At 30.6% G+C, this 56,335-nt stretch overlaps 5 protein-coding genes across 5 annotated transcripts; 3 read left to right on the forward strand and 2 right to left on the reverse strand.

Moving 5' to 3' along the window:
* Positions 1–1,274: 1,274 nt before the first annotated feature.
* On the forward strand, positions 1,275–3,808 carry LOC110626567 (polyubiquitin). Its single transcript, XM_021772549.2, has 2 exons — positions 1,275–1,422; positions 2,212–3,808. The coding sequence occupies exon 2, from the start codon at positions 2,212–2,214 to the stop codon at positions 3,583–3,585; it is 1,374 nt and encodes a 457-aa protein (XP_021628241.2). The 5' UTR covers positions 1,275–1,422; the 3' UTR covers positions 3,586–3,808.
* Positions 3,809–6,016: 2,208 nt separating this feature from the next.
* Positions 6,017–11,213, reverse strand: LOC110627208 (formamidopyrimidine-DNA glycosylase). Its single transcript, XM_021773491.2, has 10 exons — positions 10,897–11,213; positions 10,449–10,500; positions 9,623–9,680; positions 9,190–9,258; positions 8,961–9,086; positions 8,413–8,463; positions 7,680–7,757; positions 7,176–7,278; positions 6,929–6,963; positions 6,017–6,779 (listed from the first exon to the last, which is right to left on the reverse strand). Exons 1-10 carry the CDS (start codon positions 11,123–11,125, stop codon positions 6,330–6,332), a joined length of 1,251 nt encoding a protein of 416 aa, XP_021629183.1. The 5' UTR covers positions 11,126–11,213; the 3' UTR covers positions 6,017–6,329.
* An 18,076-nt stretch (positions 11,214–29,289) lies between these two features.
* Positions 29,290–42,076, forward strand: LOC110626559 (protein TSS). Its single transcript, XM_021772535.2, has 23 exons — positions 29,290–29,644; positions 29,725–29,789; positions 29,920–30,012; positions 30,120–30,192; positions 31,355–31,663; positions 32,440–32,504; positions 32,701–32,832; positions 32,946–32,987; positions 33,082–33,615; positions 34,405–34,559; positions 35,287–35,791; positions 35,919–35,981; positions 36,075–36,176; positions 36,495–36,812; positions 36,895–36,987; positions 37,083–37,184; positions 37,278–37,382; positions 37,856–37,989; positions 38,640–38,823; positions 38,970–39,101; positions 39,394–39,506; positions 39,589–39,670; positions 40,189–42,076. Exons 1-23 carry the CDS (start codon positions 29,575–29,577, stop codon positions 41,794–41,796), a joined length of 5,079 nt encoding a protein of 1,692 aa, XP_021628227.1. The 5' UTR covers positions 29,290–29,574; the 3' UTR covers positions 41,797–42,076.
* A 2,717-nt stretch (positions 42,077–44,793) lies between these two features.
* Positions 44,794–48,167, forward strand: LOC110625558 (putative receptor-like protein kinase At3g47110). Its single transcript, XM_021771193.2, has 2 exons — positions 44,794–47,594; positions 47,671–48,167. Exons 1-2 carry the CDS (start codon positions 44,870–44,872, stop codon positions 48,141–48,143), a joined length of 3,198 nt encoding a protein of 1,065 aa, XP_021626885.1. The 5' UTR covers positions 44,794–44,869; the 3' UTR covers positions 48,144–48,167.
* A 6,834-nt stretch (positions 48,168–55,001) lies between these two features.
* Positions 55,002–56,002, reverse strand: LOC110626374 (VQ motif-containing protein 11). The gene has a single exon (XM_021772218.2). The coding sequence runs from the start codon at positions 55,752–55,754 to the stop codon at positions 55,140–55,142; it is 615 nt and encodes a 204-aa protein (XP_021627910.1). The 5' UTR covers positions 55,755–56,002; the 3' UTR covers positions 55,002–55,139.
* Positions 56,003–56,335: the final 333 nt, after the last annotated feature.

Consider the following 56,335-nt stretch of genomic DNA (forward strand, 5'->3'; position numbering starts at 1 on the left):
GCCCGTGCACTATTTGTGGAATTTGATCACTACTTAAGCAATTAAATAAATAAATTTTAAAAAAATTTATAAAATTAATTTTTTTTAGCACTAAAACTTTAAAAAGCCTTAATTTATCTAATGTAGCCCTTGGCTATACTAATCCTAGGATTCAGTTAGAGCCTTTAAGCTCCTTATGTAATGTGCTTTAATGTTTTTTTAATTTTTTCATTTACTATTTTAAATTATACATTTTGATGTAAAGAGAAGAGATTGGAATAGTAGATATGTTAATTTTTTTTTTCTAAATATATTAGTAAAATAATTGTTTCATAAAAAACAAAAATAAAAACAAAACAAAACGGCAAGAAAGCATTGTTCAAAGAATTGAAATTCCTTAAATGATAAGTAAAAGTAAAACAAAACGGCAAGAAAGCATCCATGTTCAAAGAATTGGAATTCCTTAACCAATCAATTTGTACATGCTTGTGTGCTACAAAGCGGACCTCATTCAAAGATTCTTTAAATGCTTGCCAAGCAATCATGATCTTGTAATACCATTCCTTCCTCAACAGCTTGCATTGCTCGTTTATACAAATCATCAAATCACTCAAATCGGATTAGCAATATCCATATGGTTCGACGTTTTTATCTATAGTAGTCAATGAATCAAATACTCATTAAAAATATTTTTTAATTATTTTATTTATATATATATTTAAGTAGATATATATATTTATATTAATAAAAATATTATTATTTATAAAAAAAATAAAATATTAATGATCAGCAACATGTAATTAAATTATATTAGGAGTGAATATTCGATCGATTTAATTTAAAATTAAATCGAATAAATTAAAAATTAAAATTTTAGTATTTATAAAAATTAAATTAAATCGATTCAGTTCGATTCAATTAAATTTGATCGATTTTAATTTTTAATAAATTTTTTATATTTTATATTTTATTTTTAATATTTTAAAATTTAATTAAAATATTTTAATATTAATATAATTTAATTTTTCAATATTATTAAAAAATATATATTATTATCACTAATTAATTCGATTCAATTTTTTTAATTTTTATTTATATTAAAATAATTAAAATTTTTAAAATTAAAAATCAATTCAAATTAAAATAAATAAAAATATATAAACTAAAATTTTAAATTTTTTTTTGATGCGCTTAAATTATATTGGCACGCAAGCTAATCCTTATACTGGCTTGTGGGCCAGCTTAGTTGAGTTGGAGTCGCAGTCGGAGTCGGACTCGGACAACCTAATATTGGATAGTTTGGTCATTTGCATCGCCTAATAGCACTATAAGAAGAGGCCTCCCCCCCTCCTAAAATCATTACCCCCCTTAATTTTACAATCGGCTTTGATCTGAGTGTTGATTTGCTATTTTCTTTCGGCTCGTCCTCTTTTCATCGTTAGGGTATTGAATTTGATGATTATTGATTATGTTTTGGTTGTCTACTTGATCTGATTGATAACATCTTATCATCTGAGATTTTTATTTATTCTCCAGTTGTCTTGTTGTTTAATCTTGATTGATTATCATCGATCCTCTTTGTGATCATAGATCCTGTGCCATAACATCTATTTACGTATCTTGATTTATGTTTTTAAGATTTATTGATGATTGATTTTAGGGATTGATCTTTCTTTTGAATTGGCTTTGGCTTTTTTTCAAAAAAAAAGATCCTTCATCTTTTTCTTGGTATTTGTTTGATTTTTAGATTTAGATTTATTCTTGCTTTTTTTGATAAAGGAATAAGCATTGATTTCGGAGAGGGAATAATGATCTGATGAAGCAGATGCGCTGTTTTCTATGTTTCCTGTTTTATGTGAAGTTTTAAGACGATAAATTGTTCTAGGATGCTCAAAATTTAACTGTAGTTTGAATCTTGCTTCTGAAGAATTTCAGTGGCAGATTTTGTGACAGATCTGTTATGTATCTTTTGTGAAAGAACTAGCATAGACTGTACAATAAGCACAAGTTGAATTCTCCTTTTGAGATTGAAAGGGATCTTGGCCATAGCTAATATTATTATGGACTCTGCTTATTGGTTCACATATTATCGTTATTGCTATGTTCAATTTGTTTTAGAACTTCATATTGATCGCCCCAAACTTTATTAGAAATTGACTTTCCAAGTCCTTGAGCCTTTGTTATTAAGGCTTTAGGCTACTGCTGATATTCTGTTTTCTTTCTGCCTAACAGATGCAGATCTTTGTAAAAACTCTCACCGGCAAGACAATCACTTTGGAGGTGGAAAGTTCAGACACCATTGACAATGTAAAGGCTAAGATCCAGGACAAAGAAGGTATTCCACCAGACCAGCAGAGGCTGATCTTTGCTGGTAAGCAGCTAGAGGATGGCCGCACCCTTGCTGACTACAATATTCAAAAGGAGTCCACCCTTCATTTGGTGCTCCGCCTTCGTGGAGGCATGCAAATCTTTGTGAAAACCCTCACTGGCAAGACAATTACTTTGGAAGTGGAAAGCTCTGATACTATTGATAATGTCAAGGCCAAGATTCAGGATAAGGAGGGGATCCCACCAGACCAGCAGAGGTTGATCTTTGCCGGTAAGCAGCTGGAGGATGGCCGTACACTTGCAGACTACAATATCCAGAAGGAGTCCACCCTCCACCTGGTGCTTCGCCTGCGTGGTGGCATGCAAATCTTTGTGAAGACCCTCACTGGCAAGACAATCACATTGGAAGTGGAAAGCTCCGACACTATTGACAATGTCAAGGCCAAGATTCAGGACAAAGAGGGGATCCCACCAGACCAGCAGAGGTTGATCTTTGCCGGTAAGCAGCTGGAGGATGGCCGTACACTTGCAGACTACAATATCCAGAAGGAGTCCACCCTCCACCTGGTGCTTCGCCTGCGTGGTGGCATGCAAATCTTTGTGAAGACCCTCACTGGCAAGACAATCACATTGGAAGTGGAAAGCTCCGACACTATTGACAATGTCAAGGCCAAGATTCAGGACAAGGAGGGGATCCCACCAGACCAGCAGAGGTTGATCTTTGCTGGTAAGCAGCTGGAGGATGGCCGTACACTTGCAGACTACAACATTCAGAAGGAGTCCACCCTCCACTTGGTGCTTCGCCTTCGTGGTGGCATGCAGATATTTGTGAAGACCCTAACGGGTAAAACAATTACCCTGGAGGTTGAAAGTTCTGATACTATTGACAATGTCAAGGCAAAGATCCAAGACAAGGAGGGCATCCCACCTGACCAGCAGAGGTTGATCTTTGCTGGTAAGCAGCTGGAGGATGGCCGTACACTTGCAGACTACAACATTCAGAAGGAGTCCACCCTCCACTTGGTGCTTCGCCTTCGTGGAGGCATGCAGATCTTTGTGAAGACCCTTACCGGGAAGACCATTACCTTGGAGGTAGAGAGTTCAGATACTATTGACAATGTGAAGGCTAAAATCCAGGACAAGGAAGGCATCCCACCAGATCAGCAGAGATTGATATTTGCTGGAAAACAGCTCGAGGATGGGAGGACACTTGCTGATTACAATATCCAGAAGGAGTCTACCTTGCACCTTGTCCTTCGCCTTCGTGGTGGTATCTGAGTTGTGTGGTTGTGTCCTAGTTTGTTTTTACTAGCTACTGGTAATGCCTTAATGGCTTTTAAATAAGTAGTAAGTCCTAAATACTTGGTTATGTTGGAATGGTTATAAGTACTTGTCTAAAGCCTGTTAAAGATGGCCAGTATAAGGTCATTAGTACTCTTTTTCCTTTAATGGCAATAAAGTTGGCTTAGTTTGCCTAAATAACATCCTGTTTCTTGTTTCATGTTTTCTGGGATGTATCTGACTTCTGTTTCTTTCTTGCTGTTATGGAATTACAATGATTGTCTGATGAATTGCATAAACTTGTTAGCGTGGTAAGATTCGTGAATTTTACCACACACTCCAGAATGGTAAGGAAGCAATATACCAGGTGTGAGCAAGAATTGGAAGAGGCCTTAGAAGACTCGTCCCTCAAATTTTCGAAAGTTCCTTTGAAGTTTCCTTCAAATTTCCAACGTGGAACTATCCCATCAGACCCGACGTAGAATCAGAAGGAGCGAGCAATACGAAACGGGGAGAAAGTGAACCCAACCAAACAATAAATGATTTCTGCAAAAATTTACATTCGCAAAATGAATACTGAAGTTGTATACATTGTCCTGTGAAAATCTAAAACTCTCTTGGCAGGAACACACAAGCAAGGACCTAATGGCCTGGGATAACAGAAGCCACACGAGAAATTTAGCAGATGCCGCAAAGAGCGTAGGCAGCAAAAACAAAGACAAGATCCTTCTGGTTGTCATAGATAATCCTTCCAGCTGTAGTGCCATCCACCTCCATGAGAGGACTGATGAGGATGGCCAGATGCTCTATGTAAAGCTTTTTCCTATACCCCCTTGCAAACAGAAAATTTTGATGTGGTTCTGTTGCAGTATATAAAAGATTCTTTTGGTTCTAGAAGATCCTAGCTAAGGGAAAGGAACATGGTTCATACGCAAAAACATGAGAAATTTTCAAAGAAGCTGGTGAAACTAATCTCTGGCAACATAATTTTATTCTTCTTCCCTTACAATTTTTCTTTTTCTTGGGGATTCAGGATCGCCTGAGAGCGATGGGGAACCGTTGCTTTCCTGCACGGGGCTCCTACTCGATCTTATAGCTACCCAGTTTTGATGTCTAAGGTTGTTTCACCTGGTTTTTTATTTGCTTAATATTTCTTTTTTGTTTAATTTTGAATTTTATGGACTAAAGTTTGACATTTCCTATGCAAATCAAGTTTTGAACTGCTACGCTTAAACAACTTGTTACCTTAATGGTAATCATCAACTACGAATGAACTTTAAGAATTTGATCGTCCTGTGGCATGGAAAGGGTTTATTAGCTCGAAAGAATTTTTCATTCTTTAGGCTAAATAGACATTTACTTTCTTTGTACATCCGTTCTTTGAAGAAATTGATTTTGGAGATCAGGCCTTGGTTATTTAGGCATTCTGAGAATAATTCCATAAGACTGTCCAGTTTCTGAAATACATGAGGCTTCTTCTCTGATGCCTTGATGACCTTGATAGTTGCATCTCCAGTTCCAGGACTATTTCTCAAAAGCTAATGTTTTGTAGAGCCATATGTTCCCATCATAAATTAGTTCAATGGAGTTTTACATTATGACGATTTCTATCAAATTCTGTCATTTTCTTCTTTGAATCTCAATCACTACAACAGCTCTGCATTTGTGATTGTTCCTCATGGTGTTTTTATATGCTGTTGTAATAACTCTTTGCTTGTAATGTTCTCTTGCAAAATAGGAATCACTTCTGCAGCTATGTCCTCAAGCTAGAAAAGTTTATCATATTTGTCAAGTAGTGGCCTAGGATTTGGTCTGTGTTTCTTCTTTTCATTTACGAAGAACTTAATATCTTTTCATTGAGTTGACAATGGACATGCATTCGAGTGTGTGCCTGCTCGCCTGCAATATGGCTCAAGTTGCTATATGCATTTATCACTTAGTTATTATTATGACTACTATTATTATTTGAGGAAAACATGATTATTATTAAAATTTCAGGGGATAGTTTCAAGTCCGTCATTGTCGCTATCAAGGATGAGGAAAGCTAGTTTCAGAATGGGATTGAGGTAGTTGGCATGAACTTATCATTGGTTTCCATGTGTTCTCCATCTAGTAAAGAGTCTGATGCAAATTCTGGAGCGTAGGTGGTGACATATCCCAAGTTTTGGAGACTCATTGCTAGGATCCATAAACAGAGTCCAGAGGTAACAAATACACTTTGCTTCTCAAAAATCAATACTCAAACAAAATTCCAACAGCTGAGAGGCAAAAATAAAAGCCCTTGCTACGCATGCATCATACGGGTACTCTGATAACTAACCAATTACCTGTTTTTGGAGCTGGCATGAACTACATGAAGGATAATTTATGAACCATTCACCAGTCTTGTTTTAAGATTCAATTTTTCAACCATGAACCCAGCAGAAAATAAATTTAAAAACACTGGGATGCTTGTTGCTTCAACATCAGTATTTAGATCGAATCTACGAATTTACATCACCTGAAGGCTCTTTCAGGATAATACTAGTCCAACTATCAAACCACTAGACTATAACATTTGCAGAAGCCATTGGCATGGGCAGAAAATGGTATCTTGAACATAACTGATCCAAAGTAGTGACCCAAAAACTGGCAATAGACTAATAATTACAAAAATTTGGATACACCCACCTCTCTATGCTTTCCAAAACGTGGGCTGTGTTTTGCAGCTGGCACAGCTACAGCTGACATTCAAAAACAATCTACTTCATTTTCTTCTTAGGCTTTCTAGTATTTTGATTGGTAACCTTCTTACTGGATTCTGTTTTTGCCTTAGCTTGTTTATCATTGGTCACTCTGCGTGGTTTCTTCTTTTGATCCTTGTCATTTTCATCATCGTAGTCATCATGATCATGATCGTCATCTGCAGCAGCACAATTGTCATTTTCTTCATCATCAACGTCATCTGTTGCCTCGGATTTTTGTTTTGCTGGAGGCTTCTTGACATGACCTCTAGGCTTCAACTCCCTCCTTGATTTAGCTTTTCTAGCAGCTTCCTCTTTGTCACTTCCTGGTTCACTGGCATCATCTTCACCTTCATCATTATCATCCTCACCTTTTTTTCTCTTTGGAGTCTGCCTTTTTGATTTTGCTGCTACTTTCACAGCTTGCCCTCCACTCAGCTTTTGCAACTCCGGTACATAGGCCGTTGTCTACGACCAAAAATAAGAGAGCCCACAAATAGAGAACAAATTCTTTTTCAATTGTTATTACCACTCGTCCTCTAAGTGCTATCATAAAATGGGATATGATAAGGTAAATAAACCAAATAAAACAACATTCAAGAAAGCAACAGACATACCCTACCACCAGCATTGATGAAATCAATTTTCTTCCCTGCATAACAGAAGAACTCATCAATGTTTGTACACAATCCAATAAATATAAGACAGTGTTTAAGAAATAAAAAGAAAGAGTAACAAGTTAACATAGAAAGTAAAATCTAACAATCATGTCCCCAGCACACTCTTAAAACAGAATGTAATATGAATATACGGAGAAAGGAAGATATAGGAAATGTGAGATATCATGTAGGTCAGGAGCCAAACCATCAACAAAAGCCTTCCCAGGCTTCTTTTCTCTGGAATGAAAAATCCAATTATTGGGGAACTGACTACTATCTGCCCCTACTTCTAATGCTTTTTCAATGACCTGTCAAAACAGTTATCAAGTTAAAACAATGTCCTATATCAAAAGTTTGTTCCCAACAAGCTGTTTGCCCCATCTAAAATAAGACAACCATTCAAGAAGAAAGCGGCTGTGTTCAGCATCTAGTCGAAGAGCAGATTGAATAACTGACAGATATTTTTCTTCTATTTCTCCATGGAAATTGCATATCCACAAATATACAAATTTGGGTCAGACTTAAGGGGCACATTACCCCTATCCCAAACCAATATGTGATTCAACACATACATGTATACAGCATATAGAATAAATGGCAGATACTTTTCTTCTATTTCTCCATGAAACTTGCACGTTCCACACACACACACACACAAAAAAAAACTACCAATAAGACACTAGATAGGCAGCAGAACACTTTTTCCTACCTCCTTGATGCACTTAAGTAATGTTGCACAACTTTCTTTGGACAAACTGGAAGCAGTTTGTAGTGGATGAATTCTGGCCTGCAACAATGCAAATGTAAATTATCATCAGACTTCACTAAACTTGGCCAACAACAATGATGTGAAAAGAGCATAAATAAAATGAAGATATTGTTATGTAGAAAATACCATGTTTCAATAAACACATAGGGGTGCAATTTTGAACCTTATTAACTTGTGGTCTTAGCAGCCACATTATCTATTATGTTATAGGCAATGTTGTAATGAATTTCCTTATCTAAACATCTGGTCATCTTTCTTAACCATGAGCAAGCCACCTTATTTACTTTTCATTCATTCATTCCTATATTACCAGTATCGCTTCCTTCTACAATTGCATTAATTATTATTTACATTTTGGTATATAGACATTCATCTGTTTCACATAACTCATTATTTGCACACACTTTACTAACACATTATCCCTTCAAAGTCCTGCAATTACTGGGTAACCTATGCCTTAAAAACACTTAAAGTTGAATCCACTAAGAAGAAATCCTTCCACCATGATCCAATATCCAGAATTGACTGTTAAAGCACAATAAGGAGTTGTGTGAGTCTAGGGTTTTATTGAACGAAGTCAAATAAGATACGTCTAAATGTATCTAAATCCAAAGAATTGAAGTTGACAGCAACATTGAATGATGAAATCTAGTAGCATATAGAAGTCACTGACTTGGTATAGCACTTCATCTGCAATCCAGTTGCCAATACCTGAAATAAAACCCTGCAAAGATAAGTACAGTTTAGTGTCAGTGCTCGACATTGTAATTAATACATTTGAAACAATGGGCAAGCTGATCTCAATGGTTTTCAAGTGCACTATAAAGACAACAAAAAGCTATACGTAGTTCTTTAAGTAAAAATTTTGCAACCCTTTCTGATGTCTAGCCACACAAATCTTATTATGGCAAACTTCTTGCTATACAAATGTGGTTATATCTTCTTTACCTAGATTATTATTATTATTGGTGCTGCTCATCCATAGACATTACCCTTCCATGCACATAATGAAATCTAAAGCTTTAAATGCCATAATACCTCCTATACCTCAATTCTTCTCTGTAACTGGTCAAAATATTTTCAAAATGATTGTTCCAACATATGAACTTCAAAAATTTTGCCCTATGGTGACCTGTTTCTTTACCAAAGCCATCCCATTCACTTGTACCTTGAGGTTGTATTATCTTGAAAATGGTAAAGAAAATAAGCTTTGTTTTTAACCTGATCAAGTAACAGAGCCTTGATAGCAATTTTCTTCTTGCGCAAGGATTCATAAATTTCATCGACTTCCATTGGCTCCAATAAGGCATCAGGGCCAAGCTCAGAAATTGGAGGCACAGAAGCTGGCTGCACCCAGAAAACAAAACAAATAAAAGTGCTGAAAAATCAACAAGATGCCCTCAAGTTAGTAATCATGGAAACTTTATGCAGACTAGCAAATGGTAAATACATCATTCAGCAGGCGGACTTTAGCAAATCGCCTCTTATCTGTAAAAGAGAGCTCCAGACCATCATCTAGCTGCAAGCGTACTCCACATTGATTAGATGGCAGAACACAAATTAAACAATTTGAAGTAATACATGCATGCTTCCTCACCACTCAAGATTTATGGTCCCATAGACATGTTAACTATTATTATAACTTGTAATTTAATCAGTTTTAAGCATTTAACCAAAATATACACCCTTAATGCCCTTGAAAACCATACTTAAGAAGCTCACAGGAATAACCAGTGTACTTTAATTGGACAATTAATAAATTAATTTTGCTACAAATACAATTGAAAAAAGTACTACTCGCTTGAACCATAGGCTACTCATCAAATAAAAGCATGGATAAAACACAAAATATTTCACTTCATTAAAAATGTGCCAATTCTTACTTCAATAAATAGCTTTGAATATTTGGATGGCCATTCATCAGTGTCATTCACAGCAGACCTGTCACCAATACTCAATGACCATTAACAATTGAAGATCATTCTGCAAGTGGAAATCATTATAATAAAACAGCGCTATCTCATTTGAAATAAGATGCATCATGTTGCTACAAGTGCAACAACCCTCGAATACCACATCAGGGATAACCTGATTGAAAGTTGACCAAAAAATATCTTATGAACACTCAGATTAGTTCATCAAATTAAAACAAAAAATAATATGTTATTAATGACCTATGGCATTTTGATGTCATAAAGTACTTGTGTTTTTAATATCTTAGGAATGGTGAAAATAAAAAAGGAAAGCAAACCCAATCATAGTCCTTTTCTTTTGGCAAGTTAACGGAAGTAGTGTGCTTTCTCATAGTATAGTGCTATAGACTCCATGTTCAGTTTTCCTTCATGGAAGATCACCAAATAATAAATGAAAACCTGGCTGATATCATTTTCTTTTAAGAATTGTTTATGATTCCTCAAACAATTAAAACCTTTTCTTTTTTCACTACGGTTTCCTATATTTAGAAGCAACTTAAACATGCAGTACAATGGAAAATTAATACCAAAAAACAGAGAGAGACAGAGAGAGGGTGCATTCACTAGTACGCCATTCAAATATAAATTGTTCAAATCCTTGCATAAACTCATCAGGATTGAAAAGAATAGTCATTTTAAGTATATCAATTGGTTTTCTATATTATTTCTTCAGCACAAAAGGAAAAAATCATTTTGCATGCAACTGCTTGGACCTGCATTGCAGAAAATGACTCACCTTTTATATTTGGTAACAGCAACTCCCTTAATATATATAGCACCAGCCATCCCTGAAAAAGTAAAATTTAATCTATACGCAATAGGGCTACCAAAATGCTATCGTATATATAAAAAGTTTTTATTTTTTTAATAAATTATAGTTACAAATAGTTTTGGAAGAATGATAATACAAGCAAAGATAGAATCGTCTACAAATTCCTTACACAGTTTAGTTCCATTCATTCACAATCGTTTAACAAACAAACACGGCATTAGTAACCTATCACCTCTTTCCTCTGCCCTTTGCATGTGGCAAAAAGTAAAGGCTTTAATTGAAAAAACCAAAAACTTAGCACCGAAAGTACTAATCCCTACAGTCCTCATCTCTTTTTAACTTAAAAACACACACTCACGCACACATAATTCAGTAATGATACACTCAATTTTCTAGGGATTTGACAACGTACCGAACTGAAAGGAAGGAAAGGGAGGGGAATCGAGCTGGAACCAAAGGTTCTTGCCCTTGCGAAGAGCAGAAATTAGAGTTTTTCCCACAAGAGCAGCCTCGAAATCCGCGGAAGAGACTCCATCAATGACTTTAGGATCATTGGCTATTATAGCTCTCTTGATCCTCTTGCTTAAGCAGTGCTCTTCTATGGCCCTTCTGGCGGCCTCCACTTCCGGTAGCTCCGGCATTGTCCGTAGAGTGTCGGGTCTGTGTCTGCTGCCGTTTCTGTAAGCGGAAGACTGAAGCGCATGTAGAGTCGCGGTGAGAATTAATTTGAAGACGGTTGGTGACTGGGCATTGTAGTCGCAGCCGAAGGGCCGAACTTTTCGATTCCGGCCCATTTTTTAACCCATGAAGGAATTTGCAGTAGATTCGAAAACTATATTTTCAGGAACTTTATTTAATTTTTTTTAATTGTTATATTTAAAATTTTACATATTGAAAATCATTTAATTTTTAACTGACAATTAATTTTCAAATAAAAATAATTGATAACATATTTTTATCTCTTATAACTCTAAATTATAGGAATTATATATAATTAATAAATTTTAATTTATCATAAACATTAAACACATTAACGCTTTATTATATAAAAAATTTAATTAATTAATATTATAAAAAAAAACAAAGGTTTTGAACTTTTATAATTAATAAAATAAAGATTTGTTAATATATGGTAAATAATTATTTAATAAAATAAAGATTCACAAACAAACCCTATGAATATTACTACTAATTATAAATCAAAGAAGCGCACTCAAGGATGCAAGAAAAGAAGGCGTTCGTTCTCTTCCACCATCCTTTGTTGAGATCCCTCCATCATCCTCCAATTTCATTGTTTGTTGAGATCCCTCCATCATCCTCCAATTTCATTGTTTCTCTTCGTCATTTCTCTAAAACAAATTACAGTGAGCGATTCCAGCTAAGATCCTTTCGACGTCATATTTCCAGCCGTACGTGATGCCTACTGTCATCTCCTCATCATTGATTTTCGTCTTTTCTCCAACCATTCTTTATTCCGCTGATATCGCCCTTCGTCGTGTCGTGTATTATTCAATCTAAGTATTTCTATTGTGGATTAGTATTCTATTATGGATTAATATTTTTTATTTTTCAATCTATTATCATTATTTTTTTCATGATCTGTTAATACCTCTTTATATCAATCTCTCACCTGGGAGAGAGGAGACATAAAGTTTTAAAAGTGAAGGATGAAATTATAATTAATTATTAAATTTAAAAATAATTAAAAATAATTATAATATTTATAAACTAAATATTAACTTATCTTAAAATACTAACGGTAAAATATGAAATAACATAAATATATGATGGAAGTAAAATTAAAGAGTTAAATAATTTAATTTTCAAGATAATGATTATTAGTGATAAAATTTTAATAAACTATTTTAACTAAATCCAATAATATAATGCATGCCTTGCACTAAATTTGGATTGAGAGAAAATAAGAGGAAAAAAAACAAAGAGAAAAATAATTTTATTTTATTTTTTAAGGGAAATTTAGAAAATAAAATTTTAGGAGAAAATTAAACTTTATATTTCATCCACTATTTTTTCTCCAAATTAAAGAGAAAGAGAGAAAATTTTTTAAAATGAATAAAATATTCATGTGTTCCATAGATTATTTTCTATATTTTTCTTCTTCTATTTTAACACAACTATAAAAAATATATATTTTTTCCTTTCTGATTATTATTTTTTTTAAAAAAATTCTGCCATTATTTTTATTTCTTTATCCAAACACAATGCAGAGGTGAAAATTTGACTGCTTTGCTCTCTTGCTCGTGGAGATGCTATTTTGTTAGTTCAGAAAAAACTTTGGAAAAAATATAAAAATATATTATATAACTTTATTAATTTTTTAAAAAGAGTATAATTTAATTTGTGTTAAAATGGTATATGTGATATTATCAATTTTAGACGCGGTAAAAAATATTAATATAAAAATTATATTATGAGATATTAATTTAATATAAATAAAATTATAAAATAAAAATAAATAAAATTACAATATATTTTTTTATATTTTTTTAATTAATAATTATATTTTAATTGTTATATCAATATTTATTAATCGCATTGCAAAATTATTATTATTTTATAGATACTATTTTGATTTAAATTAAATTATATATTTTAAAATAAAAATTAGTAAAATTAATGGTACTTTTTGTATATTTTTTAAAAAAAATTTTCTAATCGAGTTTATATGTATTAAGTGTAAAAACATTAAATTTTATATAGATTATATTAGGATAACATTTGATTGATTCAGTTTTGAATTGAACTAAATAAATTAAAAATTAAAATTTTAATATTTATAAAAATCAAATCAAATTAGTTTTGAATAAAAGTGGATTTGAATTAAATTGATTTGATTTAATTCAATTCGTTTTAATCGATTGAAATTTTTAATACATTTTTTAATTTTTACATCCTATTTTTAATATTTTAAAATTTAATTAAAATATTTTTAATTTAATCTCTTTATATTATAAAAAATAATATACTATTATCAATAATCAATTTAATTTTTTTAATTTTTCATTAAAATCAATAATCAAAATTTTTAAATTTAAAAATTAATTAATTAAAATAAATTTTAAATTAATTTAATTTAATCCATTTTCTCAATTTAAATTATACTTATGCTATGAATGCCCATCCATTAAATTTGGGCAAAATTTTGTTTTTAGGTTAACAAGAGGCTCCCACGGTATCGTAGTTGACGAGGGACCCGCAGTAGATTATTCTTTGAATTAAAAAGTCCCACTCCCTTTACTTCCATTTTTGGAATAATTCAAGGTATCTTGTACTTATCAAATTCTTTAGATTCCCGAGTTGTAATGATATTGATGCAACGAGAAACATGTTAACTCAGTCTTTTGTTAAAAGTGCCTGTTAAATAATTTCTTTCTCTAAAAATCTTCCACGCAACTTATCAATTGTATTAATTTCTTCTTTGCGAATTTGATGGTAGGTGCAATAAAAGTTTATCTACCGTTAAAAAATCACCACATGGCACATGGAAATTGTGGTTCACGTTTTCTTCACAAAACTACAGTACAACCCACCTCACTCAATTATTGTCTCTGATTTCCTCATTAATGAAAATCATGAGTAACACATTTACATCCTTTAAAAAAAAAACTGATATGACTTATTTAATTATTATTTTGATGAAGCTTTAATCTGCTAATTCACATGTCGGGTCCACTCTGGTCTTAGCTTTTTTTTTTTTTTTCACAAGGCCTTAGCATTTAAGACATGCAAGTAGCATATTATGTAAGAGGTTTATAGAAGATGTCTTTGATGAGGATTTTCTGACACTCAAATTAAAGAACTACTAATATTTTGAGTAACAGAAAATATAGAAATAAAAGAAAAAGAGAGATGGGAAATCTTATTTATTACTCAGGATCTGTTGGAACAATCACTTGATTTAGGGGTAAAATAGTCAATTTACTTACAAATGAAGAAGTAAGTATTCAACCATGGTGATTTTTCAAAGATGACATGCAAAGCACAATTTTGATAAATTTTTTCCTAAAATTTAACCATAAAATTAGAAAGTTATTTATCTTGTAAGTCATTTTGAAAAAAAGCTCATCCCACTAAAAAGACACATCAAAAAACTTAGTAATGTGTTCCACATATTGCAAACTTGCTCACATTCTATTAAATTAAGGGATCAATGCAAATATTTTTTTATTATAAATTTATTAGTTTTAAACAGTAGCCGAAAAATTTACTTAAGTGAGTTTTTTTTTTTTCTGAAGATTGAAGGTGGATTTCATTGATAACATAAATATTACAAACCTAAATAATAAATAAGAGATACGGTTCAAGCCAACTAATAGTAAATACAAGTCTAAAAAGCTACTAAATTTGGATAAATAACCTTATATAGCATAAAATTTAGAGATCTAAAAGAGTTTCTCTAATTCAGACTAGAATTAATTGTAGAATAAATTAATCACATAATGCGGTTATTGAACGATTCGATTCCACTACTAGTAGCAATTATATCAGTGGATATATTCTTCCATTATATATAGCCAAAAGCCAGCCTTGAAATATACATTGAGGATTAGGGAGAAAAATAATAACCCAAGGAATTAGAGCTTCTAGATCAAAGGAGATAGGGCAAGCGCAGAATTGGATTGATCCAAAATAGAGAAAAACCTTGGACTAAATACTACAGGAGTATATGTAAATAGCAGTAGAAAAGATGGAGGCAGTTCGACTCTTCGACAGCTCTTTTGTGTCTTTTGAGCCTCAATAAAGCTTATGAGTCATTACTGATAATCTCAACACTCTTCTTCACCATTGGATGAAATCTAAGGGAGGAGCTATATTTGAAACTTTGAGGAATCTGTACAAAAATCAACAACAACCACACAATATCGAAAAACACAAAGATAAAAAGGAGAAGATAAAACCACAACTATAGATTTCTTTAAAAATTTAGTTTTGTAACAAATCAGTTTTTATATTTTGAGATATTTATTGAAATATTTTCGAGATGTACTACCTTTAACTATAATATTCTTCCATCTAACTTGTAATAGATCATTTGATATTAAGTAATTGAAAAATACTGGATTGCCCTTACAAATCATCTTCTTTTTTCAAGTCCTTATAAGATCCTGTAATTTATTCATCACATTTATGTTCTTCTTTGCCTTCCTCTTATCCATGTATAATATCACCTGCTGCAAAGTTGCCTATTGGTATATTCAAAGACGACAACTTGAGAGAGAATATAGAACATGTAAACTATTCCCATTACTCTCATCGAAAATGGGAAAGAAAGTGGAGCATATCCATTTAGGCATAACAACAAGCACCTGAATTGCACATTTTTTCTTTTCTTGCTTAAAAGCACAACAAAAATTCCTTCAGCTTATTAGTTATTGATTTACCAATTGATTACGACGCATAAAACCAAATTTAAAAGCTACTGTTCTTGAAAATGCAATTGCTTCGCGTAACACTCTTGAGCTTACATGATCTAATTAATACTCTTTAATTCAACTCAATTAATAGAGTTAGAAAAGACTGGATTTTTGATTCGTGAATTATTAGAGTTGAACTCACTAAAAGTCCTCACTTTTATACTGGCCATGAGCGAGAAAGTTATTCCTTATTACTCTTCTCATCTCAAATCCACTTTATCAGGAAACCTCAATTTCATAATAAATTTCGCCTCCACCTTTGACTTACAATATGAGTTGCTTCACTATGATTTATAATGTCTCTTTTTCAAAACTTCCTGCTACTTCCTACTCAAACAATGTTCAAATTCTCCAAAACCCAGTAATTTAAGAGTTTTTTTTTTCTTTTATCTTTCATCCTTTTTAGATGAAAAATGCACCATTAATTTTTATAGATTTTGATTGATTTTAGTCTAGAATCATGGGGAAATGCTAGCTTAAAGTTTCGTATATGGTGGAGAAAGAGGAAGAATAAAAATGTAAAAATCTTATTGTATGGCTTTAAGAGTGGTAATTTTGGATTTTAGAAAGCTTATCTTTCTTATGATCTAACACAAATTGAAGGATGGAATGACTTTATGGTTAATGGAGGGAAAAGTTAGGGATTTGTTAATGAGATTTTTAAAATATAAAAAAACTTATAAATAATGTGATTATTTAAATATGAAATCATATATTTTTTTTATATTTAACTTTTTTTTTTAAGATTTTAAAATAGATTTTATTGTGCTCACAAGATTAATCCGATGATAAGTGTCTAAATCTGAGAGATCTCAAATTCTATTTTCCATTTTCTATTTCAAAAAAAAAATTCATTAAAAAGACGAGAATACAATAACAAGTATAAGCCTAAACAATTCATAATATTTAAAAAAAAAAAAAAAAACACCTTCTCAAGATAAGAAAAAGTAAAAGTTAGAATTATAATTTAACCTAAAAAGCTCGAATGCTTAACACGAGAGATACTCTATAGAAGGAAATTTAAAAACTTAGAGTTAGCAGTATTTATTTTAATTAAAAAAATCGATCGAATTGAATTAATTCAAAATTTTAATTTAATTTTTATTCATTTTGATTCGGTTTAGTTTTTAATTTCAAAATTTTCGATTATTTTAACTCGATTCAATTTTAATTAGAAAAAAAATTAGAAAAACCAAACTAAACTGATTAATAATAATAGTATATTATTTTTAATAATATAAAGTGATTATAAAATAATGAATATTAAAATATTTTAATTAAATTTTAGACTACTAAAAATAAAGTCTATTAAATAATTTAATCGATTAAATCGAATTGAATCAGACCAGTTTAATTCAGTTTAATTTCTGTCCAAAATCAACTTAATTCAATTTTCACGAATACTAAAATTTTAATTTTCGATTTATTCAATTCAATTCAACTTAATTTTAAATTGAATAAATCAAATATTCGTATTTATAAAAATTTTTCATCTTCTATTGAGAGTATCAATTATCTAAAAGATGACGAGAAAATCTCCACAACTAAAACCTATAAGATAAGTTAAATATACTAGAAAAAATGAGATAATAATTGAAACTAAATTAAAAGTTGAAATCGGCTAAATCTTATAAAAGAAAACAAAACAGCCACCATCAAAGTCACCCTCAAGTTAAAGAAAGAGTTCCAAATCGACCAGAGAGAGCTTCAATAACAGTGATAAAAGTGTGCTATTGACATGCCATTCACACCTTTTAAGCCTTTACTCCACAAGCTATCTAACACCTACCCATTGTGGCATGTGACCTCAAAGTAGAACCTCTAAAAGTACATGAGATAATTGTGGGCTTGTTCAACCATGAACCATCAATTTTGATTTTTCCAATTGAGATGGGGACTGTGAACGCCTCTGTATGACTTTTGTCGGTAGCAGATGCATAAATGTTCATATGTAACACGTGTTTGAGTTGAAATAGGGGCTACTGCTAGTGCTTAGATAGGTAGGGGAGGGGTCTACGGCAACGAGTATCGTGCTTCACTGGACTCAGCACCACACGGAAAACACTTGCACGATGTGCCGAATAATTTTATTTTTACGTTATATTACCGACCAAAATTAAATATTAAATTATTAAAATACTTATTATTTACAAAAAAAAGCTGACTTAAAAATTTTCAATAACAAATTTTACCAATCAACCAATTCGATGGATTAAAATTTAGAAAAAAATATTTAGAACATCTAAAAATCTTATTTAAAAAAATTTCATACTCTCCTAAGTACAAAATAAAGTGTAAATATATTGTATATTTTTATATAATATTAATAGATTTTAATGTATTTAATAAACCTTAAGAACTATACTTGTTTATATTTTTATAAATTAATTTTAGAATTTATTATTTTTATTAACATATAGCATGCTGGGCTAATTTTCACTGTTTTTATGGGAATATGGGAAAAATGTTTATTGTATTTTTTTCAGATGTTTACGTTACAAATGCTTAAAATTGATTCTGATAATGGTAAAAAAAATAATAATAATAATTCTGATAATATACAAATAATATATGCACACACTTTAATGTAAAGGAGTTTTATTTTTTAAAATTATAATTAATATATGGGAGAAAAATATACAAATCCTCTTCTTTAATTAATAGTATTGAGTTTAATATAAATTTAAATTATTTTTAAAAAATTTAAAAGTGAGCAATTTTTTTAATAAGTTTATTTGATGTAGATTTATATTAGTCAATCTAATATATATTGAATATTAAATGATATAAATAAAAAATATTGAGAAACGATGTAAATTTTTATTTAAATCAAATTTATGTGAATCTATAATATAAAAAAATAAATAGATATATAATCTTATATATTTATACTTTAAATTTATATAAACTCAGTCTAAAAAATCATGTGTATTTTCTTATTTTAATTTTTCAAGCCAATTGCCGCATTATTAGCTGATATAATATCAGGTAAAACTTTTGTTACATTTCCTAATATTTTCACAATTTAAAAAAAAAAAAAAGACAATATGTAACCGGGGCAGTAGAAATTTTTTCTCCTTGGTTTTTCTTGCCTGGAGCTTTTGGTCTCTTTTCCTGGAAGTGGGTTTTGCCCTCCCACTTTGGGATGGGTTTTGCATATACAATAATTTTTCTATTTTGTTTTGGTAGGTGTGTGCTTTTAACATGGGCTTTTTCTACAATTTACCTTACTTTGCGGTGACTACTTGTAAATTTAATAAGATTATCATTCTGAACTTCATCTTGCTCTTGTGTGGCTCAAGTTTCTGGTTTATTGTTCTTTTCTGGGATGGCTACCTCTAGGACCTTCAAAGCACCATCGGGAGCATTACCTCCCTCGCCAGGCAGTCGTTTCTTCTTACATGGTTCTATTTGATACGATTTGTATTCACAATTTCACATTTTGAATTTTGAAATAGGATTCTTTTTTTGGAGTAGAATTTATCTCTTTGATCATCTCTATATACCTTTTATATGCTACAACGCTTCTCATAATGATAAAAAATTTTATTCTGAATGATACTAATAACGATAATTATTGATATCTACGGTCAGGTCGTTAATATAAATTTGATCTCTTGATTTTTTCTGATTTATATAATTAGGCTTAGGTCTTAGTCTTGTATTAGATGTTAAGTAATAGAGTTTTATTTTTTTAGACCTATGTAATATTTGTTTTGATTGGCTTCTACTCTAGGTTTAGCTTAGAGCTTATTCTATATTTCAGCTTTTATTGAATGAAATTACCTTAATCTCTTTTTAAAAAAAAAATTTAATAATAACTTTTTTTAAAAAAAAAATTCATTTATAATAATCTAAACAATATAAAATTTATAATAAAAGGTATCTTTAAATATAAAAATATTTTTAAAATCCTTCTTCATTGTTTTCATCTCTCTCCTACACTTTTTTTTTCTCATTTGCCAAATTTTTTTTAAAGCTGTTTTTGGGGTGTGGTGACCACCATCAAATATTCCCTCTATTTTTTATTTTCTTTGTGTAGTTTTTTTTTAAAATATTTTTTATTTCTTAAATAATATTTCCATATTTATATTATTTTGAAATGAATTTGTGTTTGTAGTCATTTAATATTTTGAGATTTACTTTTTCTTCTTTGCTAGGATTTAGTGTTGTTTTTATTGTGAGGATTTGTAGTGGATGTAAAATTGTATCCATTAACTTTGAAGCTCTCTTATTTTTTAAAAAGATAAATGTAATTCTAATAACATAAAAAAATTCACATTATGAAAAATATTTTTTGTAACATATTATTTGCACTACTTATTTTGAAAGTTTTAATTAATTTGATAAAATTAATATATATTGTTAGAATTATACGAAATTACGTACGTTGAATTTCACGTCGGTCTGTAATAGAGGTATGTGCCTCTTATAAGGGTTTAGACACTCTTTTTTTTCAGTTAACTGTTGAAGTAAGTTAAATTTGACACAAATTTAAAATGATATTAGAATATCGCATCGATATTGAGTCTTTTGTAAATGTGTCAAGTTTCAATATAATTTTGAATATGAAAAGCGTGAATTGAATCTCATATCGATTTAAAATAAAATTAATGTACTCCTTTTAAATACTTCTCCCTTTGAGCTAATATTTGGGATGAGTGGCGTATTTATAAAGAAAGATGATATCATTGATTATTCTATATATATATATATATATATATTAATTTGAAAAAATCTTATTGAATGAAGAGAAAACTCTCACTAGGACATAGAGAGTAAACTACAAAATACATTAAAAAAAAGAAAAATTGAATAGAATAACATACTTGAGAAAAATATCTGATATGGTAAAATAAATTTAGATAGATTATTATATTCTCAAAAGCATATTAAATAGTTGATGTGATTTTAAAAAATTGTAATTAAAAAATATTTGTATTAAATTTTAATATTGTTATTATTGATATATATAATAAAAATATAAGAGAAGTTAATTGTAGCAGTGCAAAACTAATAGCAACAATACTAAAATTTGAAAGAAATATTTTAATTAAATCATCAAAACTTTTTAATGTATTTTTAGAATATGAGAACTAATTAATTAGCTTGGTTATTGGAATAAAAAATAATTTTTTCAAAGAAAAATGGAAATCCCCAGTTGTTCTAACATACTTTTCTTGATAAACAGACTTACAGAAAGCAAGGGAAAAAAAAACTATCTATGAAATTTATCATATTTACAATATAAAATTTATTAAAAAATGTTATCTTATATATTATTATTGTTATTTGACCGTAGTCGGAGAAGAAAGAGAAAAATAGTAGAGAGTAATACCGATGCGTCCAATGGTTCATACTCTATTAAACTTTTCTCTATTACATCTTTTCTTTTAAATTGTTATTGTTGATATTTTTACATGTATGTTGGTGGTCTGACCTCTTATATATTTACTCTTTTTTTTTTTGAAATAGGGGGTTGGGGGAGTCGAACCTTAGACCTACAAGGATGCACTTTCCATCAGGCTAAGCCTCGGAGTGCATATATTTATTTACTCTATAATGCTTTATTTTTCTAATTCGTCATTTTAATATTTTTTATGCGATTTATTTTTGAATCGATACTATTTAATTTAATGTTAATGGTTGACAAGAGACGGTCAATAATAACGTTATAATTGGTCATTTGATATTAAATTTTATGTTTTAATTATTTTTCGTGGTTACATGTGTTGAGTTAGGATGGTTTGATCTATTTGTTGATTGGCTTAGTTTTTTAAGTAGCTTTTCCATTTTATTTTTCTTTAGGTTGTTGAGTTTTATTTTGGTTTGAGTTATTGGTTATCTGTTTATCCTCCTTATAAGCTTTTATGAATTGCAATATATCATGCATTAATAAAAAAAATTATTTAACAGTAGCGCAGCTCATTTAAATAAATAAATAAACTCCACTCTTATTTATTATTTAAAAAAAAACCTTTTGAGCAGTGAGTTTAGAGTTAGGTGTACCAAAATCATTTTTACAAGTTGGGAGGTTTTATTTATTTATTTTTTTCATATATGAGATTTTTATTTTTTTTTTCTATATAAAAGAGATTAAAAAATAGGTATAATTAATGAGTTATATAATAAAAAGTATATATTACTAAATACAGATACCTTCTAATTAAAATGAGATTTTCGGATTAAATTTTAATTATAAGGTCAAACTAATACAAAAATTGTTAAGAAATAAAATAAAGTATAATTGAAATAGCAAAAAAAAATTTGAACTAAATAAATAAAGTAATCTCTCAAAAATAAATTATATTTTCAAACCCTTGTTGATTGTTACTGATTAGTATTTTCAACGGCAGTTATGTCTCCTCAGTCTGCTTTTCTCTGCTGCCTGTTTCTTATTTGCTATTACTTGTTTTGTATTTTTCTAATAATTTTTTTCCAAATCTGTATCATTAATTTTTGTTTGTGGTCAAAACAATTATGATGGATAAATTGTGGGCCATTTATTTATTTATTTATTTTTATGAGACCTATTTTTTTCTATATTTATATAAAAATAACTATTTAACTGATTCGGTTTAAAATTAAATTAAATTTAATAAATTAAAAATTAAAATTTTAATATTTATAAAAATTAAATTAAAATAATTTTAATTATAAATTAAATTAAATTAAATCGATCTGATCTAATTCAGTTGGATTCGATTTGAATTTTTAATAAATTTTTTATTTTTTATATTTTATTTTTAATATTTTAAAATTTAATTAAAATATTTTAATATTAATATGATTTAATTTTTTTATATTATTAAAAATAATATATTATTATCACTAATTGATTCGGTTTAATTTTTTTAATTAAAATTGAATTGAGTTAAAATAATAAAAATTTTTAAAATTAAAAATTAAATCGAACCAAATCGAAATGAATACAACACTAAATTAAAATTTTAAATTAATTTAATTCAATTAATTTTTTCAATTTAAAATGAGTATTGCTCACATCTCCATAAAAACTTAATAAAATACTATACTTTCTTGAAAAATACAGTAAAATGACAAAAAAAACTTAATATATAGAAAAACAGAAAGAGAAATTAAAAAAGAGAAAATTATCCCTTTTTTAATTAATAAAGTTTACCCATTTAAAATAAAATATCTCTTAAATCAATGAGTTTTCAAGTTTGTTGTACAAAAATCATTTCAAAAAGTTATGAGGTTTTTAATTTAAAGATTAATTAAGGCAAAACTAATAAAAGAATTCTTTTAAAAATAATTAAACTCAATAAAATGAAATTTTAATCAGAATAAATAAAAAATCTAATTTTCACTTATAAAAATATATTTCCATATCTATTTTACCATTTATAAAACACTAATTTATTTAGTGTAACGATTTATTTATTTATTTTATTGTCAAATTTGGGTTTTTTTTTCTTAGCAACGTAGAGGATGTTATCACTGTAATTCAAAGATATTAATAATCAAATATTTATTATATAATAAAAATCTCAAAATTAAAACCGTGAAAAAGCTTTTTTCCATTAAAAATATGCAATACACAAAGCAAAAATATAAAAAAATATTTTTTAAAATTTCGAATAAATATAATATAAATAACCATTTAATCTTAAAATTTTTAATTAAAATAGTTAAAAATAAGAAAGTAATAAATTTTGTTCATCCATCCTAAATTATTTTCACAACATATTTATATAATAAAAAATTTTAGAGAAAAATATAAAATAATATCATGTAATTTTATTCATATTTACTTTAAAATTTATAATTTAATCTGCATTAAAATAATATTCATAATATTATATTATCAATAAATATCAATAATTTTTTAACAAAAATCTGATTATATTTAGTTAAAAATTTTAATTAATATCATTTGATTAAAAAGTGAGAAGTTAAAGGCTAAAAAATTTTATTAAAATTTTTTAAAATATTATTTATAACAGAAAAAGAGTGTAATATATAAAATTATAAAAATATTTAAAAAAATAATTAAAATATAAAATTAATCCCTAATTGATATAATTTTTACCTTGAATTTTATGATAACTCTTGTCACATTTTTAAACTCTTGCGTTTTGAAATTCTCTTCCTGAAATATTATTATGAATATCTATCGTCGACAGCAAAAAATTAAATTCAATCTATTGTAAAATTTAAAATCTTTATGTCATTTTTTAATGTCATTTAAAAATGGATCAAATAAAATATATTTTTAATAAAAAATATGAAAAAATAATTATTAATTTTATTTTTTTATTTCAAAATATACTGTTTAATTATTTTATAGTATAATTTTTATATTAATATTTTTGATATTAATTAAAAATTATTGCTATTTATTAATGGCGTGATATTAAATATATTATTTTGCCATAAATTAAATTATAAATAAAAAATTAATAAAATCATATAACTTTTTTTATAATTTTCTAAAATTTTATCTAATCTAAATCTATGCATTTAAAATATAAAATCACAGTAAAATCTACTAAAAACTATTACAAAACTTATATATTTTAATTTTAATTTTAATTTCATATAAATCCAAATTATGGAAGAATTTCCTATATGATGTTTGAAAAATAAAAAAATAAAACAAGAATCAAGCTTGATGACTGAATGTGACAAAATCATATGACTGAAGCAGGCAATTCAACAAGGAAAACTTATATGAAGCAGTTGAAAATAGAACACAAAAGAAAAGCAGCTCAAATTTGTAAACCTGGTGCTTACCTCTCTAATATTAATTAATGTTGACTTTTTAAATATTATTTGAAGCCAATCAATAAAATAAACCAATTCAATTCAATTTTATTCAAAATCAGTATGCTACACAATCAGCATAGGCCAACTTTATTTACATGATGAATTGGACTGCTCACTATCACAAAAAGTAAAATAATCAACAACTTCACTAATCACGTTTATTCTTACTGATAAAATCTTAATTTATTTATATTCTTATATTAAAAAATATTTTAGAGAAAAATATTTTCTATTCCGATGTCTCCGATCATTTAGGAAAATTAGTTGGTAAAAAATATATTTTTTTTAAAATTATTTTTAAAAAATAACTTCAATTTTTATAAGAGAAAGTCATTTTTACATTTTAAAAATTTTATAATATGTGATTGAAATGAAATTGAATACTTATAATTAAAAAAACAAGTGTGAAGTATTTGTTATCTACAGGAGTCAATATGATACTCAAAATAATTTAAAATATATTATTATAATAAATTATTTAAAATTTTAAAATAATTATGTAAAAATATGTATTTTAATTTTTATGTTTATTCAACTTTATAACGTAGAAAGATGAAATTAATTATTAAATATCTTAAAAATTCAATTAATAACGGCTAGTGAATAAGAAATTTTGTAATTATATTGTATCTGTCATTGATAATTTTTTGTGAAATATCATCTTTTCAAAAAGTGATAAATTTAGATAAAAAATTAAAAACTAATGGATAAGAAATCTTGATTATCAATATAATAAGAATTTGCCGAATTGTATCTGTTAATGGTAACTTTTCATAAAATTTTATTTTATTCAAAGATGAGTTTCGGTAAAGAACCGAAAATTATCATATTCGAATCTTTGTTTTTATGAATGAGATTGCATATCAATTTATTAAACCTTTATTATGTGATCCTAATAGTAACAACTACCAATTGTTATATTGCATCAATTAATACTTATATATATAAATTTATTAATATATTTTATTTTTTAAATTAAAATTAAATAATAAAAAATAAATTATTTTATTAAAAATAATCTTTCACGATGAGAAAATATTTTTTAGATACATATATTTTTTGTTATTTACAGAGCCCTTAATTTTTTTTATTATAGAATCAACCTATTCATCAATGTGTTTTTTTTTTTCCAATACCTAATATGAATTGGAAACTGGAGGTCGAGACTACTTAATTACAATGACGAGTATTACTACTTATTCATATATATTTTTTTCCTAAAAAAAAGTTTAGTTTATCTTTTCATCAATCTCAAATTTTAAATATATATTTTCTTAATAATTCGTATAAAAAATTTTATTTTAAATGATAAATAAAAAAAGAAAGTATATATTTCATTATTAAAATAATGATTTAATAATGAAATATAAAAAAGAAGATATTATAAAATAATTAGCGCATGAGGAGGAGCTAAATAACCATTAATTAATTATTTTTTTTTTTTAAATTTGTGAATAATTTGTTGTATGAAAGATGTTGAAGTTGAGTACAGATCCACACATTCCAATACAACTTCCATTCAAAACATTTTTCTTGCTTTTCTTAATGCTGTTGTGGGAACAGCTGCAAGGAAAATACGGATGAGATCACTACAATTCCAACTCTTCTCTCTCCCTCTTTTTATTTTTTTTTTGGGAAAATTACTTTGTAGTCCCTGAGGTTTAACGTAATTAACACTTCTGTCCCTCTATTTTGGCGACCCAACACTTAAGTCCCTCACTTTCTTTTCTGTCCAATTTCGTAGTCCTTCCGTCCAAAATAGCCGTTTGGGACACGTAAATTGACAAAATTAACCCTCTTCTTCTTCTTCTTCTTCTTCCCCTTTCTGCAACTTCTTCTTCTTCTTCTTTCTTCTTCTTCTTCTTTCTTCTTCTTTCTTCTTCTTCTTCTTTCTTCTTTCTTCTTTCTTCTTTCTGCAACTTCTTCTTCTTCCTTCTTCTGCAAGTTCTTCCTCTTCTTCTTCTTCTTCTTCTTCTTCTTTCTTCTTTCTTCTTTCTTCTTCTTCTTCTTCTTTCTTCTTCTTCTTCTTCTTCTTCTTCTTCTTCTTCTTCTTTCTTCTTCTTTCTTCTTCTTCTTCTTTCTTCTTCTTCTTCTGGGATTTCACATGGAGAGAAGGGCATTTTTGGAAAAAATTATCACATCTCACCTTTGACTCTTTGACCAAACGGTTTAAATGGACGGAAGGACTACGAAATTGGACGGAAGAGAAAGTGAGGGACTTAAGTGTTGGGTCGCCAAAATAGAGGGACAGAAGTGTTAATTACGTTAAACCTCAGGGACTAAAAAGTAAATTTCCCTTTTTTTTTTATTATTAATTTTTTATATAATTACGTCCATTACTCTATTCACATCGAATTAAATCGCTATAAAATAAAATAAAAATAAAATATTAAATTTATCTTATTAAATCAACTTAAAAAATTTCAACAGTGTATTATTCTCTTTAACTAATTAGGACGAAAACCTTCCAATTACAGTCTGACACATAATAGTAGGTGAGCAGTATTATTCAAACTAAAAAAGTAAATCAAGCTAAATTAATTTAATTTTTTATTTTTAATTTAATATTTACTTTTAAAATTATAATTATTTTAATTTAATTTAATTTTAATTAATAAAAATTACATTAAATCAAACTGAATTAATTAATAAATAATAATATATTATTTTTAATAATACGAAAAAATTATAATATAATTAAAAGTAAAATATTTTAATTAATTAAAATATTAAAAATAAAATGTAAAAAATAAAAAGATCAAGTAAATTAAATTAAATTAAATTATTTTATTTTAATTTTTTTTAAATTAATTCAATTTAATATTTATAAATATTAAAATTTTAATTAGTAAGGTTGTTCGCAATTAAATTTAATTAGAAAAATTATATCAAAATTAAAAAGAAAAAGATCCGATAAAATTAAATTAAATTTATATTTACGATTTTCATTTAATTCTAATTCCTTATTAATAATTAAATTAAAATCGAATTGAATTAAAATTGAATCAAAAAATTAATATCATATATTTTTTAGATATATTTATAAATTTAGTAAACTTTTTTATATATTTATGTATAATATTTATATACAATTAAAATTATATATAGACATATAATCTGAGCTATATTTAGATATTACTATTTATAACTTAAATAATCTTTTATTTTTTTACTTTTTAAAATAATTTTAGCTATAAATATATTAAATTACTTTTATAGTTCTTAATGATACGAGTGAATCACATTTTGATTATGTAATGTACTTTTATATATTAAATACATACGTATTTTTTAATTAAAAATTATGTACAATAATATAATATTCTTATAAAAAATATATAATATATTTTTAATATTAGTATTAATATTATTTTGATATTAAAAATTTAAAATATTTATTATTTTAAAATAAACATAAAATATTATAATTTTTGTGGAACAATTAAAATTAAAGTTGAAATAAAATTAAAATAAAAATTAAAACCATATAGAAATTATATATAACTAAATATCGAAATTTAGTTTAAAGTCTAGTTTTAAAAGAAAAAAAAAATGAAAGTTTGAGTTCAATTTCAGATAATATTGAGATCTGAGGTCTATAAGATGATAATACATAAGATGATAATACATAAATTGGATGAAAGGTTTATAGGAGTAAACGAGGATAGTAATGAATATGAGTTTATTTCTGATATGTATTAAAGTTAGAATTACTGAGAAAATTAATAAATCAGAAAGGACAAAGTGAAATATAAATTTTTATCCGATTATGGTTATCAGTTTCTTTAGAGTGGATAGATGCACTTTTATCAAATCTTATAAATAGTTTAATAATGATAAAATTTGATTTATTTAATACTGAATCGATTTAAATTATATTATTTATGCTCACATTATGTCGAAACATTCAAAATATGCACATTTTAAGGTATTGTATATAAGAGTTTGAATTTTTTTTTCCAGATACTTTAATAGTCGATACATATTCGTTTTAGACACTAAAAATTAAAAGGGTAGAGTCTTGCTCATTTCGATATTCAATTACCTTTTATATGACTAAATTACTTAAACAATTTATCTATATCACGATTTAAAAAGAAATATATTTTATACTCATCGAATTTTAATTTTTAACTAAATTCGTATTAAAATTGAAACCTAACATTATTAATTACCCGTAAATATAAGAAATAATCACCATTAAAAATATGGAAAAGGAATTAATATTTGAATAATAAATTTAATTAAACCCGGCAACAGATGCTTTCAATTAAATTCTTCCTCATACAGCCAAATTAGCCTTCTTAGGAATTAGTTTCATCATCATTGAATCATTGATGGCTCCTTCCACAAGCCCTAAAAACTCGGTAGCCAAAACCAAGGCCACCAACATGTGATAAAACAAAAAACTACTCGGCCACGGACCTCTCCACTTGCAACCCACCACCATTAGCCACGTGTCACCCTTTCAACGGTCACCTCAGGGTCCCTACCAGTTTTTGTCCTGGTCCAAAGAGCGCTGCACAGGTTCTCTATTGGCATCTTTTGCGGTACAATATAAATCGCACACTGGCTATCACCTACAGAGAGAAAGAGAGAGAGGGGCAGGGCAATCAAGGTTTTAGCAAGAAGGAGAGGCCAGGATTGCTTACAAATCTAAAACGAGGCTACCCAAACAAAACCCTTATCCTAACTTTTCTATCCTTTTGCAAGAAACTTTCTCTCTAGATTTTCCTTCGCTTTCTCTTCCTTTCTTCACATCATAACCTTTATTTCAACATTCTTGCTAATATCGCCAATGGCTTCTCAAATCGGTATCTGAAATCAATCTTTTTAGTTTAACACACACACACACACACACAGAGATGGCGCCAAGGTCTGGGAGAGGCAAGTCAAATAAAGCTAAGGCAGAGAAGAAAAAGAAGGAAGAAAAAGGTAATTTATATTTTTCCATCTTAGATAATAAAATTTTCATTTAATTTTCTCAATTGTTCTTCATTGTTTGTGTTTGGCAGTTGTAGTGCCTAGTCTTCTTGACATCACTGTGATAACTCCATATGATATACAAGTGATCCTCAGGGTGAGTGCTAATAAATTTAATTAATTACTCACTAATTTTTTTTTCTTTTTTTAGAGCCACCAATTTTGAAGGATGTCAATTTAGTCAGATAATGAGTTTGGCTAATCAGTTGATGATTTTGTTTGTTTAGGGTATATCCACTGACAGGATACTTGATGTGAAGAAGCTATTGGCTGTGAATATAGAAACATGTCACCTTACAAATTATTCTTTATCTCATGAAGTGAGCAGCATTTCCCTCTTTTCTTTTCTTCTTCCCCCATAATTTTTCTGATATTATATTAATTTTTTTATGATTTGATATTTTTTTTAAAAAAAATTATATATCAGGTTAAAGGACAGAGATTGAGCGACAAAGTGGAGATTGTTACTTTAAAGCCTTGTTTGCTCAGAATGGTTGAAGGTAGGTGAAGTTATTTTCCCAAAATTTCAGTTTCCACCCACTCCCTTTTTCAAAGAAATTTTTTCACGGATTTATTATAATAATTCATCAAGCGAAAATTCTACAATAATTAATAATTAATAGAATTTTTACAACAGCTATATTAAATAATTAATCACTTGAATTTTATATGAATTCTATTATAATTGATTATATTAAAATAAATATAACAAATAAAATTAAATTTATTAAGCAGTCCTGAGGTCCCAATGCACTATATTAATTATAAAAACAATATTTTAATAATTAATTGTATATTTCTAAGTGAAATATTTAAATTTATTGTCAGAATATTTTTGTAGTTCGTAAACCACCCTGCCAAATAAAATAATTTAATTAATTATATCATAATTTTGAAATAAATATAAATTTGAAAGAAAAAAAAAAGAGGGTGAAAAATTCCTGGAATGAATTCTAAAGTTCAACTGCCGGCCGCCTCTGATTCTGGGGATGTATGCATTCCACGTGAGGATGCAAAGAGTGCCGACAAAATTTCAGCCAAAATCAATGAAGATTTTTGTGAATTTTTTTATTTTTTAAATATTATAGTGACAAGGTTCTGTCGTTTTTGCCTTATTTTTGTGCTCATTTAGATACCTCTCATCTTGCATGCCATTACTATATTTTATTAAAATTTTTAAAAGCATTTTACGGTATTAAATAATGGTTGGTAGGCTAATGATAGTTTTGAGGAGATGAACCATAAAATTTTAATTTTTAATAAATTACCATATTTCGTCGTTTAAATTTTAATAAAAATTTAAACAATTAATTTTTATTAAGCTAATTAAATAAGTTAAATTAAAAATTATTTTTATTAAAATTTAATTATAATTAAAATAATTTATTATATTTATATTAAATTTTGGTGTGAATAATTTATATTTAGCTATATCATTGTACTCAATTTGTTAGTGAAGTGGAATTTAAAATATCATTTGACTAGAAATATAAAAAAAATAATAAATTTGTTGCATAAATAAATTGTAGTCAATAGATTAAAATTAATTTTAATAAATACTATGCTATTTATTGTATATTTTTAGGATTATAAAAAGAGCCATAGACCATAGTAGTCAATGCATGTTAGTTATTTACACCTCTGCCACTGACTGTTGAACAGAGGACTACACAGAGGAAGCCCAATCCGTAGCTCACGTCCGGAGGCTTCTGGACATCGTGGCCTGCACCACCAGATTCGCCAAGCCCAAGCGACCATCACCGTCAACGCCGGCATCAGAATCTAAATCCCAAAAAGCTAACATCAATTCTATTGGAAATGGGCACCATACATCAACATCGCCGTCAGGGGCAGCGTCTGTTTCTATGGCGTTATCGGGCGGTATGGACATGGCAGCGATTCACCCGACGCCAAAGCTCTCGGATTTTTATGAATTCTTCTCTTTCTCTCACCTCACTCCTCCCATCCTTAGTGAGTTTTTTTCTCTGGGTTTCCATTTTTTTGCATGCTTTTTTGTTTGGTTCAGTAGAAAATGTAGGAAAACGAAAGGAAATGATGCTGTAATGGGAATTATTGACTTGAAGAATATGATAAGCGACAATGTGGAGTTCCTACCAAGATATTAAGGCTTTTCACTTGTCAAAACTAAGTAATTTTCTGGAAAAAGTTTCATAAAAAAATTTTGGAATTCTATTCTGTATTTATATGTGTCAAAATTTAAAATGAAGAACTGAAAATTTTGTAATTTTCTAAAATTTAACAAAAAATTGAAAAGTAATTAATCTTTTTAACCGATTTCTAAATGGAAACCAGTGAATTTTTCTGCAATTAGGACTATACTATAGTTCTTTTATACTTGAATAATTATTTACTATATTGAAAAAAATCAAATATAACATATTAATAAATGTTAAAAGTTAAATATGTTTTTAAATACATTGTACAATTAATTATTTTTTAATTATTGAATATATGAATATTTTATTTATTTATTTTTTAAATTTTCTATTCCTCCTGTGAGTGCATTTTCCACTTCTTATCTTGTTTTATGGAAAATGAAAACTAAACTTTTTAAGAAAATTATAAGAAAATAAAGAATAGTTTAGTTCAAAAAAAAAAAAATAATAAAGAAATAAAGAATAGAGAATTGCTTTACACAAGTAAACAGGCCCTAAAGCTCTGTTTTCCTTCTTCCTTGTGAACTGTAGAAATTCTATTTATTAACTTTCTAAATTTTATGTGTGCAGATCTGAGGAGATGTAACAGTAAGGATGGAGAGCAGAGGCGCCAAGGTGACTATTTTGAAATTCAGGTACATTAATTTTCTTCAAGTTACACCTATACTATATCTTGCTTTTATGAAGTAATGAAGTTAACGGTGAAATACAATTAGGATTATGGCAGCCAACCTTCTATGGATTTGTTCTTCTAGCAACTGAGTTTTTTCCTTTGGCCGAAGTTCTAGCTATTGAGTTTACTGAAGCTGTAATGTGACTAATTGCTTGCAGATTAAAATCTGCAATGGGAAGCTAATACATGTGGTTGCATCAGCAAAGGGATTTTATACTGTGGGAAAGCAATTTTCTCAGAGTCACTCCCTGGTGGATCTGTTGCAGAACCTGAGCCGAGCTTTTGCCAAAGTGAGTACTTCATGTTGCTAAGAGATTATATCCCGTTTTACTACTTTTGGTTTGAAATTACATACCTCATTTTGCCATTTTGTACTTAATTCGTATTGTGTGTGGTATTGCAGGCATATGATTCCCTTATGAAGGCTTTCGTAGAACATAATAAGGTAACTATCTGATACTTGCCCTGATGTTGATCGTCACAAATGTGATTATTTTCAGGGAAAAATGTCTGATATCCCGTTGACTTTCCGTTTCCAGTTTGGTAATCTTCCCTACGGATTTCGGGAAAATACATGGCTTGTTCCTCCAATTGTGGGCGAGTCTCCGTCAAACTTCCCATCCCTACCTGCAGAAGAAGAAAGTTGGGGTGGCAATGGTGGAGGACAAGGAAGAAATGGTGAATATGATCTTCGGCCATGGGCCACTGAGTTTGAAACACTGGCTAAGCTACCATGCAAGACTGAGGAGGAGAGAGTGACACGAGACCGAAAGGCCTTTTTGCTTCACAGCCAATTCGTTGATGTTGCAATTTTTAAAGCTGCTGCAGCAATTCGCCAGCTCATTGATTCTGACATAAATATAAAAGAAACATTAAATTGGAATTCAGGCTCAATTCCTTCTGAAGATCGTGTGGGAGACTTGTCCATTGTTGTAAAACGTGATGTGGCTGATGCAAGCATGAAGTCTAGGGAAAAAGTTGATGGCCATAGCTTTTCTAGTATCTCTGCCAAGGAAGCTGCTCAAAGGAATTTGCTTAAAGGGGTAACTGCAGATGAGAGTGTAGTTGTTCATGTAAGTACATTCTTCCTTCTCTCCATTTCTCTTACATAAGGACTCGCTTGCATAGATGCAAGTATAAACATGAAACCTGCCTGTGGAGGACAATAAATAATTTAAAAGTGGGTGTGCATTGTGAACATGCATGGAAGATCACACCTCTGCTAAAACAATTCTTGTATGCATCGTGTTCTTTTCGATCTCATCTCTTTTCAGCTAATAATCTATATTACATGAACCATCTATAGTCTATCTGCTTCTTCCTTCCCACCTCTCCCTCTCTTGCTTACTCGCATGCTCTTTCTTGACTTCACCGTATAAATACACAAATACAATAAACATATACTTGTGTGTAATTATATCTATATGTGTCTATTTCAGGAACTAATATTTATGTACAACATAGTTGCACAGGTGAATAACATATTGCGCAGTTCCTTCTCAAGGGGAAAAAACCATGAAAAAGTTAGCAGAGAAATGTCATTACTCTTTATTTCTGATCTTGCCAGTCTACTTTTCTGACCATGGTTTCCATGAAAACACCTGACATGATCATTTTTACTGCCAAAAACCACATCCTTCCTGGTCTTCACCTACTTGTAATGTTTCGAAACTGAAAGCTGACAACACTATCTGGTGTGGCCTATTAATGTTTCTAGTACATGGCCAAATCATCTCAATAAGGTGTAAATTTGAAGATCTTTCAAAATGATAGAATGCTAAGTATATTATTGTAATATTTTAAATATATTAATAAATTTTTATGAGCAAAGATTGCTGAAACAGTTCATAAAATTCTCACAGGATACTTCATCACTGGGTATTGTCATTGTCAGACACTGTGGGTACACTGCAACAGTAAGAGTTGTTGGTGAAGTGAAGAAGAGAAACTGTGAGGCTCAAGATATTGAAATTAATGATCAACCGGATGGAGGGTCTAATGCTCTTAACATTAACAGGTCTGAAATATGATATGTTCTCTTTCTATCAGAAGGTTGAACAAACCTGCCATAGCATGTATAGTACTTGTATGCTAGGAATTTATGCAAATAGGAAGCAATAGTAAATTATGCCCCCTCAAACTGGTATAAGAATAAAGTGGGTTTTGGGGCAGATCCAATACCAATCACAAACAAGAAGAAAATTGTGAACAAACAGTAGGGTGTAAAAAGTTCGCCTGTGGCTCTTATTGCATATGAGACTTTATTGGACATGAGACTTGCTTTTATTCATCCTGTCAAAAATCACGATGCAGAGGCTTTTGCTATCCATTTTTTTGGAGAGTGATGATTAAAAGCTTATTTTTGGGATCCTTAATGAAAGAAAGCACATTTTGGTTGTCTATTGTTTAGGATCCTTCCTACCATAATCTGATTGAACTTGATTTCTCATCAGCTATAAGGGGTATTTTGTTGCAGAAGATCCTTGTCAGAGTATTTTGAAGTTCTATTTTGAGGAACATATCAATGAAACTTGGAGGTAGCATAACACTTTGCCATAAAAATAGAAACATTAAGTAAAGGTGTGTGTTTTAAGGTTTCTGTGGATCAGTAGAATAGGATAGGTCATAAAACTATTTTGCTGCTTTATCGAGATCTTAAGTGCTTTCTAGGCAACTTACTGTTCTTGAATGCATGTGCTTTGATTAATTCACTATGGACTTATAGGGTGATAAATTTTTTTCAGCTTAAGGGTTTTGCTTTATAAGTCTTGCGTCAAGGAATCATCTGGAGGTCAGTCACCTCACTGCCGATTTGATGATTCAGAAGCATCTAGGTGTCTTGTTCGAAAGTTAATTAAAGAGAGTTTGACCAAGTTGGAGGAGATGCCAGGCGCCTTTGAAAGATCCATTAGATGGGAATTGGGTTCATGTTGGTTGCAACATCTGCAAAAGCAGGAGACTCCAACAGATGCTAATTCTAAACACTCAGAGGAGGATACTGAGACTGAACATGCTGTAAAAGGTCTTGGAAAGGAATTTAAGTTCTTGAAGAAGAGGGACAAAACGACTTGTATGAATGGAACCCTTGAGAAGGAAGAAACTAAAAATGGCTCTTGCAGGCTAAGTGTTGGAACTGACGAAGGACAGCATAGCAATGGAGAGTCCAGCAGTGAGAATGAGTGGAAGAAATTGATTTCTGAGGAAGCCTTCTCCCGACTCAAAGAAACTGGAACTGGCCTTCATTTAAAGGTTTTATTAAAGTCTCTTTTCCTTGTGCATTCTTTGCTTGTTTCTTTCCTCGCCTATGGTACTTCGCATGACACGAAAACATTTCTTTATCCTTTGGAATGACTTGTAATATTACTTTTTGCAACAGTCAGTGGATGAGCTTATTCAAATGGCATATGGATACTATGATGAAATTGCTTTGCCAAAGCTGGTAATATTTTCTTTATACAATCAAATGTACTGAGCCAATAAATTTTACATGGTTTTTTATATGATATATGATCTAGATCCATTGCATCATTAGGTTACTGACTTTGGCTCACTAGAACTTTCCCCTGTTGATGGACGTACACTGACTGACTTCATGCATTTAAGGGGACTACAGATGCGCTCTTTGGGGCGGGTGGTAAGTAATCTCTATGTGTGTGTATTGGGTTAGCGTGTGTCTTACTCTCATATTATATATCTGTATACTACATTTAGTGATTTATTTTATGCAAACCAATTAACTCAGCATATCATACAAGTCATAATATTTCTTCAAGAAGCATAGCGGCTGATAAATATTATGGTATATTTAACAGTTTCAGTCCTTTGAATACATTCTTTTAGCAGTTGTAAAATGCTTTTTGGGAAAGTAGTTATTTCATAGAATATTTTCATACTTTCATACGTTTTAAGGAAAATATTGTAATTTTATTGGTTCTGGTCTTGTTGTAATCAGGTTGAACTGGCAGAGAAGCTTCCTCACATACAATCACTTTGCATCCATGAGATGGTTACTAGAGCTTTCAAGCACATAGTGAAAGCAGTTATTGCATCTGTGGATAATGTAGCAGACCTATCTCTGGCCATAGCTTCATCCCTAAATTTCTTACTTGGATCATGCGAAATGGAAGATAATGACCAAGATATGAAGGATGATTATGCTCTCAAATTGCATTGGTTACAAACATTCCTTTCTAGAAGATTTGGGTGGACCTTAAAAGATGAGTTCCTGCACTTGAGAAAGTTATCAATTCTTTGTGGACTTTGCCATAAGGTATCCCTTTGTAAAATTGTATTTGGCTGCTGCATATTGAATATTTTTGAGATGGGGTTCTCATTAATAATTACTTTACCAGGTGGGATTGGAGTTAGTTCCAAGAGATTATGATATGGAATGTCCAAACCCTTTCAGAAAATTTGACATCATCAGCATTGTTCCTGTGTGTAAGGTTGGAGTTCGTCTTATGCGAATCTGAAATTTTCATCCTTAGCAAGCTATATTAGTAAATTCAATATGAATGAGGTATTTGTGCTATGTGTACAGCATGTAGGATGTTCTTCAGCGGATGGACGAAATTTGTTGGAGTCATCCAAGATTTCACTTGATAAAGGAAAACTGGAGGATGCTGTTAATTATGGAACAAAGGTGTTAACTCATTCAATGGATAACAAAATGCTACTCTAATTCCTTTGTTTAAATTATACACTCATTACTTTCATATATCTATTTGCATTGAAGGCACTAGCAAAGATGATAGCTGTATGTGGTCCCTGTCATCGAACTACTGCAAGTGCTTATAGTCTTCTAGCTGTAGTTCTTTACCACACTGGAGACTTTAATCAGGTAATATGACTTCACTGCTTTATATCTGCTTTAGTTTTAAGAATTTGATACAAGTCATTCTTATTTCGTTTCCAGCAAAGGCATTAGTCTCTATCATTGGAATTAATTTTTTAAAATGAAGCATAAATTGGTGGATGGAATTGGTGTATAACTGGTTAACTAAAAAAAAAAAAAATCCAAGTTCATATTATCCTCTAATTATAGAATGGCTATTCGGGAATCAAAGTGTAGCTCCAAAGTTACTGCATTATGTCAGTTTTTCTCATCAATATGATGGGCGTTTGCATTTTTGAGCATTAATGCAATTTAGAACAGAACATTAAATGTTTTAGTCTTGTGAAATTAACATGAGCTCTAATTATGTTTTATACCTTATAGGTGGGTTTCCACCATTTGGTCTCTTTTTGGCGTCTCCATGAATTAATTGAGGATATAACTTCTAGTTAATTTCTTGTATTTCTGTTGCTTGTTAGGCAACTATATATCAGCAAAAAGCTTTGGATATTAATGAGAGGGAACTTGGGCTTGACCATCCAGATACAATGAAAAGCTATGGGGATCTTTCTGTGTTTTATTATCGTCTTCAACATATTGAGTTGGCTTTGAAGTAAGTAGAATTGAAAATGGGTTGGACCTTTTTTTTTGGATGAACTACTAAAATTTCCCCTCAGGTGTTGTCCTTATGTACATTTTATTTCCTCAACTTTTACACTTTGAGTTTTTGATGTAAAAGACATAAATTTTTTTGATTACACTAGTCCCTTACTCCCTTTTAATTTAAACTTTACCACAATTAGACCTTGAAAATTCAAATTTTGATTGCACTTTAGTTCCTCAATTATTACGTCATAAAGCACCTTACTTCCTAAAAATCTTACATTTCTTTCTCAAATGATAGTCTAAGTTTTAAAGTAACTAATTTCCAAACATTAAGGGCAAAGACATATGTTAAGCTGGGGATTTAGTAATTTACCCCTTTTTTTTCAATTTGCCAATCATCTTTGCACGTTTTATTACTCAACTAACTAGACTATAGCTAATGATGCCAGAAAAACAGTTACTTCCAATGAACAATATTGTTAAATCTGTCACTTTGCCCATATGTTGTAATTAATTATTTCGATGAGAGCTGTTTTTATACTAAATGCAACTTTTGATTGAATAAGCTGTGTTTTCTAGTTTATTCTTTTAATCGAGTTACTGTGAAATTTTTGCTGTTTGTTTTTTGCCCTTGATTTGTCTTAATTTGTGCGACAGATATGTGAACCGTGCTTTGTTCCTCCTTCATTTTACCTGTGGACTGTCTCATCCTAATACCGCTGCAACATACATCAATGTGGCTATGATGGAAGAGGGTATGGGAAATGTTCATGTTGCTCTTAGATTTCTGCATGAAGCTCTAAAGTGCAACCAGAGATTATTAGGAGTGGATCACATACAGGTTACCTCCCTCCCCTTCTCTCTTAGTCCGACTCTCTTCCAAAAAATTTGAGAAAACTCACATGATAATATTCTCTTCAAGCAAAAGGTTTTGTAAGAAGGGACAAAGGCTAATTTTTATTACTTATTTGATTTTTTGTCTGACAGACAGCTGCAAGTTACCATGCAATAGCCATAGCTCTGTCATTGATGGAAGCATATTCACTCAGTGTTCAGCATGAGCAAACTACACTAAAGATACTTCAAGCAAAACTTGGACCAGAGGATCTTCGTACGCAGGTACCAGTATATGCATGGTTTTGATCAATATCAACTTGTGCACCAGTGTCCAGCTTTGGTTTCCAAGACACTGATTTCGTGAGATTCACTATCACTGTGGATTGTCGAGCTCGAGCCTCTGTACTGTTATCCTTGACCAACTCTAAAAGGCTTGGGTGACATAGTTAATTATTGAAAATGGCCCTTTTGTTTTAATGTCGTGCAACCTCAGCTGCTTGGGATTGTCTATTCTTGCAATCTGTTGGAGAAAGTGATATCTAGACTGATTGAGATGCTACATTTTCTCATGCAGGATGCTGCTGCATGGCTTGAATATTTTGAATCAAAGGCTCTAGAGCAGCAGGAAGCAGCACGGAATGGAACTCCAAAGCCAGATGCATCCATTGCAAGCAAAGGTCATCTTAGGTATTGATATGGTATTCTCCACATTACTTGTTTTTAGATCTGCAACTACAGCTTAGGGTACCAACATCTGTGACCTTTGCAGTGTATCAGATCTCTTGGATTACATTAATCCTGATCAAGATTCTAAAGGAAGCGATGCACAGAAGAAACAGCGGCGTGTGAAGGTAGTATATATTGCTTGTTTCATTAGAAGTTCTAAACACAACTTGGTCCGCCAGTTTCTTGTGAAGTCACCTTATCCTTGAATTTGATGTTAAAATCCGATGGTCTGCTGCTTCTTGTCCCTTTTGAGGACTGTTATATCCCGAAAATGTAATGAATTATTAGATAATTAAAATGGTGTTGTTAAGTTCATATTGGCACCAGAATTGCATCAGCTTCCCTGTAAGACAAGAGTTACATCAGGTTGACCTTGATTTTCCCATAATTGAGGGGAAAAAAAAATAAAAGGGGAAAAACAACTTTCTTTTGACATTGTATTCAAGTTCGGAAAATTGGAGTCCCTCATAAGCAGAATTTTTGGATTGTTGCTTTAGCATGGGGTCACATCTTGAATTCCTAAAAAATGTCATTTGAGCAGAGTCGGTGCTATCCTCTAAATTTGGCACATTCTGAGCTCTCTAAAATCTCAACTTTGATATAACAGTTATCAACTGATCTCTCTTATATTAAAAATTGACAGGTATTGCAAATCAGTGATAAAGCTCCTCAGGGCGATCAAGATGAAATCGTTGAAGATGCCATGCTCCATGAAAGATTGGAAAATGCAGCGCCTTTGGCCAGTGGCAACAAAGAAGAGATAAAGGTGGACGTAGTTCAATGTGAAGAATCAGAAGAAAAAGATGATGTTGCTTTATACAGGCCCATGGTTGCAGTTGAAGTTGTTGAAGAAGCAGCATCAGATGAAGGTTGGCAGGAAGCCAATCCAAAAGGGAAGTTGGGGAATGCTGGTGGCAAGAAATCAGGTCGTAGGCGGCCTGCTCTTGCAAAGCTAAATGTAAATGGTTATGAATACTCAAATATCAGAGAAAGCAACTATAGGAGGGAAATCATTTCACCATCTAAAAAAACTATTCCCAGGACCATTACAACAGAGTTATCAGTAGCAAAGCAATCAAATGCACGTGGGTTGAGTGTTGTGGAGGATTTAGTTAAACTGCAAGCAAAATCTAGCGTGCCTAAAACATCGTCTTCTCCAGCAAACCTCTCTGCTATGGCTTCTAAATCTGTATCTTACAAAGAAGTGGCCGTTGCACCACCTGGTACAGTTTTGAAGCTGCCATTAATGGAGCCAGTAGAAGAATCAAATGAGAAAAAACCTGAAACCCAGACATGCTGCATTCCACAAGAGACGTCGGCGGAGGAAATCAATACTGTCTCTGTTGTTGATAATGTACCAGATGATGGTGAACCAGATGAACATCATGATAATGGAACTCAATCAGAAAAATCTAGATCTGAACTTGATGAGATTCCTGCTTCTGATCAGGAAAAGTCAGATGAAACAAATGGAAGTAAGCTTTCAGCTGCAGCTGAACCATTCAATCCAGGACCGCTCTCCATAGTTCACAAACTAAACTCGGTTTCCCCCACAAGTATTTATGATGTAAGGGCTAGTCAAAGCATGCTTGCAGAACCAGTGGCACCTCCACTTGCTGCCAGAGTTCCTTGCGGACCTAGATCACCACTGTTCTATAGAAATACAAGATCATACCGCATGAAACAAGGTTTGCTGAAATATCAAACTCCCCTGACAATGCCTTCTAGGAGCATGAATCCACATGCACCTGAGTTTGTACCCAGGAAAGCTTGGCAACCAAATCTTGGAAATGAGTCGAACTCTATGCTAGTAAAGAACAAGGCAGAAGTGGAGATATTAGATGAAGAATCCAGCAAGGGAATCATAGATGGTAGTCCAAGAAAGAACAACTCTGAGTCTGAGAATGCAGAACTTGCAAGGCAGATACTTCTTAGCTTTATTGTGAAGTCAGTTCAGCATAATGTTGATACTGGAAGTGAGCCAGTACCTGAGAAAAAGTTTGAAAGTTCTTCAGATGCAATTGCCAATGACAGTGCAATTATAGAAATCCTCTATGGAAATGAAGGAAAGACGGACCAGGTTACTCAGTCGAATGATCATGAGCAGTCAAAAGCTGTAGATGTAAATAATAAGAAAAATGGTGATAGTGAAGGTTTTACTGTCGTAACAAAGCGGAGAAGAAGCAGGCAGTTTGCAAATGGGGTGAGTAGGTTGTACAATCAACAATCAATCTGCGCATCTGTTCGTTAAAGATAGAGAAAATAGAAAAAAAAGAAAAGAAAAGAAGCAGATAAGTAAAAGAAACACTGGAGAAAGTGCTGTTCTTGTAATCAGACAAAGCTCTTCGCATCACCTTTGAACACAGTAGAAATGATTGAAGGAAAATGTAGAAGTGAAGTTCTTATCATAATCTGCATTTTTTTATTGGTTTTTTGTTCCAACTCGATACATTCTAATAATCCCTGTAAAAATCTCAAATATTCTCTTGTTTAGAGATTTTGTTTGATCAATAAAAGGCTAATTTCCGAGTTCCATGCTTGATGAAAGATTAATCTGAATTCTTGTAACATTCAAGTGGAACACTGTGATTGTGCAGCTGGTGGAATGCCTAGGCCACAGCTATTTGCTGATTATTGATGCTCTTGATTTTTCTACATCCATATTTTGACAGATATCTTGGCTTCCTCCATGGCTATACCTGCTTAATTAGACTCCGGTCGTTTCGACATTGACAGTATGCAGTAAATTTTGTGCACAAACCATGAGCAGAATGCAGCAATTAATGTTTCACAAAATTGGTCTTCACGGCCATGCTTGCTTCATTTTCTTGCCGTTTGTGGTTCTTGAATTTTGAGTTCTTTGAGCAGTTACCATGCAGAGTATCAAAACAGCTGTGTCTTCTCTTCTAGTCTTGCACTTCTTAAACTCTTTTTTTATTTTTGGTGTAATAATTAGTGGGGAGCATTAGCTCGGTTCTGTTTAAAATCGAACCGAATTAAATCAAATAAATCAAAAATCAAAATTTTGATGTTTATAAAACCGAACTGAATTGATTTTAGTTAGAAACTCAATCAAACTGAACCGGTTTCATTTAATTCGATTCAATTCGGTTTGAATTTTTAATAAATTTTTTTATTTAATATTTTAAAATTTAATTAGAATATTTTAACTTTAATATAATCTAATATCTATATATTATTGAAAATAATATAATATTATTTCTAATAATATAATATTATTTTTAATCGGTTCGGTTTGATTTTTTTAATTTTTTTCTGATTAAAATTTAATCGAACTGAAATAATCGAAATTTTTAAAATTAAAAACCGAATCGAATTGAATAAAAAATCTAACTGTATTTTTAAATTAATTTGGTCAATTTTTTTATGCTCACTTCTATAATCAACCTTAATTAACAAATGATGGTGATCAATGATTATAGTTATACCCTATAACTAATGCAATTAAAATTGTGAAAATAAATTATTCACTTTTTTTTTATTCTAATCTCTACATAGCTTGCATTCAATATAAATTCGAGGTCATGTGAAAATGAATTTAATAATTATATGTATATTTAAATATAAATATTTAATTTATCAAATTTATTTTTATATGAGCTTCAATTCATATTAAAGTGGACGAGTATGACTCAATTATAAATCCGAGTTAGGAGAAAAGTCCTCATCATGTGGTGGAAAATTAAGGATATGTTTGCTTTTAATATATGTAATTACGTATGTGAATTCATTGTACAAATTGAAAATTAATATTTTTTAAGGGACAGGGAGGAAGGAAAGTTCGTTTCCTTTTTAAAAGAATTTCCAAGGTAATAAAATAAAGGATTTTCATTTTTATTCAACTAGTCAATGGTTTTGATCACAGTTAATTAATTATTTAATTACTATCCTTTGACAATCTTTTGATTATATATATATATATATATATATATAGATTTTTACTCTTATGGAAATTTTTTAATTTATCTTATGGAATTTCAATTTAAAAAATGATGTCATTATCGGTTGATTTTCAGTTAGAATTACACCAATTATTTCATAATATATATTTATCGAATTTTTTTTTAAAAAAAAATAGTGCGAAATTCAATCAGCAAACGCAATCTTCCAATCCCCTGCCTCCAAACTACATAAAAAAAAAAAATCAACCAGGAACTTTCCGGTGTGCTTCGGTTTTAGGTTAGATAAGAATTTTTATATAAAAAATAAAATTATTAAATTGATCAATGTCAAATTTAAACCAAATTAAAACTCCAGTGGGCCAGTTCTAGTTCCGTAAACCCTCAACCAGAAAACTGTTGACTCAAATCCAAAATCAAAATGTAGTAAAAAGCAAATCAATTTCCCAACTCAACTAGTATTCGCGTAGTTCAAATTGAAAAAATCGATCGGATCAAATTAGTTTGAAGATTCAGTTTGATTTTTTATTTATTTTAATTCGATTTATTTTTAATTTTAAAAATTTTAGTTATTTCAATTCGATTTTAATCATAAAACAATTAAAAAAATTGAACCAAACTGATTAATGATAATAATATATTATTTTTAATAATATAAATAAATTAGATATTCTAATTAAAATTTAAAATATTAAAAATAAAAAATAAAAAATAAAAAATATATTAAAAGTTTAAACTGATTAAATTAAATTAAATTAAATCGAATTAAACTGGTTCGATTCAATTTGATTTCTAATTAAAATCAATTCAATTTAATTTTTATAAATATTAAAATTTTAATTATCATTTTATTCGGTTTAATTCTATTTTAAACTCAACGACCGAATATTCATCCTAAATTCAACAGCTCTTGGAAAATTCCATTTCCTACCAACTCATTAGCAGGTTAGCACATTTTATTTACTTTTTTAAATTATTAAATATTTATTTTTTCAATTATAGTAATTATATTATTTAATAAAAGAAAATAGAGAGATTATTGGCATGTCATGTTGATTAGAATTATTTTATTTATTCATATTTTTAGTAAAAAGTATTTATAAATAAAGAATAATTCAAATTAAATAATTTTAAATACAAAACTTATTAATACTTGAGCTTAAAATTTCACAGTTTTAAATACAATTCAAGAACTATTGACTTACAATCTCATTGATACTATTAAATTAAAAAAAAAAATCAAAATTTGAAGTAAATTAATAAAATTAATAAACCTTAATAAAAATTTGTTGATAGTTTCTTACCTAATGGAGGAGAAGAGGAAAACAACAACAGGTTTATATAGTGTCATAAATTTCAGCTAAAAATCATTCCTTCATTCTCCGTGTTCATAGTCCGTACAAAATGAAGTCGAAAGGAATCACTTTGTCTTCTCTTTATCTCGTCTTTCTTCTTTACTCTATGAGCTCACAATGGTTACAAGCTGATGCTTCAGGAAATGAGACTGATCGACTTGCTTTGCTCAAGTTTAAAGCAGGAATAACCAGTGATCCAAATAGAATCTTGAACTCATGGAATGACTCTCTCCATTTCTGCAACTGGTTTGGAATCACATGCAGTTTCCGGCATCAGAGAGTCACATCTCTGGTCTTAGATGGGCAGAATTTGCTTGGATCAATATCACCATACATTGGCAACCTCAGCTTCCTCAGGTTCATCAGCCTCCAGAACAACAGTTTCCGAGGTCAGATTCCACAAGAAGCTGGCAGGTTATTTCGCCTGGAATATTTCCTTCTTGACAACAACACCTTGGCCGGCGAAATTCCCACCAACTTGACCTTCTGTTCTCAACTCAGAGGGATTGGCTTGCAAAGGAACAATTTATCAGGAAAAATACCAGCAGAACTCGGTGCTTTAGTAAAGCTTGAGGAGTTTCGGCTTCGAGTGAACAATCTCAGAGGAGAAATCCCAGCTTCGTTCGGCAATCTTTCTTCGCTCATTATCTTTCATGTGACACTCAACAGCTTGATGGGAAATATTCCTGATTCCATGGGAGGATTAACAAGCTTAAAAACTTTTGCAGTTGGAGTTAATCTTCTTTCTGGTACAATCCCTCCATCCATTTTTAATATCTCTTCTATAATAAACTTTGAAGTTACACATAACCAGCTCAATGGTAGCCTGCCAGACAACATAGGCTTCACTCTCCCAAATCTCAAATTTTTTGGGTTTGGTGAGAATAATTTTGTTGGGTCAATTCCAAGCACATTGTTCAATGCATCTCAGTTGGAAATTATTGATCTTGGTCTGAATAACCTTGTTGGGCAAGTTCCAGCTTCTCTGGGAAATCTTAAGAACCTGTGGAGGATACGACTTCATGGGAATAATCTAGGAAGCAATTCAACTAATGACTTGGCTTTTGTTTCCTCTCTGATAAACTGTACCAAGCTGAGAATCTTGGATTTTGGCAAAAACAATCTTGGTGGTGTTTTTCCCAATTCTGTGGCAAATTTGTCATCTGAACTGAATATCTTTTACTTTGGAGACAATCAAATCTCTGGCATCATTCCTGTAGGATTTGAGAATCTAATCAACCTGGTTGGATTGGTCATGCACTACAACCTTTTCACAGGTGTTGTTCCCTCTTTCTTTGGCAAGTTTCAACAGTTACAAGTTCTAGATTTAACTGGAAACAGATTGTCTGGTCAGATTCCATCCTCCATAGCAAACCTCTCAGGATTGTCTCAGCTCTTCTTATCAGAAAACAGATTTGAAGGAAGCATTCCTTCAAATATTGGAAACTTAAAGAACTTGAATATATTAGCCATTTCACAAAATAACCTCAGTGGAGCCATACCTCATGAGCTTTTAGGCCTTTCTTCCTTATCACAGGTACTAGATTTATCAGAAAACTCATTTACTGGTAAACTTCCACCGGAAATTGGGAAGCTTACTAGCTTGACAAAATTAGATGTCTCAAAAAACAATCTTTCTGGTGAAATTCCTTCAACCATTGGAGATTGCTTGAGCCTGGAATATCTTTACATGCAAGCTAATTCCTTTGAAGGAACCATCCCCTCTTCATTGGCTTCCCTAAAAGGCCTTCAATATTTAGACCTTTCAGAAAATAACTTGACTGGACAAATTCCTGAAGGGCTCCAGGGGATTCAATTTTTACTTTATCTAAATCTTTCTTTCAATAATCTTGAAGGTGAGGTACCAAATGGAGGAGTGTTCAAAAACACAAGTGCATTTTCACTAACTGGAAACAGTAAGCTTTGTGGTGGTGTCCCAGAACTGAATTTGCCAAAATGCCCCAAGAAGGTGACGAAGAAAGGGAAGTCTCTCACATTTAAGCTAGCAATCGTAATTCCTTGTGTAACTTTATTGGTCGTTTTGATGCTATTCTTTCTTCTTGTGCATCACAAGAGAAAATCAGTACAGAAGTCATCTTCTACCGCATCCTCAGAGATGAACAAACTTGAGAGGTCATCTTCTGAATCTTTAATAATGAATCGCCTTCGTTTAAAGGTGTCTTACAGAGAACTTTTTCGGGCAACAAATGGGTTCTCCTCTAGTAATTTAATCGGATCTGGCAACTTTGGTTCTGTATATAAAGGATTTTTAGATCAAGTAAAAAGACCTGTTGCTGTTAAAGTTCTTAAGCTTGATAAAAAGGGAGCTTCTAAGAGTTTTATGGCTGAATGCAAAGCGTTAATGAATGTTAAGCATCGGAATCTCGTTAAGATTTTGGCATACTCCTCTACTGTGGATGAAAAACTCAACGAATTCAAAGCTCTAGTCTTTGAATTTATGGGAAATAGAAGCTTAGAGACATGGTTGCATCCTGATATTTGCGACGAAAGACAACCGAGAAAATTGAATCTTGTTCAGAGACTAAATGTTGCAATTGATGTAGCATCTGCCTTGCATTATCTTCATGACCTCTGCAAAAGACCAATCGTTCATTGTGACTTGAAGCCTAACAATGTTCTTTTAGATGATGACATGGTTGCTCATGTGTGTGATTTTGGTCTGGCAAGATTCCTATCAACTTCTTCCTATGCTTCATCTCAAAGTAAATTTAGCACCACTGGAATCAAAGGAACAATTGGCTATGCTGCGCCAGGTATTTGAACATCTTCAATCTAATCATATTTTATTCATTATCACAATTCAACCCAATTGATTCTGTCAATTTTCAGAATATGGAATGGGTTCTGAAGCATCAAAAAAGGGAGATGTCTATAGCTATGGGATCCTGTTGTTAGAGATGTTCTCAGGAAGAAGACCAGTTGATGAAATGTTTAAAGAAGGTCTCAATCTCCATGACTTTGTGAAGGCAGCATTGCCACAGAGAGTAATGCAGATTGTGGACCCAAATCTGCTTGCAGAAGAAATAGAAGAATCAAAAGCAGCAGAAGAAGCAAATAAAGAAGACGATCAGAATCTAACAGAAGAAGATGAAGGAATCAGTGAAAGTGTGAGCAAGATGAGAGGAAATGTGCTGCGTTGCTTGCTGTCAATATTTGAAATCGGAGTCATCTGTTCAGCAGAATGGCCAAAAGGACGAATGAGCATGAGAGAAGTCGCCGGCCAACTGCATTTGATCAAGAATGCTTTTCTTGAAGAAAGTGGACCAAGCATCACAATTCACGATTTGTTAATTAAAGAGTAAAAAATATTATGATATAGCTTAAATGTTTCGTTATATTTCTCTTTTAAATATTATTTAAAAATAGTTTATTATTTTAAATTCTTACAATTAAAATATATTAAATTGAAAATGAAAATAAATTTTAAGAATGTTTAATAAATACTCCTTAAAAAAATTAATAAATAAATTCAAATATATGTACTTAGCCAAATCGCACATTTAAGCTTGTATAATAAATAAATTAAAAAAATTATTTATAATCAACACTATTAATTAATTAATATTACATATTTTTAGAATAATAACAACAAAGATAAAAGTTTTTATATTTGAGAAAAAAGAAAAGAGTTTTAGCGGAGAAAAATCAGAGCTTGATTGACAATTCAGTTTTGAGAAAAAAAGGGTATAGCCAAACTAAGATGAAGATGGAAAGCTCAGTTGTCGTTATTCTGGTTTAAAATATTCAAAATCCAGGAACTTCCATGTCCCTTTCCCTTCATTTCACTTTCATTCTCATTTTTTGCCCTCTTCAACCAAAGTCAACTTTTCCACTAATTTTCCCAATAAGACATTTCCCTTTCCCTTTCCCTTTCCCTTTCCCTTTCCGTTTCCCCTCCCTTTTAGCCCAAGTCAAACATGCCCACAGCTATTCTTGATAAGATTTTGGTCCGGGTTTAGTAAATTCCTTTTTCGGTCTACACACTCGTAAAAAAAAATTAACGCATATACTTTTTTTTTTAATTTAATTATTTTTTTTGCAATTTCAAAAAATTTAATGAGTAAATAGTAGGGTGATCTCTTTCTAATTTTTTCTAGCGAGAAATTCTTTTCTTTCGTGATTTTTCTATTTTTGAGATTAGATTTTATTTTTAGGTGAGTCGTAGATTTTCTCCAAAAAGGCTGAAAGAGTTTTATTTTTTTCAACTTAAAAAGTGGATCTTTTACTCATTTCTGAATTGAAGCTGTATCGAGGTTTTTTTACTTTTATTTATTTGTTTTGTGCAAGTGGTCTTCAAATGATTATTTTCATATTTTGTATATTTTTTATGACACTAACTATGGTTTTTTCTAAGATTTATGGTTGGAAAAGAGGCTGTTTTATGGGTGTCCATCTTTAGAGGTTGTGTACCAGACTTAGATATTTTTAATGTTGATTCTCAAAGCTCGTTCTAGCATTAGAGTTATGGCAACCACTCTCTTCTTGGACGGTTTTCAATGTTTTTTTTTTTCTTCTCTTTTCTTGGCATGTAATTTTAGAACTTCTAGAGACATGCTACAGCTCTAGCAATTGAGTCTTGTCACTCCTTTCATTGCTGGCTCTCTTGATTTTTTATGGTTGTTATCTACTTGTATGTGGCTTGTGGCTTGTGGCTTCGTCTCTACTTTTGTAGATGTTTGTTAAAAACTGAAAGACGATTTCATATGCTCTCAGCTTGATCTCTTAGTTTTTTCATTCTCTTTTGGATCGAGTTATTCCATAGACATTTAAAATTTTATTTTTTAAGACTTCTAGACCTATTTATGAAACTTCTATGATGATATACATTTTTTTATATTGAATTATGTATTTTTCGTAAACAATAAATTTGTATATATTCTCAAAAAAAATCAATTAATTCAAATAATTTAAACATTGTGGTCAACTCAGGTTTATATTCTAAATTTTTAATTTTTAACAATTAAATTAAACCTTTAAAATTTATCACAATTTTATCTATAAAATCAAATTAATTTTAATTAAAATTTAAAAATGTTACATGTAATCTCATGTGGCTTTTTTTTATTATTTTTAATTAATTATATCTTTTATTTTTTGAACAAAATAATTCAAATCTTTTTGTAACTTTATATTTGTATTTCTATCCTTTTATTTATTCAACAAAATAAACTAAATATTTTTATAAATTTATATTTATATTTTAATATTAAAATCTTAAAGAATGAGAAAATAATTATCAAAATACATAAATAATTAATTACTACATTCTTGACCAAGGCATCCCACGAAGAAAAAAAAAATTAGTCAGCAATTTTATTTGCTGCTCTAGTTACAAGAAAAATGATAAAATCTAAATAAATAGAGTGATAATAAAAAAAAATAATAGATAAATGAGATTAATTTGAAAAAAAAAATAATTATGTATCTTTTCCTAACCGTTTTTTTCTCCAAACTAACATATCTTATTCATTATATTTATTTTTTTTATCATTTATTTAAATTATATTATCTTTGTTACCATCAAACTGCAAAAAAAACCATCAATCAATTTAATTTTTTTTATTTATCTTGTCTTAACTAAAAATGTGGTTATTGATTTTTTTATTTTCTTGCTAATTGTTTTTATAATTATTCAATATTAAAGATTAAAATATAAATATATTTTTTAAAAAAAGTTTGGATTATTTTATCCAATAAATTAAAAAGGTTATAATATAAATATGAATCTATCAAAATATCTAGATTATTTTTGTAACGACCCGAAAATCGGACCGCTACCGGCGCTAGGATCCAGATCGGCTTAAGGCCGCCGGGACCCGTAGCAAGCCTGACATGTAACCTGTAAACCTATTCAATCCCATACATGATCAACAATCATACATAAAAATTTAAAACTTTCCTTTTCATCATACACCAAACTCAACCTGTGCATGCACTAAACATAGCATAACTTAACATTTATCCCTCTGTGGGATCTCATCAATACCCCAATGGGCGATACATCATAAGTTGAGTTGGTTAGGCATAAACATCAATAGACATTAAGATCATGTATATAACAAAAAGGGATTACAACAGACTATGGTCAAACACACTTCTAAACCTTAATGTCATTATACATAACATAACTATTTAACTTTACATCATTTTACAATTTACCATGTCCACTATCTATCTATTACAACATAAGACTTCTTTACTCTTGCTGACCTCCTGGACTACCCTGTACCTGCAAGCCTGGGGGTTAAGGGAGAGGGGTGAGCTACAAGAGCCCAGTGAGCAGAATAGTAAAACATTTAAAACATATGATAACATGAAATGCATCACATCACAGCTAATCACATCAAGGATGAATTTGTCACCAATAGTCCCCTACATGGACCAACTGTGCCAGGGGCGTAGAATGGGCCTCACTGGTCTTTTTCTTACATAACATAACATAACATGGTCCAACTGTGCCAGGGGCGTAGAATGGGCCTCACTGGTCTTTCCCTTACATAGTGCCAGGGGCGTAGAATGGGCCTCACTGGTCTTCTGTACCGTATCATCATCATCATAGCATCGGGGGACTAATGGATCATTCAACATCCATCCACATCATCAAACATAATATGCAATGCAACATATTCGTGAGTCTAGTGCAACACCCTATTATCTCATGGCATTCATGATGCGTGAATCATGCTAAAACTGATTTATTTATTTAAAAGCATAAGAGTTATTCCACTCACCTCTGGCTGAAGCTCTACTGACTCTGAAGTGACTGACTCACTGCTGGGGTCCTCGGTTCCTCGGGTCCGAACCTACACAGGTGGACTCAAATGAGGGACCAAACATACATGAACATAACTCTAAACTACTCCCCAAAAACCCCCTAGAACATCATGAAACAATCATGCAAAAACATGCAAAGGAAGGCTGGACAGGGCAGGTTCGGCGGCACCTTCGGCGGCCGAAAGTCCCTCCAGAGCCGAAACCCAGGCAGGTTCGGCGGCACCTTCGGCGGCCGAAAGTCCCAGACAGAGACGAAAGTCTCTTTTCGGGGGCAACTTCGGCAGCCGAAAGGCCTGCCTCCCAAGCCATGTTCGGCGGCCGAAAGTTCCTTCGGCGGCCGAACCTGGTTTCTGCCAAAGGGCAGAAACTTGGCTCCCTTGCACAAACTCAACTCCCTTCCATTCCAACATGCATATAACTCACCAAATCATACAAAAACACACACATTGGCTCCTAGGGGTTTCAAACTACCTAAAACCCCAACTACAACACACAACAACAACACAATCCAAGCCACATTGCTCAAAACATAACATTAACTCAAAAACCTAACTATGAGCTAAACATGCATTCTACCCCATAGATCTTGCATAAAACTTACTTTAAACATAAAATGAGCTTAAGATCGGCTCTTACCTCTTGAAGATCGAGAGGGAGACGTCCTAAACTCGGAGGTGGGAGATTTTGAGTTCTTGAACCTCAAAGCTCCAAAACTTGCTCAAATCTCTTCAAAACGACATAAACCTTGTTAAAACATGAAGGATTGAAGGAAAATCATAAAAAACGAACCATGAAGGAGCAAGAACTCACCGTGGTCGAAAATGGGGAGAAAACTCACCCGTTTCGGACATGGAGCTCTTATATAGGGGCTGGCCAGTTCAAGTTCGGGGGCCGAACGTGCCCCCACATCTCATGCATGTTCGGCGGCCGAACCTGGTTTCTTTCAAACAAAACTTTCGGAGGCCAAAAGTGCTCCCAAAACCTATCCACGTTCGGCGGCCGAACATGACTTTCGGCGGCCGAACATGACTTTCGGCGGCCGAACCTGGTAAAGGTTCCATGGTCTTTTTCATTTAAAAACTCAAATTCTTTCTTACTTAAAAATCATTAAAACATGAAAACATTTGTGAAAACATGATTTTACCCTTCTAGAGGTCTCCGACATCCGAGATTCCACCGGACGGTAGGAATTCCGATACCGGAATCTAGCCGGATATTACAATTTTAGTCAATAAATAAAAAATTAAAATTAAAATATAATAAAAATATTAAATAAGATGACAGAATAACAATTTCATATTTTGATAAAATTAATTTGAATTCACAAATAAAATCATAACAAAAACTTAAAGATTTAGTTTAATAGTTTTTTTGAAAGCAATTTAATTTAATTAATTAAAAATTAAAAATATAAATTCATAAAAAATATTTGAATTATTTAGATTAATTGGTGTAGGAAAGTTCTCCGTTAATTTCGTCAATCTTCTACTACTAGTCTAAAAATTATCAAAATATTTTTATTGTACTCTTTTTTATTATTTGACTATGTCAAAATTAATACTTGTATTATTTTATTTAAAAAATATTTTATATTTTGAATTTATAGAATTGAAAAAAAATATCATTTTTGAAAATTTAATTATATTTTTTATTTAAAATATGATATTTAGAATAAAATAATACAAGAAATATTATTCGGAGTATATTTTTATAATTAAATTTTTTCTTAAATAATTTTTTAAAGAAATTATCAACTTAATGTATTTAATATGAATAATTTTTTTAAAAAAATAATTTAAATAATTTTAAAATATTTACCACTAAAATTAAATTCACATTAATTTCATTAAAAAGAAATTTATTATTTAGTGCTATAATTTAGTAAAATTAGCTACTTAATTCATCAATTTTAAAAATACATTAGTCGGTTGTATTTACAAATTTTTATCTATTTAATTTATATTTTTATTTAATTTCTTCATTTATTTAAAGTATTAATAATGTGCGAGATAATTAAATATATTATTATCTTTAATTAGTCTATATAATTAGAAAACATAAATATTTAATATCTATAATTTTAAAAATTACAATTATTCATGTAATTTCAAAATCATAATAATTCAGTCGTTTGATTTTAAATTAATTTTTACATATTTTATAGAAAAAAAAAGTAAATAATTAACTGTCTGGAAAAATATAAATTAATTAATATATTTTTAAGAATAGGTGGATTAAATAGGCATTAAATCAACTATATAGATTGAATCTTAGCCATCCACCTTTTTAGGATCAGACGGCTGCGATTGACCTATGTTTTGAAAATTTGAACTCAATACAATGAAGATCTAGTGCTAAATGCCGACGTGGCAGTGACTTGAATAAATGTCACAGACCTGGCAAGTACTAAATACGCAAGGACGAATCCTAGCCGTTGCTTTGTCAGACAAAGGCGCCGCTTGCGTCCTGCATCTCACTGTTTTCTTTAAAATCCAACGGTACCAACTTTTTACAGTCTCCATATTACGTACATTTACCTCCTGCAACTGTAACAGATCCGAATCTCACTCAGCGCCTCGCACTAGAAAAAAATCGTTGACATTTATGATTTAACTCCCAACATAAATAAATATTTCCCAGTTTAATAAAATTTGCAATTTCTTTTAAATTCAATATATTAAGGTTTTTTAATTCTAAAAAAAATTATAACTGCAAATATATTCGATTTAATTATTGATTTGTGACCTCCTATATTTAAGATAAAAGTGAATTTTAAATGAGAATACATACTTAAAATCCATCAGATTGTTTGTAAAGTGGATCAGTCTCATGCTGTACATTTTAGTTTGGTCAAAAGTATCTGTGCGTTTCAGTTCGATCAAGAGCATCATATCTCATACACGGATCCATCTGAAAGAAATCTAGTCCAATAACGTAATAAGAGAAAAAAAGGCAGGCCAAGTCACCTCGCAGTCCTGCCCGTATGTGCAGTGAATTGAAATAGATATTCTGACACATCCGTACGTACAAATTTAAAGGACAGAAACAGAAATAGATAAAAAACGGTTAGATATTACTAACTAACAGACAACAAAAAAAAATTTTAATATATGACGTTCTGATACATCTATATATATGAATATAAATAATAAAGCGTTAGAAAATAATTAGCCGTGTTAGCATAAAATAAAATAAAAAGGAAAAACATATATTTCTACTGTCAAATTTATATAAATAATGTAAACCCTAATTTCTAATCTCAAAATATCAATTTGTAATTTTTCAGAACACTTACTGCAATGATAGATCAATATGTTGTCCCTTAATTGTTTCTTTGGATCTAATTCTCCATTTGAAAATTATTAAAACAACCATATTTAACCACAGAGAACAAAACATTTCTGTTTTCCCATTAAACAAACCCATTAGTTAACGGTTAACTAAGATGATTAACATTTCCATCAAAGCAACGTTAAAACAATCGGCACATTCAATAATTAGCCTCCTAACTAGTAGATTCTAATTCAAGAACAAGAATTTCGATCTTCATCATCTTGATCCTCATCGTCGTCTCTAAGTGACCGCAAAGGGAACAGTGGCAACAGCTCAGGAGGCTCAGCTCCTCTCGGAGTACTCAAAGGACTGGGATGCAGATAAAACCCTTTGTCAGCAATGGCTTTCTCTTCCTCCTTGCTGGGACCCCCGTCGGAACAAAACTCTTCGCACGGTGACTTAGGACTCGCGCGCGCACCAAAGAAGTCCAAAGTTGACACCGGGGACACCAAGAAACCAGCTCGCTGTCTGAACTGAAATAGGTCAGGATGCTCGAAGCTGTTGTTGATGGTAGAATTGCTGGTAAGGTTGATTTGTAGGTTCTTGGCGCTCTGCCTCCTTTCATGAAGCTTGAATGCAGGTTTTTTAGGGCCTGGAATTGCAGAGGAACGATTTGAGTGGGTAAGTGGGAGCTTTTGGGTTGATGGGTCGTCGGTTGCTCCAGTGAGTTTTTGAACAATGGTGCGGAAGGTTGATGGGTCGGCTTGCACGAAGGTGGTGTTAGGCGAGGACGGGTCAGATCCGTAGGAGAGGGGAGCGCCGTGGTGCATGGTGGTGGTGATATTGCCATTAGAAGTGGAAGCCATAAGAGAGACAATGGATGATAAGCATGAAACGATGGCGTATATATGGGTTTCTTGTTTTAGGTAATTGAGAAGGTAACGCGAGAGAGAGAGAGGAGAAGAGTTTCTTAAAGGATTTGTCTTTGAGCTGCGTTAGAGTTTGAGATGGTTTAGATTTATGGGGCAACGCGTGTGGGGTTGAATGTCAGAAGGAGATATGCTTGGTAATACTTTAGTTGGGAGGAAATTAACGACGGACTTCTTAGCTCTTATTACATTTTCCACTATGGTTTGCTATTTGTAGAGTTCCTTTGCTGATTCTATTTTTGGATTAATTCTAATCCTTTCATCAAAATCCAAATCGCTAGTTCATTCTCCTAGTAAACTCTAAATTCAATAGAATTTATGTTGGAATATAATTTATGAAGAATATTTTGCAAGCGAAATATATATTTATATTTTTAAATTTTATTTGAAAAAAATATAATGTTTTTAAAATTTAATGGGTCATAGATTTTTTTTATATATAAAATTTAAGAGTGAAAATACTATGTTATTTTTTTTATAAAATATTGAATACCAGCATCTTAAAATTTGAAGTAGAT

This window comes from Manihot esculenta, chromosome 11, assembly GCF_001659605.2.
Source record: "Manihot esculenta cultivar AM560-2 chromosome 11, M.esculenta_v8, whole genome shotgun sequence".
In the NCBI taxonomy this organism is placed as follows: Eukaryota; Viridiplantae; Streptophyta; class Magnoliopsida; order Malpighiales; family Euphorbiaceae; genus Manihot; species Manihot esculenta.

Coding starts and splice junctions, on each gene's coding strand:
- LOC110626559 (XM_021772535.2), top strand. CDS start 29,575: ATGGCGCCAAGGTCTGGGAGAGGCAAGTCAAATAAAGCTAAGGCAGAG. Junction 37,383..37,855: donor ACACTGGAGACTTTAATCAG/GTAATATGACTT, acceptor GTTGCTTGTTAG/GCAACTATATATCAGCAAAA. Junction 39,102..39,393: donor CAGAGGATCTTCGTACGCAG/GTACCAGTATAT, acceptor TTTCTCATGCAG/GATGCTGCTGCATGGCTTGA.
- LOC110626567 (XM_021772549.2), top strand. CDS start 2,212: ATGCAGATCTTTGTAAAAACTCTCACCGGCAAGACAATCACTTTGGAG.
- LOC110627208 (XM_021773491.2), bottom strand. CDS start 11,125: ATGCCGGAGCTACCGGAAGTGGAGGCCGCCAGAAGGGCCATAGAAGAG. Junction 9,681..10,448: donor GCTGTTACCAAATATAAAAG/GTGAGTCATTTT, acceptor TATTGGTGACAG/GTCTGCTGTGAATGACACTG. Junction 9,259..9,622: donor ATTCAAAGCTATTTATTGAA/GTAAGAATTGGC, acceptor GTACGCTTGCAG/CTAGATGATGGTCTGGAGCT.
- LOC110625558 (XM_021771193.2), top strand. CDS start 44,870: ATGAAGTCGAAAGGAATCACTTTGTCTTCTCTTTATCTCGTCTTTCTT. Junction 47,595..47,670: donor AATTGGCTATGCTGCGCCAG/GTATTTGAACAT, acceptor GTCAATTTTCAG/AATATGGAATGGGTTCTGAA.
- LOC110626374 (XM_021772218.2), bottom strand. CDS start 55,754: ATGGCTTCCACTTCTAATGGCAATATCACCACCACCATGCACCACGGC.